General features: G+C 38.4%; 1 protein-coding gene across 6 annotated transcripts; it reads left to right on the top strand.

Annotated features, from left to right (window-relative positions):
• Window positions 1-19,436: 19,436 nt before the first annotated feature.
• LOC120068978 (serine/threonine-protein phosphatase 7 long form homolog) lies at window positions 19,437-36,067 on the top strand. Of its 6 annotated transcripts, XM_090315817.1 has the most exons (9): window positions 19,589-19,816; window positions 21,075-21,236; window positions 22,178-22,307; window positions 29,769-30,156; window positions 30,285-30,407; window positions 30,505-31,152; window positions 31,495-31,658; window positions 31,964-32,051; window positions 34,541-36,067. In XM_090315817.1, the coding sequence occupies exons 3-9, from the start codon at window positions 22,222-22,224 to the stop codon at window positions 35,828-35,830; spliced, it is 2,787 nt and encodes a 928-aa protein (XP_090171943.1). In that variant the 5' UTR covers window positions 19,589-19,816; window positions 21,075-21,236; window positions 22,178-22,221; the 3' UTR covers window positions 35,831-36,067. The 6 variants fall into 6 exon arrangements, with proteins under 6 accessions (XP_038876552.2, XP_038876555.2, XP_038876553.2 ...); XM_039020621.2 differs by lacking the exon at window positions 21,075-21,236 and having other exon boundaries at window positions 19,514-19,816; XM_090315818.1 differs by lacking the exon at window positions 21,075-21,236 and having other exon boundaries at window positions 19,596-19,816; window positions 29,790-30,156.
• Window positions 36,068-70,853: the final 34,786 nt, after the last annotated feature.

Genomic DNA, 70,853 nt, shown 5'->3' with positions numbered 1-70,853 from the left:
CTTTCCCTATAAATACCCCAGAGGATTCAATGAAGAATTATGCTATTCGATCTGGGCAAAGTGCTGTAGGATTAAAGAGAGAAAAGGGCTTAACTGAGTACTAAAAAGTAAGATCTAGGAAGAAGAAGAGATAAGGCCGAAAGGTGTAATCTCAGATCCATCCTATCCATATCCCCAAGCAAAGCTCTGTTCAGGGACTCTGCTACCGGAGGAGCCAGCCTGAGAGGGAAGTTCTCCCTACCATCATTCCAACCACAACCAGCAAGCAGATCTTCATTGATCGGTGACCAAGACATTGGTGCCTGATTGTCCTTCCTCTACCCTTCTCTACGTATTTCATGTTTCTTTCATCTTTCTATTTAATCATCATGTATCAAATTTTTAATAGAAATATTAGTAGTTTTGATCATATTCATTACTCCTCTTCTGTATTTCACCGTGCACCCGTTATTCACTTTCTCCACTATGTTTTCTTAATCTTTTGATAAGTACTATGAATATCCATAGACTTAATGTAAATTAAATTTATGTAATACGTTTAGCTAAAGCATGCTGGACGACATCTTCACCTGTGAGAGCAGAAGTGAAGATGTCATTCTGATCTATCGAGAGAAGGACAGAAGAGTGCGTTAACTAAAGCGAGTAGTACTTCCAGACATGGAAGCAACCTTGCGTTCATTATGTCGGATTCTAGTTTCAACGCAGACATGTGGGAGACGCGGCCGATCACTGAAAGATGTACGTCATGAGAAAACCGGAACAGTTTTTGTATCTTTACTTTCATTTAGAACTTACGATAATTTGTACACTTATCTTTCTTTTCTTTTCTCACCACAAGTCTTGTCGCAACAATCCATGTTCTTGCATAATCTTCACAGCTAGCCCCACTCTTAGCATCTTGTATGTAGAACATGTATCGAATACATCTAGCTTAGGTTTACTGTATTTTCAATGCATTTTACTTTCCTTTTATTTTATGTAATTAATTTTGTACAAAACACTTTATCAAAGTATTGAAAAACCAGTCGCATAACATCATGAAATTATTGCATTAACCGGTACCGTAATTCCCCGTGTTCGACCTCGGATCACACCGAGAAACTTGCAATGAAATTATACTTGGTTACATTGTAAGGAAACTTGTGACACAGTAAGGCATACTACCTAATCTTAATAAACATCGCATAATCAGTAGTAGTATCGCATTGCATGAGCATAGAATTGCATATATAGCATATTGTTATGCCAATAAGTTTATGGAAATTTTATGTGTCAATAATAAAAGTCATCAATATGCGATGATGGAATTGCGTTGAGCACTCAAGTTTCCTCAGCAGAATCCAAGTGTAAACCCCACTGAGTTTCCTAGTAAGTTTAGGGTCGAACTCAGGGACTTGGAAAAACAGGTTGCGATGATAATTTTTAGGAAAACTTTGCGGTAAACAAATAAATCAATAGTTGTTGAGGTTTGTTGTTTGCGGTAATTAGAAATAAAAAAATGCGGCGGATTTAAGAAAAGTTAGTTGTGTGATAGATGCACTAAGTATGCGGATGAACAGGTTAAGAAGGTATTTAGCTAGCGTTACTTGGGAATGCGTCAAACTATGCGATCATGCTACAACCATGCACAACAAGTCATTTTCCAATGCAAATGTGATGCTCCTAAGTCTAGGATGCATGTGTTGAATGCAAAAGTGTCCATAAAGCTTATTTCTAAGTCTCTACTCTTTTCCTATGCGATGATGCATGATGCACAAAGGCAAGGTGATCGCATACAATCACATCCTATCTCTAGGATGCATGCGATGCGTTGATAGCAAATAGTGCTTATTTCTAAGCTCCTATCTCTTGATTATGCATTCTAATTTGACTCTCTCGAGTCTAGATTCTAACCTGACTTTCCCAAGCCTAGATCCTGTCCTTAGACTACCCTCTCGAATATCTCTAATGAACGAATGAAGCATACATAATACAGGATAATCACATAGAATGAAGATTCCCAGTTGTGCTAGCTAAATGCTTCTCAACCCATTCAACAGATTTAGCTACTCATGTGTAAATAACAGAGAGTGAACAGATATAGAGAAGTAAATTCCATTTCTATAAATGAGTACAAAATAACAATGGAAGTTAAAGGTAGAGAGCCTGGTAGAAATTCCTTGTTGATCGAGGTTTTTACACTGTCAATCTCTATTCGATTCAAAAGATATTCCTGCTTTTGCAGGAGTCGGCCCTCTCTGCTTTTGAAGCTTTCGATGCTCTCCCAAACTTATCGGAACGATCTACCGGCACAATCTCCTTCTCTCACGTCCGCCTTAAGATAAAAGAAAATCTAAACTATGAACAAAACTTATGGACTCGTGAGATGATGAATTCGTGAATTGGTGGAACCCCTTTTATGGAGGATGCCTCTAGTATTTATAGAGCTTCGGGGTGAAGGCGGCTTCTCTCTCATGATTGCACAGATGGAATGGCTTTAATTCCTTGACTGATGTGCCGAATATTTGTCACTGTAAAGCTGAATGTACTTGTTATCGTTAGCTGCTGTCAGCTTAATTTGGATTCGACCGTCATCAGTTTTCTATCCCATCGTGATTAATTATGCCTTTCACCTAGATGCGCCCACCAAGTTGCACCGACCAGGTTGTGACAATCCTTCCTAGGTAAATGTTTGCGAACACAATCATCGCAAAGCCTTGCGGTAATGCTGCCCTCGACCAATGATTTCCTATGATTGCAATTTCGCCTTATGTCAATGCATATTCTGCATAAAAATACAAAAATCAACTGTTCCTATGCGATGAACCATGCAACCACAATATTATGAATTTGATGCTTTTTGGATGCAGTCTAACATATTTTATCAATGCAAGCCAGTATTGTTTAAGAACTTAGCACTATGATAACATGCATTTCTGCCCGTTATCAGCGTTGACCTCCAAAGTGTCCACCATAAGGTGAGTCATGGCATTGGGAAAGTATGCACTGATAAGTAGTCTCTGAACACATAGTCACGAGATCTGGTCTAACCCCCTCTTGTAAAGATTTGTCTCATCCCAATAGTAGGATTTACACTCATGCATAAGCCGCCTCTTTTGGTGGGCTATGTAGTTTTCCAGAAATTGCTCACAGACCAGGTAATTGACGACATCTGCGTACCATGGTAATTTTTGAAGTTTGAATAGCTGCTCATCTGGAAAGGATGCGTTCACCTTCGACTGATTGTGGTCTACTTCCGGATTCTCTAATCTTGATAGATGGTCTGCAACCTGGTTCTCTGTTCCCTTACGGTCAATTATTTCCATGTTGAATTCTTGGAGGAGGAGAAACCATCGGATTAACCTCAGCTTTGCATCTTTCTTGGTTGTTAAATATGTGATTGCCGAGTGGTCGGTGTGAACTATCACTTTAGATCCCAGCAAGTAAGCTCTAAATTTTTCTAGCGTAAAGATCACCGCAAGAAGCTCATTTTCAGTGGTAGTGTAATTTGCTTGGGCAGGGTTCAATGTTCTACTCGTATATGCGATGAGGTGTAGCATTTTTTTTTCTTCTGTGCTAGCACTGCCCCCATCGCATAATCGCTAGCATCGCACATTAGCTCAAATGGCTTTGTCCAGTTAGGTGCGATCAACACAGGCGCGGTAATTAATGCGTTCTTCAGTATTTTGAATGCGTTGAGGCACTGTGTATCAAAGTAAGAAGTTTGGTCGGCCTCTAGCAATGCATTGAATGGTCGAAGTTTGGTCGGCCTCTAGCAATGCACTGAATGGTCGAGCTATCTTCGAAAAGTCTTTCACAAAACAACGGTAGAATCCTGCATGTCCCAAGAAACTCTTTACAGCCTTCACATTTGTTGAAGGTGGAAGCTTTTCAATGGCCTCAATTTTCGCTTTATCCACCTCCAGCCCTTCCTTGGAAACCTTGTGCCCGAGCATAATACCTTCGTTACCATGATGTGGCACTTCTCTCAATTCAGCACAAGATTTGTCTCTTCGCATCTTCTTAATATCTTCTCCTAGTTGTTCAGACATACTTCATATGTTTGCCCGTAAACTGAGAAGTCGTCCATAAAAATTTCCACTGAATCCTCGAGATACTCGGAGAAGATAGCCATCATGCACCTCTGAAATGTGCTCGGCACATTGCATAATCTGAACGACATGCGACGAAAAGCAAATGTTCCGTAGGGGCAAGTGAATGTGGTTTTCTCTTGGTTTTCAAGAGCGATCATTATTTGGTTGTAGCCCACATACCCGTCTAGAACATAGAAGTAATTATTTCCTGCCAGGCGATCTAGCATCTGGTCAATAAAAGGCAAGGGGAAATGGTCCTTCTTCGTCGTCGCATTGAGCTTGCAATAGTCCATGCAAATCCGCCAACCAGTGACGGTTCTCATTGGTATTAACTCATTGTTTGCATTTGGGACTACCGCCATTCCTCCCTTCTTGGGCATGCATTGCACGGGGCTGACCCACATGCTATCGGCGATTGGGTATATGTGATAATGGGCAGAAATGCACGTTATTACAGTGCAAAGTTATAAAACAATGAAGGAGTGCGATGGTAAAAATATATGAAATTCTGTTCAAAATTATAACATTGTGATCGCATGCGTCCATCGCATTAAAAACAGTTAACTTATGTATTTTGTGCAGAAAATGCATTGGCGCAAGGCGAAATTGCGATCCAAAGAAATTAACGTCCGAATGATAACTTATAGAAATACAAGTTATTTATGTCACCTTATCTAGATATTGCGGCCAAAAGTTAGTAATTATGTGCCAATTGTATGAAAATTAACCTAGTATGACAATAATTATAAATGTTTCCAATTACACCCACTAACGCCAAAAAGATGGAGGACAAGCCAAACTTTACTCTGTTTTGCAGGAGACCAAGTCACCGCTTGTGCTCAAGGCTCATGAGAAACTAATCAATGCATCTCTGTCACATTGCGCCCGTCGATCAACCATGAATAGATGATTACCGAAGTAACGGTGCAATGTGACAGTCGGTCCAGAGCTATGCTTCGACCGCATGCGGTAATAAAAAAAAACACCGAATGCGAACCCATGATCGAAAGATGCAGCTGAGCAATGCGAAGGCGGAGGATTGTGACACGTGTACAACTAACTGTTGTGCAGATTTGACGTTCCGATTTCATAACAGAAGGAATAATATCCCTCCATCTTCAGAACTTCCTTAACAAAAGTGGGGACCACAAGGCCGGAGTCAAAGATCTTCACCTATAAATACCTCAGAGATTTAAGAGAAAACATATGCTATTTGATACTAGGCTAAGTGCTGTAAGATTTTAGAGAGAAAAGGCTGACTTGAGTGCTGAAGAGAAGAAATTTGGTAAGAGAATGAGATAAGGCCGAAAGGTAAATCTCAGATCTGACCTGTCATATACCCGATCGAAGCTCTGTGTAGAGACCCCTGCTACCGGTGGAATAAGGATAGAGGGAAGCTCTTCCTGCCATCGAAACCATCCGATCTGGAAAGTAGATCTCCATCGAATCTGTGCCAAGACATTTGCACCGGATCGTATCTGTTCTATCTCTCTTTCATTGTATTCCATATTTTCTTTATCTCTTTATTCACACATCATGTATCAAACACTTAGTAGAAATATTAAATGTTTCGATAGATTTCGTTTACCATTTTCTGTCTATTTTCGTTCACCCATTAATCACTTTCTTCATGATGTTTTCTTAATCCCTTGATGAGCAATATGAATCACCAAGAACTTAATATGCATTAAAGTTATAAAATACGTTTAGCTAAAGCATGCTAGACGGAATCTTCACCTGTGAGAGCAGAAGTGAAGATGTCATTCTGATCTATCGAGAGAAGGCAGAAGAGTGTGTTAACTAAAGCGAGTAGTACTTCCAGACATGGAAGCAACCTTGTGTTCATTATGTTAGACTCTGTTTCACCACAGACATGTAGGAAACACGGCCGATAACTGAGAGGTGTACGCCAAGAGAAGAGCGGAACAGTATTTGTACCTTCAATTTAATTAAGAACTTGCGTTGTTTGTAATACTTATCTTTCTCTTTCTAATCTATTCACAAGACTTGTTGTCGCATCCCACGTCTTTCCATAACCTTCACAGCCAGCCTTAATCCTATTATCTTGCACATAAAGCCTGTATCTTGTAACATCTAGCTTAGGTTTATTGTATTTTTATGTCTTATCGCATCTTTACCGCTTTCCTTTATTTTATTGCAATTTACATGCTGTACACACCATTTATAAAGAATTAAAAACCTGGTCGCATATACCATGAACATACCGCAATAACCGGCACCACTTCCCCGTGTTTGACCTCGAATCACATCGAGAAACTTGCGGTGGAATTACACTTGGTTCCATCGTAAGGAAACTTGTGACAACGTAGGGCATACTACCTGAGCAATCCCTAATTAACGCATAAATAGCAGTAGTATCGCATCATTGTGAGCATTTAATATCATACATACGAAAAGCAAATGTTCCGTAGGGGCAGGTGAATGTGGTTTTCCCTTGGTCTTCAAGAGCAATCATTATTTGGTTGTAGCCCACATACTCGTCCAGAAAATAGAAGTAATCATTTCCTACTAGGCGATCTAGCATCTGGTCAATAAAAGGCAAGGGGAAATGGTCCTTCTTCGTCGCCGCATTGAGCTTGTGGTAGTCCATGCAAATCCACCAACCAGTGACGGTTCTCATTGGTATTAACTCATTGTTTGCATTTGGGACTACCGCCATTCCTCCCTTCTTGGGCATGCATTGCACAGGGCTGACCCACATACTATCGGCGATTGGGTATATGTGATAATGGGCAGAAATGCACGTTATTACAGCGCAAAGTTATAAAACAATGAAGGATTGCGATGGTAAAAATATATAAAATTGCGTTCAAAAGCGTTAAGTTTATAACATTGCAATTGCATGCGTCCATCGCATTAAAAACAGTTAACTTATGTATTTTGTGCAGAAAATTCATTGGCGGAAGGCAGAATTGCGATCCAAAGAAATTAACGTCCGAGCGCATTAAGAGATTGCGATCGCAAGGCTATGCGATCGTTTGCGTTTGTGAAAATCTACTCAAGAAGGTGGCCGCATAAAGCCATCGCATCAAGGTGAAAGCTTAATAAATCACGATGGGAACAAAAGCTGATGACGGTCAATTCCGAATTAAGTTGACAAGCCGTTAACGACACTATAGCAAGTACATTCAACTTTTTGGTGACAATTATTCAGCGCATCAAACAGAGAATTAATGACATCCCATCAGTGCAATCATTCGAAAGAAAAAGTTCTTCACCTTGAAGCTTTATAAATACCGAAGGCCACCTTCGTTTAAGGAATTCGGTCAAGTTCTCCAAGTACGGAGAGTTCACCATATAGAAGATAGTTAGCCTTTGTTCTTAGTTTCCATATACTTAGAAGGCGAAAGCGAGAGAAGGGAAAAGACGTTGAAAGATCGTTCTAGATAGCTCGAGAGAATGCCAGGGAGCGTGGAAAACAGAGAGAGGGCCGACTCTTGCGAGAGCAAGAATATCTTTTGAGCAGAGTAGAGAAGAACAGTGTAAAAGCCTTAGGAAGCAAGAAATTGCTACCAGGCTCTTTATCCTTATTTCACATTGTCATTCTGTATTTTGATTTCATATATAGAATGGAACTTACATTTCTACATCTGTTTACTCTCTGTAAAATACGCATGAGTAACTAAACCTTCGAATGGGTTGAGGAGTACTTAGCTAACATGACCTACGATCTTCATTGCATGCGATCATTTTATCTTATGTTGTGTCCATCACCCTTTAGAGCTACTCGAGAGAGAGTCTAAAGAAAAAACCTAAGACTTGAGAGAGCTAGGTTAGAATCTAGACTCGAGAGAGCAAGATTAGATCTACATAAGCAAGAGATAGAGACTTAGAGATAAGCTCTGTTTGCCAACATGCATCGCATGCACCCTAAAGATAGGTTATGGTAGTATGTGGTCACCTTGTGTATGTGTGTGCATTCGTCATCGCATAGACAAGAATAGAGGCTTAGATGTAAGTCCTATAGACATCATCGCATACATCGCATGCGTTCTAAACCTAGAAGCCATAGCATTTGCATTGAGAGATGACTTGCTGTTGTATGTATGCAGCATGATCGCATAACATGAATGCAATCTTAGGAAGTGTTGGCTAAATCTCTTCTCAACCTGTTCCCTCGCATACTCATCGCATCTTTCGTATTATTAACTCTTTTCTCAAATCCACCGCATAGATTTTATACCTTAAACAACAAACCAACCAACGCATTGCTTTATTTGTTACCGCAAAATAATCGAAAACTACCATCGCATATTGTTTTCTTAGTGCCTGTGTTCGACCTTGAGCTTACCAGGCAACTCGGTAGGATTTATACTTGAATCCTTCTGAGAAAACTTGCATGTACAACCCATATTCCACCATCGCATTCTACACCATTATTTCATCGCATTACACAATGCACAAGCTTTTGGCACCGTTGATGGGGACTACGGCAATACATTGTGCTAACGATAATTTTTTTAATTTTCTTTATAGCTTTCAATCTCTGGCGAATTACGACCCAGAGATTGAAAGAACGTTCCGACGAAGATTGAGAAACAACTACTAACAACAACAAGACAGAACTCCAAGAATGGTAGAACAACCGGAAGAGAGGGCCACGAACGCAAATAATATAATGGCCAACCCCATCCTCCGCGAATGACCACAATAGACCCATTCGGGACTATGCATCGCCCAACCTATATGATTTCTCCCTAGGAATCATGAGGCCAGCTCTAAACGGAACGAGGTTTGAAATGAAATCAATTATGTTGTAGATGATTCAAACGTTCGGATAGTTTGGTGGTAGGCGTGGTGAGGATCCACACGCCCATCTCCAGAGTTTTATTGAAATCTGCAACACTTTTGTGTTCCCAAATATCTTTGCTAAGGAGGTTCGACTAATGTTGTTCCCATTTTCCTTATGCGATCAAGCAAGGAAATGGGCTTATTCTCTCGAACCAGGGGAAATAACATCGTGGGAACAAGTAGTGGAAAAGTTCATGAAGAAATACTTCCCTCCAACAGAGAACGCAAGAAGGAGGAAGTTAATTATGAATTTTTAACAGGAAATTGACGAATCGCTCAGTGATGCCTGAGCGAGATTTAAGAGAATGGTAAGAGATTGTCCGCATAACGGCTTACCAGATTGTCTACAGATGGAAATTTTCTACCACGAATTGAACCCTGCATCGCAGACAGCTGCCAATGCGATAGCAGCTGGTGGTTTGCTCGATAAGACATATGATGAGGCGAAAAATATACTTAATCACATTTCCAAAAATCACGAGGACTGGAGAGAAAGCGATCAACGATTGAGGATCAAAGACAATGACGCAAATAAAGGGGCCATCGCATCCCTACAAACCCAAATGAACACGATGATGAGTTTGATACAAGGCATCACAATCAATAGCATGGGAACGCAAAAAGGGCAGGTCAACGCAATTGCTCAAACTACCACGAGTTGTGTCATTTGTGGAGAAGCACATCCGATTGAAGAATGCCCAAGGCATCCGCAGTCAGTATGCTTCGTAAAGAATAACCCTTTCTCTGATACGTACAACCTCGGGTGGAGAAACCACCCTAACTTCGCATGGAAAAATCAACAACACAATTTTCAACCAGTAGCACAAAAGGAAAGGCCACCATAATTTTTCCCACAAACAAACGGTCAACCGCAAAACCAAGCCAGCAGTTCGCAGGCATCGCAATCTTCATCCTTAGAGAGTTTGCTTAAGCAATATATTGAAAAGAATGAAACAGTGCTTTAGAATCAAGCGACATCCATCCGCAATCTTGAAATTCAGATGGGATAGATTGCGGGTGAATTAAAAAATAGACCGAAAGTAGCGTTGCCAAGCTCAATTGAGCTCCCTTGCAATTCTGGGGGTACAGGAAAGGAACAATGCCTAGCAGTCTCCTTGCTAAGCGAAAAAAATGACCGAGGAAGAAAGGGAAGAGCCCACCAGGATCAACCCGAATGCGGTGACAATCGAGGACCCGTTGACATATGATTTAGAAGAGCCTGAGAAGATGAACCTAGAAGTTACGTCCACCTTCATGCCTCTAGAACACGCAATAGAAGAAGTACAGCTATCACCATTCCCGCAATGATTGAAAAAGAAACAGAATGATGAAGAAAAGATTGCTATAGTGGCAGTAATGCAAGGGTTACATACTATGGTCCCACAAAAAATGTGCGACCCAGGAAGCTTCACGATACCTTGCTCAATTTGAGGGGTCTATATTGGTCAAGCACTATGCGAACTTGGGGCAAGTATAAACTTAATGTCGCTATCAATCTTCAAACGATTGAATATGGGCAAACTAACGCCCACGACGGAGGCCCTCCTACTTGCGGATAGATCTCGAATACATCCCGAGGGAGAGTTGAAAGATGTTGCAGTCTCAATTTACAAATTCATCCTACTGGCAGACTTCATCATTCTGGACTATAAAGCAGACGAAGATACGCCCATCATATTGGGACGATCATTCCTCTTGATTGGTCGCGCTCAAATTGATGTGCACAAGGGGGAAATCATAATGAACATCAATGGGGAAAAGCTCCGGATTAAGGTAGTAAAGATCCCAAAAGACCGAGAAAAGAAGAAGAAGCCGCCTTGGACGTAAAAAGCCCAAATTGAAATAAGAAATCCGTGCGTTACTATGCGACTCAAACTCATCAGGGACGCAATTCTTTTGGAATATCCTTTTTTCCTATCAATGATTCTTGAACTTTCATTACCTTTCTTTTATCTGTTATCGTATATTTGTCTTTTTGCATTTCTATAAAAAAAATGGCGCCGCAATCGCGTTGAACGATCGTGGTAAATAATTTTGCTAACTCTGTCTGTTATTTGACCCTCTTAATGTTTTCGTTACAATGATCGTGGTGAACGATTGCAAAGGAGCTACATGAAAGACGCAACCAGCTTAGTCTGCCACTGCAATCGAAGAGAGCAGATCACCGCAAAGAAGGATGCGTTCACAATTAATGCGGGCGACAAAGCAAATTTGGGGGTTGTATCTCTCTTTGACTTTGTTTATTTCAAATTTTGCTCTATCGCATATCATTTTAACTGTGATAATTTTATCATCGGATCCTCTTTAGTCGGCGCAATCATTACACGTTGATTAATTTAGTAAGTCACTACATTATTTTTCTTTGCCAATTATGATTTCAATGATGAAACGCATGCCTCTATTTTTCGTATATACTAGAGTCAACTTAATTTTAAGACATTCAACTCATGAAATATTTCTAGAAGTTAGTGGTCCACCAGCTTTCTTTCAAACTGACTTTTACGTAATTTCCTAAGAGCATCGCATGACTTCTTTCAATCTTTCAGCAATGAGGGCATTGCTGCATTTAAATTTAGAGGTGCGGTATTCATTTTCACCCTTGCTATTTTTAGGCTCTATATAAAAAAAATCATTATTTCATTGCATTTCACCATTTTCACCCTTGCTATTCCACCATCGCATTCTACACCATTATTTCATCGCATTACACAATGCATCAATATGATGCCTGCGTCCAACCATTTAATTATCTCCTTTTTCACAACCTCCTTCATAGCAGGGTTCAGTCTGCATTGTGGTTTGATAGACCCTTTTTGGTTTTCTTCAAGACGTATTCTGTGAATGCAGTATGTTGGGTTGATTCCTCTTATATCTGCTAGCGTCCACCCGATTGCTTTTATGTACTTCTTCAGGATGCTAAACATCGCATTTTCTTGTACTTCTTGTAGTGCAGAGGAAATTATCACGGGCAAAGTTTCATTTTTCCCCAGGAAAACATATTTCAAATGACTTGGTAGAGTTTTTAATTCCATGGTAGGTGGTTGTTCTAAGGAAGGTTTTTGTGTTTTTCTCTCTTCATTCAAATTTAATTTTTCTTCTTTGTTTGTTATTTCCATGATCATATTGCAGGTTTCTACAAATGCGGTCGCATCCTCTCTTTCATCTTCTTCTTCGAACTCTACTTCTTCATTACAACTATGTTCATTGTCAGAATCGGATAGGTCTTCATCTTTTGGATACTTCATGGCTTTAATTATGTTAAACCTGACCTTCTTCCCATTTATACTCATCATGATCTCTCCTTTGTATACATCAATTTGGGCATGACAAGTAGATAAAAATGGTCATCCCAAAATGATGGGTACATCTTTGACCGCCTCGTAGTCAAGAATGATGAAGTCTGTTGTTCCGCTTTTTGCTTTCGTGTGGTGCGTTAGGAGTGTCTAGAGTAAAACAAATTGGAAAATAAATTCTAAGTATGGGTGTTGTGTTGTGCCTTAATGCGTTCAAATATGTGCAACGCGTCAGTGCGTTACAATTATAAACAGAGAGCACACAACTCCTTAAAATGGTGTTCAAGTTTTCCTAGATTAAACCCAAGTATAAATCTAATCTAAGTTCCTGGCAAGTCCAGGGTCGAACACAGGGATTCAGTTCACTGAACACAGAGAATGTGTTGTACTTGCAGTAGGGATTTTCCTAAATAAATGTAAAAGATGTATTATCTACACTAATATGCTATGCCTGTGCAACACGATACAAAAGAATTGAGTAGAAAATGATGGTTCATGCGAAAATGGAATTTTAGTAAGTGGACGTGTCGGTTAAAGATACTTGTATACAACTTATGTAGTGTGAATGAAATGGAATGGTTTGTTTATCTTTCTATTCATGCATTAGACTTCATTTAACATTTCTCAATGCGAATGACATATAAGTCTATCTCTAGGTTGTATGCGTCTAACTTAGAATGCAAGAAACACCATTAAGTCTATTTCTAGCAGTACTAGGCGTTCTACTTCATGCGACTTAGTTATTCTCTCAAACAACTAAGTTAAATATGCTTTCACCAAGTTGCCAAGTTGGTTTAGACGTTGGAACAGAATTATGCATGCAGTACTAATGCGTTCAACATAAACAGAGGATAATCAATAGCAAAAGTGATGATCAAATATATGAATTTTATAAAGGACCAAATGAGTCTTTTATAAAGAACTATATTCAATCGAGATGAAATGGAAATGATGTTAAGAAGAAAACTACGTCAAGCCAAAGAATACAATCTCTTGTAGTTCTTTGGCTCAATTTTTGTTGTGCACAATCATTTTTAAGAGTAGTGGACAGAGTATCTCTCTCGAGAATGGCTTTCTCCACACCCTGGGCAGTGATGGTGGTGGTTCTCAGCTCCTTCGATCGTCTTGCACTGTGGCACAACTTCTACAACTAAGATTAAGTCTACAAATTTACAGAATGTGGAGTTTCTAATTGTCTGAACTCTTCTTTTCTTTTGGAGGGTCTTCAAGTATTTATAGGCGTTGGTCTCGTCTACTTGGAGGATGGGCTGCATTTAAGTCCATGCCCTGGTCAGCATTAAATTCCATATCCTAGTTGGCCACCTGACCTCTGGAAACTTTTTAGACGCCGCCTATTACTGGAAGCTTTTCAGATGCCGCCTGTTGCAGGTGCCCATGCTTGCAAGTGGTGATGTGACACAATCAGCCCCGAGCAATGAATCTTCGATGCGTTGAATTCCTTCTGATGCATGGCTCATGCATCCGTGTTTTCCCTGCGGCACGCCTTAACGAGTTGATGTTAATACTTGCATCCAAATTCTGCAAAACAATGCGTTAATGCCACGATAATTAATGATAAAACTTCTTTTACATGATTTTCTATTGTTCAAGTAAATCCATGTGTTTCTATTAAAAATGAGGAGAATTTATTATTAAAAACCCCAATTGTCCTAATTTAAGAGCAAAGATAACTTGTATTTTTACAAGTTATCATCTGCCGGTAGAATGAATTTATTAATAGTGACCAGGACATCCTTCAACTTTTCCTCTGGGTAAACTAGAGACCTATCCGCAAGCTGGATAGCCACCGTCGTGGGCGCCAGTTGCCCCACATTCAACTTTCCATCTTTGTCTCTTAGCTCGTCTTCGTCTTCTAAGTATGAACAGACTAACGACTCTCTATCTTGTATATCATCCTCTTTTAACAATGGTGGCCTTCAGTATTTATAGACCTCAAGGTGAAGCAGCCTTTCTCTCTAATGAATGCAATGATGGGCAGTCATTAAATCTTCTGCTTTGATGCGTTGATTAATGGTCACCGAAAGTTGAGTGTACTTACTATAGTGTGGCGTTAACGAGTTGTCAACTAAATTCGGATTTGACTGTCATCAGCTTTTCGTCTCATCATGATTTATTATGCTGTCATCTTGATGCATAGTCTTTATGCGGCCACCTTTTTTAGCAACTTCTCACGATCGCATATGATCGCATGACTTTGCGATCGCAATCTTTCAATGCGTGCGGACGCCTAATTCCTTGGATCGCAATTTTACTTGCGCCAACGCATTTTTCCTACACAAAATAAGTAAATTAGCTGCTTTTATGCGATGGGCGCATGTGATCGCAATTTTCTCAGTTTAACACTTTTGGACATGGTTTTATATATTTTTACCGTCGCATTCCCTCATTGTTTTACTTATTTGCGCTGTGATAACATGTAGTTCTACCGTTATCAATGAGCACATTCTCGAGTAATTCTCTCTACTGTCTCATGGGATTGCTAGCACAGCAAGCCGAGAATCAGCCTAAGCAGCAAGCGAAATGATGACCCTAACAATCCCAAACTCTTCCAGAGCCTGTTCAGCAAAAAAAGCGAAAGGTGGCTATTTCACCAAGCGTTGAAGAGAGGGTGATCACATCACCTCAAGTGAAGAAGCCTCCTTCCCACCGAAGCCAAACCTTCTTGTCTAAACCTAGGACAGACCCTCCTCCACATCCAGACGACTTTGATGATCTACCAGAAGAGTCCCCTAGATTAGATGTCGACCTAAATAAGCATCCTTTATCCCTTGAAGGACTTACACTCCCCATTTTTCCCATCGCAACCAAATTACCAACACCTCCACCTTCCCTTAAATCCAAACAAAGCCCATCAAACATTTCTCTCAACCATTCCCACTGCTGATAACCCTAGTCTACCGATGCCTACACTTAAAGTAGGCAGTGGATCAGGCATTGGTGAGGCCAGCGAACACCAAACTGATGAAAGAAGCTGTAAACCTCGAATCCTACATTCTCTACCTAAGTATGTTTAGCCATGAGAATATTATGTTAAATAAGTAATAAGTGAAATTTATGGTTTAATACAAAGAAGAAGAAGGAAGAAAAGAAGAAATCAGGAATGAAGAAGTTAAGTTAAGAAAAAAATATTAGTTAATTAAACTTAAATTAAGTTTAATCAGTCGACAACACTAAACCCATTAGTGGACAAGGTGGCGGTCGATGATTTCATGCATGAAAAGGCAGCCAGTTGAATAAAAAGAAAGAAGAAGTTCAAAGACTTGGTTTAGACAACTGACTCGTGCAATCTAAGTGAAATTGGTGCCATTTGAAAGCTGAAAGAGCCTAGTTTTTGGAGGTAGGGCTTTTGGAGAAAGATCAAATAGGAAGAAAGTTGAAAAGTGAAGAAATTGCAGAAGAGCCAAGTTCTCGGATTAATCAGGGCCAGTGGTAAAGATAGAAAGCTCCAGGCCAAACCACGATAAATTTAGGGTGTAAATTTTAAGGTTAACTCAATTGAAACAAGTTTGTAGAAGAAAGTTTCTTGAAATGAGTTCTGACTTTCGAGTTATAAAATTTTGAAATTGAAATAGAAATTTGTTGCATAAGCAGGCAGCTGGTTGGGAAGATCAAGCAAGCAGCTCACCCGAGGGAGTGAGAGCGAGACAAGGATTGTCTAAATCTCGTTGATCACTCAAATATCGTTGGTTTTTTGCCTAGTCTTGCTCATGAGGATGAACATCTCGCTAGTGATGATCTCCTTGGTGATGATCTTGCTAGTGTCGATCTCGCTAGTGATGATCCCGCTAGTAAAGGTCTTGCTAGTAAGCAAACGATTTAAAGCATCTCCATGAGAATTCTAAGGAATCTAACAAGGAATTATGTGTTTCAAGACAAGAGGAGCTAGGAGAAGCCTACAAACCATTAAGAGTCCAGACGAGTAGTGAGTGACTAAAATAAACTTAATGTTTTTCAATGTTTTGTGCATAAAAGACCATGCGATTTCAATGATGTTTGATGATAAGTTTATACGTTTTCAAGCAACCAAGTTTTACGAATTGCATAGCATTTCTTCTCCAGCATGTTATGTTTTATTGCATGCCAAGGTTATATGTTAATTCATTATAAAAGCTAAGTATCTATGATGAAGCATGCGCTTTTAAGATAGAAGTTATATTTCTACAAATGAATGGAATGATTCTTAATGTATATGTTTTTTCTTAAGTATGATATGTTTAGTAAGTTGGATACTGAAGGTATAGAAGGTATACAAAAAGTACCTAAGGTGTTGACGACACTTAGAAACTCCACGTGCACGTAGGTAGTTCTAAATGAGAGGCCGAAGTATGAGTCTCTTGGCCAGATACAGACATTGGAAGCTAGAGCAATGTATGCTCATTCTCAACTAAGGTTTAACGAGATTTATTAATGATCGATGAGTTTTCCTTCATAAAGTATGAGATTATGATTATATTTATTTTTTATCAGAAGTTGCTTGAAACGTTTTTCAGTATGTTTATATGTTTTATAATAATGTGAAGCATGACATAAAACATCAAAAATAGGAGAAAAAAGATCAAATTAATTTGATCATAATGTGTATAAAGTAATGAAAAATATTTAGATAAAATCAAATTTGATAATAAAAAATAAATTCAAATATAAATTTGAGAAAAAAATCATGAAGTTTTTGTTTATTGTGATTAATTCGATAAATAGTTAGATAAAATCTAATTTGATAATAAAATATAAATTCAAATATAATTCAAGGGAGAAAAATCAGAAAGAGAACTTGTTTATTTACAATTACACTGTATTCATAATCTCATTTTCATTTAAGTTTCAACAATTACACTGTATTTATAACTCCATCAACCACAAAATCTATGAAAGAAACCTAACTCATTGTAGAGGTATAGCAAAAATAACAAGATTGCAAAAGTGAATACTTATTTGTTTGTCAAAAAGACAAATTAATGATATAATAATATAATAAGATGATAATGAATAAAAGGTAATTAAAAATACAAAAAAATGATAAAATTTAAATGAAATATACAGTTTGTTAGATGATAGTATGTATAAAATATTTAGTAAAATCTTAATCAGGATAAAAAAATTTAATTCAAATTTTAAAATAATTAACCAATAAAATAGTGTAAAATCTAAAGATATATTATAAATTAAAATCAAAATGGTGATAAACAAATCAAAGATTGATTAATTTTGAATATTTTCGAAAATGGTTAAATCAAATCAAAATAAAGATGAAACCGTCCATTCAAATTTTAAAAAGGAAGAACAATTCGATACCTTTTATCCCTTGAATTCGTTAGGTTGAAGTCTGACGCGTGGTTAATTCGATGAAATATTGGTGTATGGGTTGTGCATGCAAGTTTTCTTAGCAAGATCCAAGTATAAATCCTACTAAGTTGCTTGGTAAGCCTAGGGTCGAACACAGGGACTTGGAAAATAGTATGCGATGGTAATTTTAGATCTCCTTGCAGTGACAAATAAAACAATGCATTGGTTGGTATGTTAAGGTATAAAGTCTATGCAGTGGAATTGAGAAAAGAGTTAATAATACGAAAACTACAATAAGTATGCGTGGGAACGGGTTGAGAAGGGGTTCAGCTAACACTTCCTAAGATTGCGTTCACGTTATGCGATATGCTACATACATACAACAACAAGTCATTTCTCAATGAAAATGCTATAGCTCCTAGTTTTAGAACGCATGCGATGTATGGGATAATGTCTATAGGACTTATGTCTAAGCCTCTACTCTTGTCTATGCGATGATGGATGACATACATACATAAGGCGACCACATACTACCATAACCTATTTCTAAGGTGCATGCGATGCATGTTAGCAAATAGAGCTTATTTCTAAGTCTCTATCTCTTACTTATGCAGATCTAATCTTGCTTTCTCAAGTCTAGATTCTAACTTAGCTCTCTCAAGTCTTAGGTTCTTTCTTTAGACTCTCTCTCGAGTAGCTCTAAAGGGGTGATGGACGCAACATAAGATAAGATGATCGCATGCAATGAAGATCTTAGGTCATGCTAGCTAAGTGCTTCTCAACCCATTCGAAAGTTTAGTTACTCATGCATAATGTAAAGAGAGTGAACAGATGTAGAAATGCAGGTTCCATTCTATAAATGAAATCGAAATACAGAATGACAATGGGAAATAAAGATAAGGAGCATGGTAGCAATTTCTTGCTTCCCAAGAATTTTACATTGTTTTTCTATACTCTGCTCCAAGAATATTCTTGCTTTCGCAAGAGTCGACCCTCTTTGTTTTCCACGCTCCTTGGCACTCTTTCGAGCTGACCAGGAGGATCTTCCGACGTCTTCTCTTTTCTCTTGCCTTCTAAGTATAAGAAAACTATGAACAAAGGCTAACTATTTTCTATATGGTGAACTCTCTGTATGGCTCAGCTAGAATCGAACCAAACTCCTTTAATGAAGGTGGCCTTCGGTATTTATAGAGCTTCAGAGTGAAAAGCTTTTTCTCTCAAATGATTGCACTGATGGGATATCATTAATTCTCTGTCTGATGTGCCGAATAATTGTCACCGAAAATTTGAGTGTACTTGTTATAGTGTGACATTAACGACTTGTCAACTAAATTCAGATTTGACCGTCATCAGCTTTCTATCCCATCATGATTTATTAAGCTTTCACCTTGATGTGCCGGCTCTATGCGTCCACCTTCTTGAGCAGATTTTCGCGAACGCATATGATTGCATAACCTTGCTGTCGCAATCTGTTAATGCGCTCGGATGCTAAATTCCTTGGATCGCAACTCTGCCTTGCGCCAACGCATTTTTCTGCACAAAATACATAAATTAATTGCTTTAATGCGATGGACGCATGTGATCACAATGTTCTAAACTTAATGCTTTTGGACACGATTTTATATATTTTTACCGTCGCAATCATACATTGTTTTATATCTTTGCGTTGTAATAATGTGCATTTCTGCCCGTTATCAAAGTTTCATAATCGATGATTTCCTTTACACTGTATTTCTATTGAGAATTTATACTTGGTATAGCAATTAGTACTCGAAAAAACTGTCAATCGACCATACCAGAGGCAATTTAGGAGACTAAAAAAATATGTCATGTATGCGATGAGCTTTTGCCAAAAATGTTATTATTTTTATTTTGTTTTGTTTTGTTTTTGTTATTATTATTTTTTTTTTGACAAAGATCAAAAGGCACCCTCCAATTTTTCTTAAAATTTTTTATTTCGAACACTCAAATATGGGCTTGCCCTCTAATTTCGAACTCATGGATCAAACACCCTATAGGACTTTAGGGCATGGTGAAGGGCTAAAACCCAAAACTCCACAGCAGATAGCGGTTTCAATATGAGGTCTCTGAAACAGCCGCCGTTTCAGATAGCGGTCTCAGTACTTCAACTCGTCCAAACCCGCGAGTTTCATAGTTGACATCCACTAATCCTTGCGGGATTTCAAACCCAGATAACCATCACGCTTCACCAATTTTCCTATACTGTTTAACGGATACTCGTAGTCGGACTCAGCGGTTTCTCTTATATCGTCATTTTCTGGCGAAACCCATCGAAAAGAGGTGAAGCCATCCAAAACTAGCGATCTTTCCAAGGTAATTTCAAATCCACAGGTTTTTATTCTATTTTTGAACATGTTTGCTGTGTTTGTCTAATGGAGTCTCTATGCACGTGCTTATTTTCATTTCATGTCAGGGAATCAATTGTTAAAGTTCTTGTTTGGATTCTGTATTTTGTTGGAACATTGATTTAGTTACTCATTGAGTAAAGATTTAGTTCTTTTAGTGTAAAATGTGTCATGATTTAGTTCCTGTAGATTTATGTAATGATTTTGTCCATTTCAATTTGAAATACGTTGCTTCATAGACTGAATCATTACATACTCGAAGTTAGGGACTAAATCGTGACTTCTACGAACCAATGGTGTTTCTTAAATTACAAGGACCAATGGTGTTTATAAACTACATGGACCAATCATGACATATCAAAATTGTAGCCCCAAGAACTGTACATGGATTTTTGTGGGGTTCTAGCTCAAACCCGAAGTATACTGACCTTTAGTGATTTTTTCAATTTTTGTACATAAAGAATACTGCCCAAGCATAGTTAATGTGACTTTCTTGCATTTGTTGACATGTGGTCTGTGAAATACTTATTTTGGAGTCAAGAGGTTGTTATGGTTTGAATGGTTTATCTTGAGGTGAATTTAATTTTGGGCGGTCAAGAGCTCTCTTTTAGTTCCTCTGCTATTCATCTTTTTATGGCTCTTTCCAAGCAGAGTTTAATTTAGGATTTGGAACCCTCTAATTTTTCAACTGGTAACCACATCATTAAATTTAGGGAACCTTTGAAGAGCAATGTCTTGCTTTGAAGGAATTGCTATCGACAAGTTTGATGGGACAAATTTTGATTACTAGAAGATGCAAATAAATGATTATCTGCATATCATGGGCAAGGAGTTTCATCTACCATTGATTGGAAAACAAGAAAGTATGAAAGAAGAAGATTGGAGGATTCTTGACAGAAAAGTACTAGGGATTATTTGCTTGACTGTGTCAAGGAATGTTTTTGACCATGTGGCAAATGAGAAGACAACAATTGGTCTGATGAAAACCTTGTCAAATATATATGAGAAGCCTTATTTGAACAAGTTATACCTTATTAATAAACTCATGGATTTGAAAATGGCTGAAGGTGTGTCTTTTGCAGAACATTTGAATGAATTCAATAGGATCGTTCAAAAGTTATGCTTGGTGAAGGTTGAGTTCAACGAAGAAGTGACTTCTATCCTTTTGTTTACTTCTTTACCTGATAGTTGGGAATCTCTGAAAGTATCTTTACCTTTCTCTTTAGGTACAAGAAAATTGAAAATTGAAGATGTTATAGATGCAGCTTTTGCATAAGAGATTCACAGAAGACATTTTGGTGTGACTTCTACTCCAAATTCAAGCTTCAAAGTTGGAGAGAGAGGGAAAACTATCAACAAAGCACCTCATAAAGGCACAGACAACAAAGGTAGAGAAAAGAAGAAGCAGAAAATTCAGTTCTACTACTGCCACAAGCAGGGTCACATAAAACCATTTTATAGAAAGTCGAAGAAAGAGCAAAAAGATAACTCCTAACTCCTAAGTAGCATGTTGGGTTAGCTTAGTTGGAGGCACTCTTCTTGTTTCTCTGATGGAAAGCACATAATTTGGATTGATGCATATATAGAGGAAGTAGAGAGGATTTTATTTTTTAAGCTCGTTTTTTAAGGCAAGACAATTTTGAGAGTTGTGTGTTTGAGTTTTCTCTTGTTTGTTTTTTTATGATCTTCATTCTCATAGTAAACATATAGAGCTTGTGAAAGATTGGACATAGCTATTCGAAGTGTGCTATACTCTAAACCCTAATACTGCTGAACACCTGCAACTTTGAGTGACATATATTCTCTCTCGCCTTCTTCGTGTATCATGTGTCAGTGCAGTTGTAAATCTCCAGCTCATCTTTTTGTACATTGTTCTTTTGCTTCTTGCTTTTGACACTTTGTTATGGATGCTTTTGGTTGGTCCTTGGCATGGTCCGATATTATCTTTGATATTTTGGTTTCTGATTGGTCATCCTTTGGTAGTACAAAAATGATTTGGTTAGCTCTTACGCATGCATTCTTTTGGACTCTTTGGTTCGAGCACAACGATCATCTTTTTGGGGACTCTTTTTCCTCTTTTGATAGGTTTATGAATTTGGTTTTGTCTACTGCTTTTTATTGGTGCAAAGATAAGTACCCGTAATCTTTTCAACTTGTCTTATTTAATGTTTCTTGTAATGACCTTTTGGCTTCTGGGTTTTCTCCAATGTCATTAATCAATGAAATGTTTCTTAGTAAAAAAAAAAAGAGATGCAATTATTTCTCCACTTTTCCTTCCTTTGTTATATATATTTTTATTGTTTTGAATTCCCCTATTATAATTTTCCAGCAACATATTGATCGGCCTTGTCCAACAACTATATCTATGATTAGATGGCAAGGAAACAAGCGAAGTTTAGAGAGCTTCCCACCTCTCTCAGTCCTTATAGAGAATATCCAAAACAACAATTAGCAAAAAGGTACTTTTCTTCAACGGATATCAACTATATACTTAGTTCATTGTACCCCGACCTGTTCCCCAAATAACCACCTTGTCCTCGAGGTGGAAGTCAAGAAATTGAAGGGAAATAGAGGAAGTGAGTTCCCATTTGGCATCTTCTCTAAGGGTATTTTTCCGAATGAAGGCCTCCAAAGCACCCTCATAAGTAGCAAATTGTTAGGCCATTGATACTATTTCATTATCAACGTAGGGGTAAGAAGGTAATTGAAGGGTAGTGGGGACCACCAAATGAGTGAATGAGAGAGATTGTAAATAAATAACAGATTTGGGTAAGGGGGATTTAGGTTGGTATTTTGGAAGGCTTTCTCGAGAGTGAGAAGGTAGGGATTATACTGCCTTCGGGCTGTTATCTTTCAATTGAATGACATTGTAAAGGAAACCTTACAAATTGGTATTGGAGCTTTCATCCTAGGAAAGCTAGGGAAAATGGCGCAGTGGAAGATTGAAGAACAATTGGAAGTGATGGATCAAGAGACCGGAATGATGAAAATGGAATTGATGCGATTACCTAAGATCGACGATACACTTACGTTGTTAGCCAAGAGCATTGAGAAGTTGAGTGTTCAAGCAAATAGTCAGCAGAAGATGATTTTGCAAATCATTGCGGATCGATCAAACGATTCTTCGAATTTGCAAGAATCAACCGACGAAACGAAGAAAGGTGCAGATGCGAGGAAATCTTCAGAAACGACCGATGAACAAGGAAGTAAGACAGAAGATCAGACTAAATTTAAGAAGGTAGAGATGCCGGTCTTCAAGGGTATGGATTCGGGTTTGTGGTTATTTCATGCAGATCGGTATTTTCAGATCCATAAGCTGATCGATTTCGAGAAATTAAAAGTTGCAATGATTAATTTTGAAGATGTGGCATTGGATTGGTATATATCAAAATAGCAACGCAAACCGTTCAAGGATTGACATGATCGTAAGATGAGATTTCTTACACGATTTCATTCTTCACGCAAAGGAACAGTGTGCGGTCAATTTTTGGCAATTAAACAAGAAACCATCGTGGAAGCTTATCGAAATCTGTTCGATAAATGGGTTGCTTCACTACCACACCTATCAGAGGGAGTTCTTGAGAATACTTTCATAAATGGGCATGAATCGTGGATCAAGGCAGAAGTAGAGTGCTGGGAATTGGTTGGGCTGGTTAGCATGATGCGGATAGCCCAATTAATAGAGGATCGGGAATTGGCTCAAACTAAGGCTGGCGCAATGGGCCCAACGACAAGTAAGGCCGGCTGAGGATGAGGTAGTGTCAATTCGAACGATTACGTTGTGAGGGAGTTCACCGACTGGAGTTAAGCGAAAAGATTTGGTGAAACGACTGTCTGACGTTGAATTCCAATCCAGAAAAGATCGAGGACTGTGTTTTTGTTATGACGAATGTTATTCTCCGAGACATCAATGCAAAACGAAGGATGTTCAGGAGTTGCGAGTATTGGTTGTGCGACCTAATAACAAAGAATTCGAGGTCGCTGAAGAAAACGATGAGGAGAATACAAGTGTGGAGTTAAAGACTCTAGAAATAGTACAACCAGTGGTAGAATTATCTTTGAACTCGATGGTGGGTTGACAAATCTAGGAACGATGAAGTTGAAAGGGAAGATCGAAGAACAATTAGTGGTTGTCTTCCAAGATTGTGGAGCAACTCACAATTTCATTGCTCTGAAATTAGTGGATCAATTGGGGTTACCGGTAGTAGAGACTGCCAATTATGGAGTGATTATGGGAACGGGAACTGCTGTGAAGGGAAAAAGTGTATGTAGTGAGGTAGAATTAACGATAGGTGATATGAGAATAATTGAGAGTTTTCTACCATTAGAGCTTGGCGGAGTGGATGTTATTCTGGGAATGCAATGGTTGTATAAGTTGGGAATTATTGAGATAGATTGGTGCACACTCTCAATGAAGGTTGTGCACGGGGGAAGACAAATTGAATTGAAAGGGGATTCGAGTTTATCAAGAACTCAAATAAGTTTGAAGTGAATGGTGAAGTGTGGGGATGGAAAGGATCAGGGATATCTGATTGAATGTAGAGCGATGAGTATCGAATTGGTGGAAGGTGAACATGTGGAAATGTCAAGCAGTATTGTAGTAGAATTGAATGAGTTGGCTCAAAGGGGTTCATCTGTTGGTCCTGTACTTGATGATTATAACAGTGCGTTTCAATGGCCCGGGGAGTTGTCTTTGAGTAGGGGAATCGATCATCACATACATTCGAAAATCGGAGTTGGACCAATCAATGTGAGGCCGTATTGTTATGCCTATGCTCAAAAAGAAGAGATTGAAAAATTGGTTGACGAGATGTTAATTGCTGGCATTATACGACCAAGTAGGAGTCCTTATTCAAGTCTAGTGCTACTTGTTCAAAAGAAAGATGAGAGCTGGAGGTTTTGCGTTGACTATAGAGCTTTAAATAATGTCACAGTGCCAGATAAGTTTCCTATACTAGTTGTGGAAGAGTTGAGTTGAATGGAGTGACTATTTTTTCGAAGATCGACTTGAAAGCGAGATATTATCAGATTTGTATGAGTCCCAAGAACATGGAGAGAACAGCTTTCAAGACGCATGAAGGACATTAGGAGTTCTTAGTAATGCCCTTTTGATTAACAAATGCTCCCTCAACTTTCTGGGCCTTGATGAACAAGGTATTTTGACCTTATTTGTGCAAGTTCATATTGGTATTCTTTTTATGATATTCTAATATATAGCCCGAATTATGAAGAACATCTTAAGCATCTAGATGTTGTCCTTCATACTCTTCAAGAGAATGAGTCGTATGTGAATAAAAATAAATGTCAGTTTGCTAGAGAAAGAGTAGAGTACCTTGGGCATTTAATTTTGCAAGAAGGGATAGAGGTTGATCCGGAGAAATTACGAGCTATGTTGGAATGGCCGTGAGCTCAAAATATCCGTGGAGTAAGGGGTTTTCTGGGGTTGATTGGCTATTATCGTCGTTCTATGCAGAATTATGGGAGTGTGGTTACCCTATTGAGTAATTTACTCAAGCGAGGGGCTTTTGAGTGGATTGACGTTTGAGGAACTTAAGCGAGCAATGGTGTCCCTACCGGTGTTGGCACTTCTTGATTTTAGCCTTTGAAGTGGAAACTGATGCCTCAGGGACGGGATAGGTGCTTTGTTGGGCCAGAAGGGAAGACCAATTGCTTTTTGTAGTCATGTTTTGGCGGCTCAAGCTAGAGCAAAACCAATTTATGTGCGGCAATTGATGGCTGTCGTGTTAGCAGTACAGTGTTGGAGACCGTACTTGTGGAAACATTTTATAGTGAAGATAGATAAAAAAGCGTTGAAGTTCTTGTTGGAGCAGAGGGTTATTCAACCTCATCATCAAAGATGGGTATCAAAGTTATTGGGGTATGATTTTGAAGTACAATAAAAGCTAGAGGCCAAAAATAGAGTTGCTGATGCTCTTTCACGATAGCCTCTAGTAGCAGACCTTGACCATTTGTCAGTACCTTCATTGATAAATGTGGGAAGTATACAAGAAGAAGTGGAGAAGGATCCTAAGTTGGTAGAGGTTATTCAACAGTTGAAAGAGGATGGTGAGAGTGTCCCTCGATTTTCTTTGAATCAGGGGCGATTGTTGTATAAAGGAAGAATGGTGATATCGAAAACCTCCTCCTTGTTGCTAACTATTTTACACACATATCATGATTCAGTGATTGGTGGTCATTTAGGATTTTTACGTACTTACAAGAGGTTGATAGGAGAGTTGTATTGGGAAGGGATGAAGTCGGATATCAAGTGATATGTTGAGGAATGCATTGTGTGTAAACGAAATAAACTATTGGCTGCATCTTCTGCAGGTTTGTTGATGCCGTTGGGGATTCTTGATCGAGTGTGGGATAACATTTCAATGGATTTTATTGAAGGCTTATCGAAAGCTAAGGGGTTTGACGTGATCTTCGTGGTAGTCAATAGACTGAGTAAATATGTTCACTTCTTGGAATTGAAACATCTTTTTAATGCTAAAACTGTGGCTGATGTTTTCGTTAAGGAGATTGTCCGCTGCATGGTTTTCCTAAGTCCCTTGTGTCTAATCAGGATAAGGTATTTTGAGTGGTTTCTGGGATGAAATGTTCAAAATGGCTGGAAGACGGTTGCATAGGAGTACTGCGTATCATCCCCAATCGGACGGCCAAACGAAAGTGTTGAATAAGTGTATAGAAACTTATCTGAGATGTTTTTGTAGTGAGAAATCGACCCGTGGGTGTTGTGGATTCGGCAGAGTATTGGTACAATACTCAATTTCATGAATCGATTGGAATAACTCCTTTTCAGGCATTGTATGGAAGAACACCTTATCCATTACTCTTTTATGGAGACTGTTAAACACCAAATTCGGCTCTTGATCATCAGTTTCAGGAGAGGGATGTTATTATTGATAGGCTGAAAGAGCATTTGAGTGGTGCTCAAGATAGAATGAAGAAATTTGTTGATCGGGAGCATTCTGAATTAGAATTCTCTGTTGGTGATTGGGTATATTTGAAGTTACGACCATTTAGACAAGTTTCTGTGGCGAAAAAGAGGAATGAGAAGCTTACTCCGAAGTATTTTGGACTGTATTTTTGGTGCTAGAGCGAATTGGCAAGGTGGCAAGTTACAATTACCGGCTGAGGCGATGATAAACCCTGTTTTTCATGTTTCTGAGCTTAAAAAAGTTTTGGGAAATCGTCATGAGGTACATTCTGCGTTAGCATATTGGAAGAATGATAAGACTAGGGATTGGGAAGTATTGATTCGTTGGGAAGGACTGTCTGAAGCTACTTGGGAGGATGTTGCTGATATGAAGTGTCAATTTCCTACTTTCCATCTTGAGGACAAGGTGTCTTTAGAAGCCAGGAGTAATGTTAGGCCACCGATACTATTTCATTATCAACATAGGGGTAAGAAGGTAATTAAAGGGTAGTGGGGACCACCAAATGAGTGAATGAGAGAGAGATTGTAAATAAATAACAGATTTGGGTAAGGGGGAGTTAGGCTGGTATCTTGGAAGGCTTTCTCGAGAGTGAGAATGGAGGGATTGTACTGTCTTCGGGCTGTTTTCTTTCAATTGAATAACATTGTAAGGGAAATCTTACAGACTTTCTCAAACCAACTAACTTAGTTGGCTAGAATTTGAATTTTATATTGACTTTCAACTCTGGAGGAGTGGGCAGAAAGGGCATGGTCTACCCCATCGCCTTACGCAAGACTAATGAAAGATAGGGTGTCTATCGGTGTAGAGGGTGTCACTTGATATGCAATGCAACCAACTCATGCAATAAAAAAATGTGAAGGAGAGTTCTAGTTTTGAGTGAAACTTGATCGGCATTATTCTTTCTGCCCATGGTCCTTTCCTAGTGAAGCGAGTGGGTAGCATCCTCATGTTGTCGGTCGGAGTTGTTCAAACAGAAGTGTGCAAAATTCTCCTGGCTATTCATCAGTGTTCGTTCTTCTTCCTATTAGTTCCAATTTAATACCTCTTGTAGGTAGTGCAATGCTCCCTCCAATTTGTCTCTTTAGTTAATCGATTCAAAACAAAATAGCGCTCAACTCGATGTGACCAACCATCTAGATCTTCACCTTTTCTCCTTTATAATTTGACTGCTTGAACTTCCTTAATCTCATATCAAACAGAGAAAGTATCAATTACCAGGTGCAAGCATACCTTTGTTGCTCGTGGTACTCTTTTCTTGGCCTTCCCTTCCTTTTCTTTGGATTCATCATCAATTACATACTTACCTTATCTGATTGTGTCCCTTCTGATGAAGTTGATCCCTCTCTCCATGTTCATCCATACTTTAGCTCAAGAAATTACCATTTTAAGCTCTTAAATCAACTTAATTTCAAAATCCATCTTCACTTCGAGGGCTGCGATCCTTCCCAAGTTTTTGCGAAATGAGAATCCATTTTTGCTCCCATCTCTGACTGCTCAACTCCAACCTCAACCACCTACTCTCATTATGCCTTCTATCTTACATGCCTTTCCTCGGAATTTACTGCTTCAATGCCAAAAATGATGGGTCTTGCCCAACAATTTTATTTATGATCAGATAACAAGGAAACAAAGGGATTTTTTTTCCACATCTTCCAAATCTCACAGAGAATACCCAAAACAACAATTAGCAAAAAGATACCCCCTCAACTAACAACTATATAACTCAGCTGTCTGCTCCCCCCTTCTAACTAAAAAAATTCCTCAAGCCTGCATAATCACCTGAGTACACTCTTCTCACATACCCGTACACTTTCTCATGTGCGTACATGCATATACTCTTGCAATTGGGGTTTATCAAGTATCAAATATACTTTAGATGGAATATTTATTTCATCTTTTGGGAAAGTGTTGGAAATTATCAATTTTAAATTAACATTTTACTTAGAAGAGAAAGAAACAGAGATGAAATGCATGCTCGTTACCCTAAATTTGACAATAGTGTCTATTTTGTTATGTAGTTTTTTATGCAAATAAGAATAAATTTAATTTATAGGCCATTGCATTCTTAGCCTTCTTATATATTGTTGAAAATGTCTGTCTTCCATTCCAGTTACTTTTAGGGGCTGTTTGGGGGACTGGAATGTAATCGGGATTATCGGGAATCTGAGGGGTATTGGGATGCGTGAGAAATCGAAGGCCGAATAGAAACGGGAACATGAAGCGAGAAAACGGTAGGAAAGAGGGTTAGGTTGAAAACTGTGGGAACAAAATGAGTTTAGTATTACAAATCGGGCCAAAATGTTCAATCCAAACATGAGTTTTGAATTACATTACATTACAATCCCATTCCATTACGGTACCTGAAACAACTCCTTAATGTTATGTAATTAGGATGAGCTGGAATGTAATCAAGATTACTGGAAATCTGAGGGGTGTTAGAATGCGTGAGGAATCGAAGGCGGAACAGAAATGGGATCATGAAGTGAGAAAATGGTAGGAAAGAGGGCTGGATTGAAAACTGTGGGAACGGAATGAGTTTAGTATTACAAATCGGACCCAAAACGTTCAATCCAAATATGGGTTTTGGATTACAGTACATTGCAATCCCATTCCATTATGGTACCCCAAACAACTCCATATTGTTATGTAATCCCACCATTTTGGCCCCATTTTCCTAATTTACTTAGATTTGCTGCTTGCTGCTTGTGCCTGATGAGCGTGAGTTTCTCAGAAATTTGAAGGGCAAAATTCATTGTAACATTCTTGTTGGTTTGATAATATTTTTCTATTCTATATTCCTCGTGTTCATGAAACCTCATGCTCATTTGAGACTTGGGTAGTAAACAAAGTTAATGCAGTTTGTAGTTACATCTCGTGGCTCTCTCATTTTGTGTGAATGTTTGATCCTGCATTGGTTGGAAACGTCCATGTTGTTTCAATAGTGGCATTTGCTTGGATTACATTTTCTTAAAATAGTGAATGGGAGACGATGAGTAGGCAAGGTGTTACACTCATGTGTTACTGGAATGGGACAACGATGAGGGGACCACATGGCATTTCCTATGAAGGTGCTGCACCAAAGCCCATCCGAGTTGGCTATGGGATAACGCATAATGAGTTGGTTGATAGGATATATAGCGTTACCGGATTCGACAAGCAATCCTTCAAACTGAAGATCATATGTAGGTATCCGGCATGTAGAGAATACATACCTGTGCCAATAGATGATGATGAGTCTATAGATATCATGTTTGACGTGGTACGACAACCGGGAACTAATTGTCTAGAACTATATGTTGAAAGACAGCCACTGTGCAACCATAATTCAATGAATGCTCCAGAACCAACCATTGTTGATAACCAGGTATATTCCAAATTGTTTGTGTTATATAAAATTGTTTCTAATTCTTTTTAACATGCTGGCTAACCGAACTTCTATATTTTCTTTTTAGTTATTTTATTGTTCACCGAGTTTTGCACTATGTTTTGCAGATGACAGATGAGATAGCCACAGATGATGCCCAAGTCGATAGCTTTTTGGATCCGGGACCAGTAGACAATTCGATTCTTGTTCTACAAAGTCAGCATAGATCTGAAGCCATATGGATGGGGGAGGTTCGATCTACTTATGTAGTTTCTTGTAGATTGCATTAATCAAATATAAATTTTCATATTTCGAAATAGGCAAATTGACAAGCTTCCTAACTTGTAGGACCCTAGTGTGTTAACCTGTAGACAACGGCTGGCAGCAATGATGAAAGATTGGCAATTAGATCCCCGTGTCCGTCAACTTATCATCAAGGCTGGATTTTATGGGGTATATAGGGTTGGAATCTTACAAATTGATTGGCCCTTGATTACGGCATTGGTCGAGAGGTGGCGGCAAGAAACCCACACTTTCCATTTTACTGTTGGTGAGAGTACTGTCACGCTACAAGATGTAGCATTGTTGTTAGGTCTACCAGTAAATGGCTGGGTAGTGACTGGCAATACTGATCTCCAATGGGAAGATTTATGTGAGGAGCTATTAGGGCTCAGGCCGGACTCGAGTGTGCTCCATGGCTCAGCCCTTAAGGTTAGTTGGTTGCGAACTCATTTTCAAGAACCTCCATCTGATGCAAATGATGTTACATTACAACGCTATGCCAGAGCGTATATTTTAAGCTTGATGGGTAGTGTTCTCTTTGCGGATAAGTCTGGAGCCGATGTCCAGTTGATGTTCCTACCTTTTTTAAGAGATTTGGCAAATGTTGAGCAATTTAGTTGGGGAAGTGCAGTACTTGCACATTTATATAGAGAGCTTTGCCGAGCCAGCAAGAAAGGGGCCAATGAGATTTCTGGCCCTCTTGTTCTGTTGCAGGTGTGAGTATGCAATGCAAATTCAGTTATTTCTTGAATCAAAACCATGTATAATATCCTATAAATTAAAGGAATATCTCGATTACAATCTGTTATTATTATGTATGCATGTTTTGCAGCGAAGCTGGAAATTTTCATAGAAAGGGACAAAATACTACATTCTAATTTATGAGGGGAAATTAAAAATAAAACTTTAAAATTTTTAACTTCTTTGTATAATTTTCTCAATCAATGGCGAACTATGGAAGAAATTGTCCCTCCATCCATGCTTTATGGTTTATCCTTATAACTTTATTGCTTTTTTTTTGGGTTTTTTTTTCTCTTTTAATTATTGTTTCTGTAGATATGGGCATGGGAACGCCTAGATATTAGCCGGCCAGAGAGGTTGGCATATAAAGGTCGAAAATCAATTATACCAGATAGAAAGGCAGAGGAGGAGAGAGGTTCCATTGAAGGGGATGCTATTGTAGATGACGAACAATTACCAGCAGATCCTTTAGGATGCAGGTATGTGATAGGATCCCCATTACTAGAACAGTAAAAGTTGAAACTAGAGTGGAATATTAAAGAAAACTTGCAATGCTAATAGCCTTTTGAAAAAGTTCATAGAATAACTAATGTTCAAATTTTTTTTCCTTCTAACCCAAACTCTCCAACTCTCAAATATCTATAACTCTCCACCCTAACAATTTTTCAACTAATTAAAAATATACCACTGTTAATACCCTTAATAGTCTTTCCACTATTATCCTATTAATACTCAATATGTTTCTTTATTCGTTCTACTGAAGTTTATTTTCTTTTGTATTTAGATGGAAGGCAGCTGTGATTCGTAGAGATAATCCCCACAGAGCACTCATATTTTACAGGGACCTGCTGGATCAGCAAACAGAGAACCAGGTTCCTTATTTTACCCGTTCTCATGTTCTTTGTCCACAATCATACTGATTATATGTACATTATATTAATGCTTCAAGAAATAATTCTATTGATGTATAAAATTACAAAATAGGTGACAAAGATCCCAAACCAAAGGAGTTACAAAAGACTTCTCCAACTGATAACAAGAGGTCCAAAAGTAAAAGATTTAAAAAGAGGTCACAATTTAGACCAAGATATAGTTAAGTAGGTGATACTATCCATAAAGTGTTCGAAAGGTCTCTCCTTGCTTCGAAAAGTTAACGGACCCAAAAGAAGGCTTTGATGATGTTGACTCAAAGATGCTTCTTCTTGTTTTTAAAGCCCCGGTAAAGTTGAAGTGAGTAGAAGATGAACATGTTATGGTAGGAAAGCCAACCATCTGACCTTCAGAAGGCTTGTCCAAAAAGAGGAGACAGAAGGGCAAAGAGAGGAGGAGGTGGTCTTGTGAGAATGCTGCTGTAAGAGACCTAGTTAGAGATATAATGGGAGTATTAATAGAATATTAGTATGATTATTAGAAAGGGCATATTAATAAATAGGTAGTAAGTTTGTTAGGTTTTTAGTTTTAGTTATAAATAGAAGGAATGTGTTGGGAGCAAGTGTGAAGATTTTGTTGTGATTTCCTAATTGGGAATTTGGGAGAGGATTCTCAGCCCTCTAGAATGTGCTGAGGTATATTGGCTCTTTTTATTTTATCAATGAAAAGTATTGTGTCATTTTTTTTTTTTAAAAAAAAGAATGTGCTGATGTATATTGTAGTATATTATAGTTTCTTTATTGATATTGCAATATAATTCTATCTTTTAGTGTTTTTATTTATTCTTGGTGTTCTTTGAGTATTCTTATTAGGAGGTATCCTAACAGCTGCATTCTATGCAATGTGCAAGAGTGGTGAGCTAGCCTTGTACAGCCTGTGACGCTGAAGTTTCTCTTGAATATCAATAGCATAGTGAGCAATTTCCAAAAAGGAAGAATTATATATATATTTTCGGACGGGGCCAAGATAAAATTTGACATTCGGAGGATACCATTGGCCTTCTAGGGCTTGTAAGGGTCCTAGTTAGGGTTAGTATAGTATTAGTAAAGGTGTTGGTGTAATTAGTTAAGGAGTTAATATATACAAGAGAGAGGGCTGAGGGACAATAGGCATTTTGTGGAGTGATCTAAGGTTTGAGTTAGCATATTCAAGAGGGAGGCTCCGAGTGCCTTGATACTTGGTTTGTCTTGTAGCTATTCCTTTATATTTCAATATATTCCAGACATTAATTCTAGTCTGGAAGTATCCTCCAAGAAATCCAGCTAATAACAAACTTCCAGAGAATTTGGTTTTGGAGCTTTGCCAGTCATTTTTTTAGTTGGCCCTTCATTAAATTTCAGACTCAATCTTTGTGCGCGGTTGTGGTGGAAGCTCCTTTCCTATTCGTTTAGGGTTTGCTTGAGTTAAAATCTTATCTTGTTCTCTATCTAAGCTCTTTGCTGTTTATTCATAGTGAGATATTTGTTCAATTGGAATGTTTTCTAATTTTTCTCCAGAGCTTTAGTATTTATGTTGTCATTTGTTCTAGCCTTGTATTGACAAGTTTGAAGTCTTTTGTTTTTGTTTTCTCTCGTGTACTTCGAGCATTAGACTCATTCATTATTTCAATGAAAAGTCTTGTTTTCTTTCTTTTTTCTTTTTTTTTTCTTTTTTTTTTTTAAAAAAAAAAAATTAAGAAGTATCCTAACTAATGCCCCTGTGAGGATTGTATATTTGATGGATCCCAGTGTAATGCCATGAATGACTAGACTCAAATTTTGCTTCAATCAACCTTCTCCAAATTGCTGTTTACTCAATTTGGAACCTCGGAACTCATTTAGCAAGGAGAGCACTATTCTTTTCGTGCATTTTTTGCATGGCAAGGCCACCTAAAGTTACGGGGAGAATAACTCTTCAGTGTTCATAAATAATGAGGTTTATCCCTTTGTTTTCCGATTCTTCCTCTCCAGAAATTTTTTTGACCTTTCTACAGAGGCAGCCACCATCTTTAGTATTTGGAACAATGGTAAGTAGTAGGTGGGGAGGTTTGTTAGGACACTTTGGATAAGAGTAAGGCAAGATTGCAGTCTCCTCACAAAAATTGTCTAATGATCCTTTCTATTGCCTTAGGCTTTCCTTTTTTTCCGGTTCATTTCGTCTTCCCTCAGTCGTCGTCTTAACTTTTTGTGGGCCTTAGTTGTCCTTTCGCTGATCACGAGTCTTTGGAGGTGGTAGACCTTTTTCCTACTAATAAGTGCTTGTTTTTTTAGTTATTGTAGGTATTCTCTTGAGGAATTCATATATTTTTGTTCATTACTTGATTTCTAGATAACAAAACAGTTAAAGTGGAATGACATAAGAACTAGTCCATAAAAGATATATTTTTTATAAGAAATTGCCTAATTAATCATTTATCTCCAGGTTTTTACTCTGGTGTTTTTACTAAGTGCAGATGATCTGGCAACCTTATACTTCTGAGCGTCTTGCATCCTTACCAGATTCCTTGCTCAGAGATCAACATGTGTGGCAGACGGTTGCTCCGCTTATTTGTTTTGATATTGTTGAATGGCATCATCCAGAACGAGTTCTACGCCAGTTTGGTCTTCGCCAAGAAATCCCAGTGCCTTGTGATACAGAAACAAAGCTGCATATAATTGACAGGCGAGGAAAACATCATTATGATTGGAAGGCCTATCACGGACAGTATATTAAATTATGGGAGGCTCGAGAGACGAACATTGCAATGGGCAAGTTAGAAGAACAGCCAATGCAGTACCATGATCCTTACATGGTGTGGTATAGAAATGTTACTCGACGTTTGATCACCCCTCTCACCCAAAGGTCACATATGCGGTTTCAGCCTTCGAGTGGAACGTCACATTTACTTGTACAAAGTTTGACAACTATTCATAATCAGTGTGCATGTGCACTTGATTCTTTTACTAGTGATGGAGCTATGAAATCATTGGAGTGCATTCAAACAACCTGCATTCGAGTTTTGCAGATGATTGGAGAAACTCGACACCTGAAAGGAAAACAATCAGTCATTTCAACTAAACCAATCACAATCATTCCAAGTTCTGCTAATGATGCTAACAATATAGAAAACCAACCACGCGACGGGTGTGCTTCTCCATCTGTACATATGGTAACAGTTCTAACTAAAGCTCCATTGGTCAGGGGACATGGAAGAGGTAGAGGTAGAGGCCGTACCAGAGGCAGCATCAATGGTCGAGATGGAGGTTACTGCAAGGTTCAAAGCGTTGTGGTAGAGACATCTCCACAGTCATCACTATCAACACATTCGACTTCAAAAGCCCTGCAGCCAGATAACTGTTGGGATAGACAGTTGCATATGAAAGACGTCGAGGTTGGCCCAATGGTCGAACCAGTGGACTTGGTTTCTGCTGAAACTTCACCAGAGAGTGAGAAAGAAACATGTGTGAGAGAAAAATCACCAGTACAATCATTCCTGATGTACAAGGAAAGTAAAAGAGACGCTGATGTATTGCCATCAATTAAACCGATGCATCTGTCGAAGGAGAATGAAATGGCACACTCCATACGCATACTAGAATCGGAAGAGGAGGCAATGCACCTTTCGGGCAAGGCAGATCTTGAGAGAACAGCTGCTTTACCTAAGGTTGGATCAAAATCTGAATCATGTAATCTTAGTCATGAGCAGTCTAACCATCCTACTTTTTCTAAGAAGAAACGGAAGCACAACAAAAGTGATTTGTAGCTTATGATATATTGAAAGAGGTTATTTCTAACCCTTCTTGTTCATGATTGATAGTGAACTTGAAGCACATTCGGGGACATAAGTCATCAATCATGTGTAAGATACACTTCACTTAGGATTATTGTCTAAAATGTGTATGTATCTCAGGTTTAGAATGTCGATTTCGATGGAAATATCAATGTCATAGTTTTATAGAAATTTCGATAGAAATATTAATAAAATTTCGATTTCGATGTATGTTTTTGGAAAAATTATAAAAATAAATTTAAATTAGAAAATAAATATTTAATAATTCTTAAACAAGTTAACATGTCTATTAATTATATCTATATAATTGATATTTTGTTGCTTAATTTTTATTTTTCTTAGATTTTTATACGATATAATGATCAATTCGTCTCTCATGTCGATAATATCATGGAAACATTGATGAAAATGTCAATTTATTTTCTTAATATGTGTACTTCAATGAGTACTCTTGCTCGTTGGTAAACCAATTAATATTTTGCATCGCTATCCACATCACTAATGAAGCAGACATTTTTGCTGCATTGATTTTTATGCAAATTTGGTTGATCCATATCACAATGTAAGAGGATATATAACAATGGAAACTTCATGAAAAAAAATGGACAAATGTCAATTTATATTCTAAATTTTGTCGTTGTATCAATTTAAATTTTAAACTAATAATTGTCTTAATTTAAAATGTGAACTTTCATAAGTGTATCAATTTAACTTTTTCATTATATTTTATTTGGATAAATATCGTGTGAGATTTGTAATTTTATCAATTAAACATTTAAATTTACATAAGTGAATCAATTTAAACTCTCAGATTAAAATTTATTTGATAATTGTTCATTCAAATTGAAATAGTCAATCGAGTTAAAGGGCTATAAGGGAAAAATAGTTTATAATTCGCGTAAATTTAATTGGTTTAAAATTTGATTATCTCTAATATTTGATTCTAATAGTTCATAATTCACGTGAATTTTATTGGTTTACAGTTTGGTTATTCTAATATTTGATATAAGATGCAAAATTTACCATTAAAAAGCATATCATTCATGTGGATAAAAAAAGATTTTGTTAACTTACTCTCCCTATTTATTATTATATTTTTTTTGCTTTAGTTTTCCATAGAATTTTTTTGTTGCAATCAAGTATTTTTTTTTTTAAATTTCATTATTCCAACATTTCGTGTTTTTTTTTTCTTATTCTTTAAATCTTCTAAGTATCTTTCGGGGGTAGCCATTGTCTACAATTTTTCTATTTCAAGTATCTCTTATTTTTCAAGGTTTTCTTCCTCTCTTTAATTATTCTTCTTTTTTAGGTCTAGGAATTTTTTCTTTTCTTTTTTTTTTTTTAAATATTTGTGTAAGGTATGTTGGTTTTAAATAAAGTTTGAAATGAGGGAGAATCATTACAAAATCTCTGCAAATAATAAGTTTTTAATATTTTCTTTAAATTAAAGTACTATTTAAAAGATAATCAAATCATCCCAATCAAAATAAAAAACGATTATTTTAAACTAAAGGAAGATATTTACAAATAATAATAATAATAATAATAATAATAATAATAATAATAATAATAATTATTATTATTATTATTTTAAAATTAAAGTTTGAATTTAAAAAGATAAATCATGGATTATCATGAAATCTAAAAAAATATATATTTATAATAAAATCATCAAATCAAAATAAAAAAGATATTTAGATTGAATTGAGAGAGGACTATCACATAGTTAAAAAAACATCATGGTTGAAATGAAAGTTTAAAGTTAGGAAGATAATTAAAGCTTCAAATCAAAAGAACAAATACATTCTTTTGACTAAGTGTGCACTAACTTAAAATAATAATAATAATAATTTTGTTTAGATTAAAGTTCAAAATTAAGAAAATAATCAAATCATCCCAATCAAAATAGGGATTTTTTTTTACTCATTTGTGATTACCACAAAATTTTAAAAAGAATAGCATAAAATACTTATAAAATTGAAAATCGTTTTTAATCTAATTTTATTTATATAAACTTTTTATAAATTGATTTTGTGAAATTTTTTTTGAAATTAGATTTTTTTTTAGTTTAAGAGAATCTTAACTTATTGATTATAAAATTAAATACCAGAATAGGATCTAACAAAAAACAACTTTACAACATAATTTTTGTTTTTATATTGCATTTTGTTTTTGTATTTTTTTAAGAAAAAGAAAGAAAAAATTCGATATCTTCCCAAAATATTTTTCTTTGCTTCAATCTTCCAAAAGCAAAATTTTCGAACCTAATTTTGAAATACAAATATTGAAATAGAACTTGAGCAGCAAATAGATAATATATTAAATATAAGAATTATTGAATATTTATCAGTTTACATAAATAATTATGAAACTAAAGATTTTGATACTAAATAGATAATAAAATAATTAAAACAATCTTGTAAAAAAAAGGAGGTGCTTAAATGTGGGAGTTTAATTTAACCAAGGGTTCTCTACCTAGAAGACCTTAATTATAGCCACATATTACATAAATGCCCCTTTACATCCAACTTTTTTCAGAAATGACCTAAAGTGCTTGTTTTTTTCACTTATGCTAGGTCTCCTCCACTTTTCTATACAAAATAAAATAATAGGAAAATTAAACCATAGTAGTTTTTACAGTTTTTTCTCTTCATCCACTCTTAAGAACAAGTGTGCTTTATTTTTTATTTTTTTAATGTAAATGTGTGATTTTGATACATGTATATACCTTTGTTATTTTGTTCTTCTCAAATATTATTAAGATTAACATAGATAATTTTGGTATAATGTATATATACTATTGTTTATGTATCATTTTCAAGTTCTTGTTTTAGTAGGTCATACATCATTGCCATAAATATGTGACTATATACATCATGTAACATGATATTTTTATATTGCATTTTATAATTTTCAATATGAGCAAATATACATCTGTTGATATGATATATAATACTATATAATGATTGATTATTTATTGAATTATAAATATGCCCTAGTTATTTTGTTCTATTCAATTTTATATTGAAATGATTAGAAGAACAATTTACACAATTTTGTTATAATGTATATGTTGTTGTTTAAATATATCCTTTTCAAAAATTCACTATTTTAGTAGGTTCATAAACCATTGCTATAAATATGTAGTATAAGGTAATGGGCTATAAATTGGTTTATATCTAAGTTTATTATAAATAAATATGTGTGTATATCTAAAAATAAATATAATACTTACTAATACATTCAAATTAAATTTTGCAGGATGAAGAATAAATTCCAGAAGTTAAACATGTGAAATAAGAACATGTGGGAGTGTCAACTTCATCATACTTTTATAACTACTTATTCAGATAGATAAAAAATAGATTCATATCATTAAAGTAGTACTACCAAGATAAAAAATTCAAGAAGAAAAGGAAATACAAACACAAATAGTTCCAATGGGAATATAATTTAAATATACCGATGAGTATATGAGTATGAAATACACGACAATATAGAATATAAGAACTTATACAAAATGTTGGAAGTATATTCTGTATATAGAGCATGATACCTAAATATTTAACTTCCTATATATACATAAGTATACATTGGAAAAAATTAATGTAACATTAGAATATTTGGCATTAAGAATACATAAAAGTAAATCTACAAAATATACAGTAGAATATAATGTGACACACTATAATTGAATAATATGATATCTCTAACATACATAACCTAAATATACTCATGTATACACGAAATATTAGCTAATATTTGATAATAATCTGGGCCTGTTTGGTAACTAATCAACATACATATATATGCTGGTACATAATAATTTAATTGCATATACGGATATATTGTATATACACATAGTAATATACTCATTTAATTCAACTCATATATAAACTATGTTACATGTTAATCACACGAGAATTTGATAAGACAAAGAAGAAATATGCAAAAATGAAATAGAGCAAATAATTATGAAAAAGAAATGGAAGATCGCACCATAAGTGAAATGAAGATTTAATAAATTTTTATGAAAACCTTCTAAAATCAAATCTCTAGGATTGCAAACCAAAAATCTTCTATAATTAAATCTTTCACAATTTAAAAACAAGCTTCTAAAATTAACTCTTTCCTAACTTTCCATATCTAATTTAATGTCAAATTAAATTTAGGGGCGATCGAACAAAGGATCAAAATAATACGACGTTTTTGAAAAAAATGGTCAAACGTATTTTTCTTTTGAAAATGACTAATTTTGATACTAATTAAAATTTAATAATGGACATAAATACCCCTACAACCTAATTCTTATAATTATGTTGTATTTTAAAAAAGAACACTAATAGTCTAAAACAAGATCTAACAAACTTAATTAACCAAAATCTAACCTTAATTCTAAAAAAATACTATCTAAAATAATATCAATCGCAATCAGACGAATAGATGCAAAATCTAATATATATGTTGCAGTGATGTGCATGGGGCGGTATAAATAAAAGAAAGGAGGGGTTATTGTTAAATTAATCCTACTCCTACTCCTATCTAACAGACAATGCAATGTGAATATGCATGAAAGGTAGAGATGCGAAAAACCTTGACATGAAATAAATGTATGGGAAAATGGATAAAATGTGGAGATGTTTTCATTGAAACCCTTAAGAGTGACCGTAAGGGCAACCCTAGACAACGCAAACTAATGCGATCATACAACACTTATACAATAGTAAACCGTCTCTCGGTGCGAATGCTATGGCTTCTAATGCTAGAACGCATGCGATGTATGTGCAGAGGTGTCTATAGGACCTACACATAAGCCTCTAATTCTTGTCTATGTGATGGTGCACAAATAAGGCCACCATATGCTATCATTCCTATTCCTAATATGCATGCAATGCAGTGTTGACAAACAGAGCTTATCTCTAAGTCCCTATCTCTTGTTTATGCCGATCTAATCTCGCTCTCTCGAGTCTAGATTCTAAACTAGCTCTCTCGAGTCATTAGGTTCTTTCTTTAGACTCTCTCTCGAGTAGCTCTAAAGGGGTGTAGGGCACAACTAAGACAAGACAAACGCATGAACTTGGTTGACGCAAGGTTATTACTATCGCTAGTGAACAACACATACATTACTTAATGCGACCAACCACTTACCCTCTCGGGCAGTTGATTGTTTCTGACTTCACTCATAGACAAGCAATGCGTTAGCCTATAGACAGGCATTACAACAGCTTCACACTAAGCAAATAAGGTTACTCACATACTCGCACAACGCATACCTCTCGGTAGTTTGCTACATGCTTCATATCGCTAATCCACATGACTAAGTATGCAATACCCAAGAAATCCCACTAAGTGTTGCAATGAAAGTAAAGATGCTAAGCAAGAAGATGGAGATGAAGTCGAAGGAAAAGAAAAATGCATTGAAAACACATTGTATTAATTTCTTAATTCCAAATGTTATACAATACAATATGAGAAAAGAAAGGAAACAAAATGACCGGCTGGAAGCAAAGATTTGCTTCCAGTGGATGAGTGTCAAGGCTGCCGGTGGCGCCATGGATGGGCGGAGAAGCTGACTCTCTTGCGATCTAATTTCGATCGAAGGCCCCGTTCGTCACTCGGAATGGATGAAGGAGGTGAAGAACTTTCAGCCATCTTCTCATGCAGTTTGTCTGGATCGTGGGGAAAATCCTCGGTTGAGGGACAATCTCCGGATCCAAGGATCCTCCCCGGATGATTTGAATTTCTGCTCATTCGGCTGCTATTTATAGAGTTTGGATCGCCGATAGCATTAATTGGACTGCTCTGAGTCTGACGTTCGACGGGTTAGTCCTTTCTGAACCTCTGCCACCAACGGCACGATAGGTGAAATATCAGCATCAACTTTGGATTTTCTCGAGGTAGATGCGTTGATGCGTTCATTCTACCTACCTTGCGTTGATCCCATTAGTTGCATTGTCATGCAGTCCCAATCATTCAATGACCGCATTCGCTTAATACCGCAACTCTACATGATGACCGCATTCGCTTGACGAGCGCAACTCCCATGCGATGGACGCATACGGCTGATTACCGCAACATCCATGTGTTGATCGATGCGTTTGCCTTTGCAATGGAGTGTTTCTTCGCATGTGGTCGTCTATGCGATGGTCCGGTTTTCACGTTTGCATTCATTTCCTGTATTGGCTACAAAAATAGAACATTGAACGCACAATTAAAGCAAAGTAATGGGTTAGCTGAGATTCGACATGCTGATCGACGCAAACTCTTTTTCTCATGAATTCCTAGCACGATCGACACAATTTCTGCCTAACAACCTTCATAATTCTAAGAAAAAGGACTAAGATGACATGCATATCTGCATGTCATCAGCCGCATGCCGTTCGACCTCTACAATGCGCCAAGCATGTTCCAAATGTACATGATGGCCATCTTTTTAGAATATCTTAAGGACTCCGTCGAAATATTTATGGACGACTTCTCTGTCTATGGGCACACCTATGAAGTCTGTCTGGCCAACCTAGAGAAGATACTGAAAAGATGCAAAGAGACGAATCTCGTTCTTAACTGGGAAAAATTCCATTTTATGGTAAAGGAGGGCATCGTGTTGGGGCACAAGATTTCTCGAGACGGGCTGGAGGTGGATAAAGCAAAAATAAAAGCAATTGAAAAACTTCCACCTCCAACAAGTGTGAAAGCTGTACGAAGTTTCTTGGGGCATGTTGGATTTTACAGATGCTTTGTCAAGGACTTTTCGAAAATAGCACGACCACTGAGTGCGTTGATGGAGGCTAACAGAAAATTTGATTTTGATAACAATTGCCTCAACGCATTCAGAATTTTGAAGAATGCACTGACTACCGTACTCGTGTTAATTGCACCTGATTGGACACTTCCTTTTTAATTAATGTGCGATGCAAAGGGTATGCGATGGGAGCAACTTTGGCATAGAAGAGAAAAACAATCTTACATCCCATCGCATATGCGAGTAAGGTGTTAAATCCTGCTCAGACCAATTATACCACCACAGAGAAAGAGCTACTTGCGGTAATTTTTGCGTTGGAAAAATTTAGAGCATATCTGCTGGGAACAAAGGTATTCATCCATATTGATCATTCAGCAATAAAGTATTTAATGACAAAAAAGGATGCAAAGCCGAGGTTGATCAGATGGGTTTTCCTCCTCCAAGAATTTGACATAGAAATAATCTATCGAAAGGGGACGGAGAACCAAGTTACGGACCACTTGTCTAGATTGGAAAACCCTGAGGTTGACCGTAATGAGTCAGAGGTGAGTGCGGTGTTCCCAGATGAGCAGCTGTTCCATATTGAAGAATTGCCATGGTATGCTGACATAGTCAACTATCTGGTTTGTGAGCAATTTCCAGAGGAATATAATGACCACTAGAAGAGGAGGCTCAAGCACGAATGCAGATCATATTTATGGGATGAGCTGAATCTGTAAAAAAGGGGGGTAGACCAGATTCTGTGGCTATGCATACCAAATGCTGCTCAACAACGCATATTATCGCAATGTCATGACTCACCATGGTGGACACTTGGGAGGACAGCGCACCACAACTAAGGTTTTACAGAGTGGATTCTTTTGGCCAACATTTTTTAAGGTTGCAGCTGATTATGTAATGAAGTGTAATCGGTGCAAACGCACAGGTAACATTTCATGGAAACATGCAATGCCGATGAACATCATCTTGGAGCTTGAGTTGTTCGACGTATGAGGTATTGACTTCATGGGACCATTCCCTCCATCGAATAGTGAAAATTATATTTTGATAGCTGTCGACTATGTATCCAGGTGGGTAGAGGCAATGGCATGCGCCACAAACGATGCGGCAGTGGTCTCTCAATTCCTGAAGAAAAACATTTTCACTCGTTTTGGCACTCCGCGTGCCATAATAAGTGATGAAGGGTCTCACTTTGTCAATCATACTATCAAGGAACTGCTACGTAAATATAACATTCTCAACAAAGTGGACACCACATACCATCTGCAGATGAATGGTCAGGCTGAGGTGTCCAATCGGGAGATCAAGCTGATACTCGAGAAGGTAGTAAGGTCTTCACAAAAAGATTGGGCAATAAAGCTCGACGATGCGTTGTGGGTATACCAGATTGCATTTAAAACACCCATAGGTATGTCCCCATATGCGTTGGTATTGGTAAGGCCGGACCATTTATAGTTAGAAAGGTATTTCCGCACGGTGCGGTTGAATTATCAAATGATGACGGAACCAACATATTCAAAGTTAATGGGCAGCGAGTAAAAGTGTATCATGGAGAAGGCTGGCATCGCCAAGTTGACTCTGTGGAACTGAGGAATTTTGAATAAAGAAGGAAGTAGGTGGTCCTTGCGCTATCAGACGATCAAAATTCATCAGGGACGTAAGTTTTGGGAATCATGGAATCTTCAACTTTTCTGTACTATTCTGAATTTTCATTCCACTATATCTTTTCAGCGCTTTATCTATTCTATATTCTACAAAAACAAAAAAAAAAAAAAATTGGAGATTGCGGTAAAAGAATTTTGTTTTGTTTAAAATCATTTGACCCTCTCACTGTTTTTCTTACAACGATTGAGGCACAGGATTGCGGAGGTATTACACGAAGAAGCAACTTATCTTATTCTGTCACCACAATCCAAAGAAGATAGATCGCCGCAAAGAAGGATGCATCAACACACAATGCGGGCGACAACGCAAATTTGGGGGTTGTATTCTTCCTTAACTTTATTTCAAATTTTGCACTATCACTGCATTTTGATTTTAAAAGTTTTATCACTGCATCCTCTTTGACTACCACAATCATTTAATATTAATAAATTTAGTGATTCGCCGCATGAGTTCTTTGCCAATTATGATTTCAATGATGAAACACATGCTTTTATTTTTTTCGTATATACTAGAGTCAACTTAATCTTAGAAAAGTCACCTCATGAAATATTTCTAGAAGTTAGGGGTCTGCTAGCTTTCTTTCAAATTGACCCTTTACCAAATCTCCTAAGAACATCGCATGAATTCTTTCAATCTTTTGACAATGAGGACATTGCCGCATTTTAAATTTGGGGGTGAGGTATTTATTTTCGACCTTGCTATTTTTAGCTTTACACAAAAAAAAAAAAAAAAAATTGAGAATAACAACTCCACTGTCAACGCAATGGGAAAACCTATGTTTATATGAGTTAAGTTGTGAAAGGCACTTACCCATAGTTGGATGTCCGCATGACACACATGGGGGCAAGCCAAAATGAAAGTAAGTCGCCAGGATCAATGCTTAAATACAATGACCGCAACTTTGCTGCCAAGAAGGTATGAGTTTAGTCTGAGAAAGAGCGCATTGCTCGAAGTTGGATGTCTGCATGACACACGTGGGGGCAAGCCAAAATGAAGGCAAGGCACTTGGATCAGCGCAAGGTCAGGAAAAAATAATAATGTCAATAAATATGCAAGGATAAAAATCATTTGACACCCCGGTGGAAAAGTTTTCTTTTTGAAATAAATCATGCGATATCCCGGAAGTTAGTAAAGTTCTTTTGAAGGTTAAGCTTGCAGTCCCTAGGTCTTAGAAATATTTTCAGAGGAGACATGAATAAGACTTGAGGAAATTTTGGTGTATAGGATTGGAATGAACTTGATAAATCTAGGAAAAAAGAATTGCAGTCGATTTGCTAAAGGAAATCTTTAGCTTATGCTTGAGGACAAGGATTGTTTAAATTTGGGGGTGTGATAATGGGCAGAAATGCACATTATTACAGTGCTAAGTTCTTAACAATGCTGGCTTGTATTGATAAAATATGTTAGATTGCGTCCAAAAGGATTGATAAAATATGTTAGATTGCATTGATCAACCTCTATACCATGCTCAGAAATGATATGTCCTAGTACAATTCCATACGAGGCCATAAAATGACATTTTTCGAAATTAAGCACAAGGTTAGACTCAATACATCATTCAAGCACTATAGACAAATTTGACAAGCAATCATGAAATGAGTCTCCATAAATAGTGAAATCATCCATAAAACCCCCATGCAATTTTCAATTAATTCATAGAAGATATTAAACATGTAGCGATGGAAAGTGCAAGAAGCATTACATAGCCCAAATGACATCCTTCTGAAAGCAAAGGTGGCATAGGGGCATGTAAAGGTCGCTTCTGTTGATTTTCCTGGTTAATCGAGATCTGATAGAAACCCAAAAACCATCAAGAAAACAAAAGAAAGGCTTTCCAACTAGCCTCTTAAGCATCTGATTTATGAATGGAATGAGTAAGTGGTCCTTTCTATTGATAGCATTTAACTTTCTAAAGTCTATACAAATTCTCCATCCATTTTGTACTCTTACTGGAATTAAACTACCTTCTTCATTTTTTACTACAGTAACATCTATTTTCTTAGCTCCCTCTTCAGCACAAATCCGATGCATACACACAGCAGGATTAATACCTTTGATGCCGGCCAGTGTCCACCCATGGCCAGCTTGTATTTTTGCAAGACTTCCACCAACTGTTGGTAACGGGTAGAGATACACGTTATTACAGTTGAAATAAGTAAAACAATGAGAGAATGCGATAGTAAAATAAGCAATATCATGTCCAAAAGTGATAAACTGAAAGGATTTGCGATCGCATGGGCCCATCGCATAAAAGCAGCTAATTTACTTATTTCGTGCAGGAAAAATGCGATGGTGCAAGTAAAATTGCGATCCAAAGGAACTAGGCGTCAGCGCGCTTGAAGATTGCGATCGTGAGAAGTTTCCTAAAAAGGTGGCTGCATAAAGACTTGCATCAAGGTGACAACATAATAAATCATGATGGGACGGAAAGCTGATGACGGTTGAACCCAAATTTAGTTGACAAGCCGTTAAAGCCACACTGTAGCAAGTACACTCAACTTTCGGTGACCATTAATCGGCACATCAGAGCAGGAGAATTAATGACTGCCCATCATTGCAATCATTAGAGAGAAAGGCTGCTTCACCTTGAGCTCTATAAATACCGAAGGCCACTAGTGTAAAAGGGTTAAGAAATAAGTTAACAAGGATATATATTTCTACTTCTGTTCACGCACATACTCGTAGATATACTTAGAAGATGGAGACGAACAAGGAGACGAGGAAGCCGAGAGATCATTCCCAGACAGATCAAGAGATTGTCGGAAAGCGTTACAAAGGAGAGAGAGCCAACACTTGCGAGAGCAAGAATACACATCGAGAACAGAGTTGGAGTGAAAAAGAACAGTGTAAAAGGCAACGGGAAGCAAGACATTGCTTACCGGGCTTCTTATCTCTCAATTCCATTTGTTATTTTGTATTCAGTACTTTATTTATAGAAAATGGAAATCTCATTTCAATATATGTTCTATCTCTCCATATTCCACATGAGTAGCTAAATTTCTAAATGGGTTGAGAAGTACTTAGCTAGCATGACTTAAGATTTACATTTTATGCGATCATCTTCTCTTATGTATGCGTCATTCACCCAGAGATACTTGAGAGAGTAGTCTAAAGATAGAATCTAGACTTGAGAGAGTCAAACTAGAATCTAGGCTTGAGAGAGTTAGATTAGAACCGCATAAGCAAGAAATACAAACTTAGACATAAGTTCTATTGCTATTAACACATCACATTGACCCTAGAAATAGGATATGATAGTATGCGGTCCCCTTGTTTATGTGTGCATCATTCATCATCGCATAGACAAGAATAGAGGCTTAGACATAAGTCCTATCGACTTTTTCGTATACATCGCATGCGTCCTAGAAATAGGAATTATGGCATTCTGCATTGAGAGATGACGTGCTGTTATTTGTGTGTAGTGTGATCGCATAACTTGTGCATAATCTTAGGAAGTGTTAGCTAAACCCCTTATCAACCCCTTCGTCGCATACTCATTGTAACTCTCGATTTCATCAACTCTGCATTCAACTCCGTCGCATAGGAAAAATTCTTAATCAAAACACCATCCACTCATTTGCTTTCATCACCGCAAGAGAATCAAAGTGACTGTCGCGTATTTACTTAGTAGTCCCTGTGTTCGACCCTAGACTTACCAGGAAACCAATAAGGCTTATACTTGGGTCTTGTTAGGAAAACTTGCACTAACAATTAAACCTCTTTGATTTTCTTTGCAGCTTTTGACCTCTGTGCACTGCCATTCCTGCGATAAGGGAAGAAGTAGGTGTCGCATGAGCGAAGGACACGCTCTAAGCCCAATTACGACCCAGAGATCGAAAGAACATTCTGAATAAGACAGAGACACAACCGCCGACAACAACAAGAAAGAACTCCCAGAATGGCGGAACAACCAGAAGAAAGAGTCGCAAATGCAAACAACATCATGGCAAACCCCATTCTCTTGGCGAATGACCGCAATAAACCCATCAGGGACTATGTGTCACCTAACCTATATGATTTCTTCCCAGGAATCATGAGGCCAACTTTGGACGGATCAAGGTTTGAAATGAAGCCAGTTATGTTACAGATGATCCAGACAGCCGAACAGTTTGGTGGAAGGCATGGCAAAGATCCGCACGCCCATCTCCGGAGTTTTATTGAAATTTGTAACACTTTTGTGTTCCCAAATATCTCTGCTGAAAAAGTTCGACTCACACTATTCCCATTTTCATTATGCGATCAAGCAAGGAAATGGGTATATTCCCTCGAACCAAGGGAAATAACTTCGTGGGAACAGGTTGTCGAGAAGTTCATGAAGAAATACTACCCCTCCTACAGAGAATGCAAGAAGAAGGAAGTTAATCACAAACTTTGAACAGGAAGAAGACGAATTGCTCAGCGACACGTGGGCAAGGTTTAAGAGATTAATGCGAGATTGTCCGCACAATGGATTACCAAACTGCCTCCAGATGGAGATATTTTACCATGGATTAAATCCTACATCGCAGAAAGTTGCCAACGCGGCAGCAGCAGGCGGTCTACTAGATATGATGAGGCTAAAAACATTCTTGATTGCATATCAAAGAATCATGAAGATTGGCAGGAAAGCGATCAACGAGTAAAACCAAAAAAAGGTAATGCAAACAACGGTGCCATCGCATCTTTGCAAAATCAAATGAATGCGATGATTGGTTTGTTACAGGGAATCGCAATCAACAACCCTGGAACACAAAGAGGGCAAGTCAACGCAATTGAACAGACAAGCACAAATTGTGCTACATGTGGAGAGTCGCATTTGATTGATGCATGTCCACAGAACCTGCAATCAATCTATTTTGTGATGAACAACCCTTTCTCAAATATATGCAACCCCGGGTGGAGAAACCACCCTAATTTCACTTGGAAAAATAACCAACAACAAAGTTACCAACCTATGGCACAAAAAGAAGGACCACCAGGATTTTTCCAATGAACTAACGGTCAACAGCAACAACAAGCTAGCAACTCGCAAGAACCGCCATCATCCTCTTTGGAGAACCTATTAAAGCAGTACATTGAAAATAATTAGACGGTCCTCTAGAACCAGGTGACTTCCATCCGCAATCTAGAAATCCAAATAGGACAGATTGCAGGAGAGCTGAAAAATAGACCGCAAGGGACGCTGTCAAGCTCAACTGAGCTCCCATGCAACCCGGGGAACACAGGGAAAGAGCACTGCCAAGCAATCACCCTACAAAGTGGAAAGACGACAGCGGAAGAAAGGAAAGAGCCTAGCAGGACCAATCCGAATGCGATGGAATCCAGTAACCCGTTGACGTAAAATGAATCAGAGGAGCTCGAGACGATGGAACAAGAAGTTGCGTCCACCTCTAAGCCTATAGAACATGGAGCAGTGAAGGTACAGCTGCCACCATTCCTGCAAAGACTAAAGAAGAAGCAAAATGATGAAGTTCAGTATCATCGCTTCATGGAAATGTTAAAACAACTCCACATCAATATCCCATTTACAGAAGCGATAGAACAAATGCCAAAATATGCTAAGTTTTTGAAGGACATGGTGTCAAAGAAAAGAAGCACAGGAAAGTTCGCTACGGTGGTATTAACGCAAAAATCAAACATTACAATCCCACTGAAGATGCGCGACCCAGGTAGCTTTATGATACCTTGATCAATTGGTGGGATCTATATCGGTCATGCACTATGCGATCTTGGGGCCAACATAAATTTAATACCCCTTCCAATTTTCAAACAGTTGAATGCGAGGTAGCTGATGCCCATGACGGTGACTCTCTAGCTTGTGGACAGGTCCCTAGTACACTGATAACGTGCAGAAATGCACGTTATTACAGTTCTAAGTTCTTAAACAATGTTGGCTTGCATTGATAAAATATATAAGATTGCGTCCAAAAAGCATTAAGTTTATAACATTGCGGTCACATGCGTTCATTGCATAGAAACAGTTAATTTTTGTGTTTTTATGCAGAATATGCGTTAACGCAAGGTGGAAAGCGCGATCATAAGAAATCAACAGTCGAGCGCAGCATTACCACAAGGCTTTATGGTGATTTGTGCTCGCAAACATCTGCTCAAGAAGGATTGCCGCATAGAGCTGACGCAACTTGGTGGGCGCATCTGTGTGAAAGGCATAATTAATCACGATGGGACAGAAAGCTGATGACGATTGAATCTGAATTAAGTTGACAAGCCGCTAACGATAACAAGTATACTCAGCTTTTTGGTGACAAATATTCGGCACATCAGTTAGAGAATTAAAGTAATCTCATCTGTGTAATCATAAGAGAGAAGCCACATTTCACCCCGAAGCTTTATAAATACAGTAGGAAACCTTAAGAAAAGGGGTTCAGTTAGTTCAGCGAGTTCGGATAATTAGATAATTTTCTCCTTAGATAATTTAGCCTTGTTCTTAGATTTTCTTTTATTTTAAGGCGGAAGCGAGAGAAGGAGATTGTGCCGATAGATTTTTCCAGTGAACTTGGGAGAGTGTCGGAAGCTTTAAGATCAGATAGAGGGCCAGCTTCTGCGGAAGCAGGAATATCTTTTGAACCGAATAGAGTTGACAGTGTACAAGCCTTGGGAAGCAAGGGATTGCTACCAGGCTCTCTATCCTTATCATCCATTTTTATTTTGTACTCAAACTCATCTATATAAATGGAATTTACTTTTCTATTTCTGTTCACTCTCTGGTTATTACGCATGAGTAGCTAAATCTGTTGAATGGGTTGAGAAGCACTTAGCTAGCATAACTGGTGATCTTCATTCTATGCGATTATCTTGTATTATGTATGCTTCATTCGTCTATTAGAGATACTCGGGATGGTAGTCTAAGGACAGGATCTAGACTTGAAAAAGTCAGGTTAGAATCTAGGCTCGGGAGAGTCAGATTAGAATGCATAATCAAGAGATAGAAGCTTAGAAATAAGCACTGTTTTCTATTAACGCATCACATGCATCCTAGAAATAGGATATGATTGTGTGCAGTCACCTTGTAACGACCCGACCACCTAGGACTTAATTTAGGCCGTTACTAAATATATGCATGCATGGAACTTAAAACGACACTCTTTTATGGTGAAATAAATGCTAAACAAATAAGGTAAGTGCAAAAAGCTTTCATTAAATTCAAATATTAAAAACAACAATAGGGTACCCATAAATCATAAATGATGATAAATAAGTCTGAAAACGATTCTTAATAGTAAGTTTCAAACATCAAAACTGAAAGTTAAGAAAAACATGAAAAGAAATCTAATCTCATGAGCGGAAGCATAAAACTAGTCCCAGTGGCTCAATCACGAATTCCGCTTGTCCATCACCGGTGCATCTTTACCCTTAACTGAAACAACAACATGAGAAAGAATGAGTATAAAATACTCAATAAGTAATCCCACTATTGGGGTCAGGTTAGGCATCCATGTCCTCTAGATGCCTACCTCTGGTGGAACATATAAACTGTCCTAGTTCTCATGGGACACATACATACATGAAAAATTGAGTTCTATCCTACTGTAGCTAAATATGCCCACTACCTTTGGTGAATCCCGAAGGAAACACAATCCGTGAATCCCAAAGGAAACACAAACTGGTGAATCCTAAAGGAAACACAATAACTTGTGAATCCCGAAGGAAACACAATATCTGGTGAATCCCGAAGGAAACACAAACTGGTGAATCTCGAAAGAAACAAAATATCTGGTGAATCTCAAAGGAAACACAATATCTGGTGAATCCCAAAGGAAACACAATATCTGGTGAATCCCGAAGGAAACACAAACTGGTGAATCCCAAAGCAAACACAAACTGGTGAATCTCGAAGGAAACACAATATCTGGTGAATCACGAAGGAAACACAAACTGATGAATCCCGAAGGAAACACAAACTGGTGGGCATTCTAACTAATCAGTAAAATCACTATCACAATCTCAACATGGTTCTATAACATACATATACATCTCATCATCATGATTCTACAATATACATATAAATTTCTTCATCATAGCTTTGCAACATATGTATGCATCTCATCCTTCTCAGATTCAGCAGGATCTCCAATAAAAATAATATACTCAAATCATACTAGTATTCAAACATCTCTAGGTGCAAATAGCCTTTTAAACTCTCATATCAGCAAGGCATACATAAACATCAAACTATCAATATATCCTCAGTAAATCATATTTGTCAGTTCCTGACTCCAGTCATTTCAAACCTCAGTCAATGAAGGCAGACATAAATATCATACTAACTAATAATCCTCAATAAATCATAATTATCATTGTCGGGCACTAGGGCAGTTCCAGTAGTAAAATTACTTACCTCAACTTGGTAAAAAACGCAAAACAAAATCTCCTTAGAACTTCTTTAGCACACTTGAATCAACCTAAAGTTGTGGCTTGATCCAAGACAAATTCCAATACTCGATTTAATTAGTCAATTTGATCATGAATTAAATCCAAAATCAATAACTTAATTTCCCCACTATTACTCTCAATCCAAAAGAATAACCATCCAACAACTTACAAAACTTATCGATCTTCACCAATTTTCTACAAAACAAAATGGTATCTAGCTTGATGGTTAATGCCTCAATACTTCCAAACCTTGAATCTAAGTTTCAAACCAAAGAAAGGTTACTAATTTAACCTAAAATCAAAGAGGTGAACTTTACCTCCCAAATTATATGGAAAAATAAGTCTTTCCCAAGGTTTTCCTCAAAATTCCGGCAAAGATCGGGGCAATGGCGGCTGACGGCATGTCGACTTGTGGCTTCCATAGATAGGCAGTGTGTGTTGCTATCGGATAGCCTAAATTGTTTAGGCTAGCGGCTGGTAGTGAGGGTTTTGCATGAGGAGGGTTTGCGAGAGTGGGAGAGAAGGGGAATTTCTAGTTTACAGATTTTATTCAGCAGCGATTATGAATAAAGAAGAGCTTAAATCAACAATCTAGCCGTTCAAAATGAAATTCTATATTTCTCGAATAGATTGATAAAATTTAAGCACGATCCAACGGTTCAAACTCTAGGAATTGACAATTTTGTGGAAGCTGTCGCTGAAAAACTGAATTGCTTTCTCCCCAATTTTTGTCCTCTTTTCACTCTCATTTAATTTCGAAAAAATCTCAATTCTTTTATTTTCCAAATTTTGAAAAGATAAATAAAATATTTTATCACAATATCTCCAAAATATCCAAAGATTCTATTAAATTTAGAAATCAATTAACTTTTCAAATTATCTTAATTTAGGCTTCAAAAACCAAAATTAAAGGGCATAAGATCCATCAATTTTATACAAATTAAATCCTTCCAAATATTTAAATCAATTCAAAACCACATGAAATTAATTATCTCTTTTAATTTTTTTTTAAAGTTGGCTCTAAAATCCAAAATCAAAGGGAAGCAAAATTCAATATTTTCAAGATAATCAGTTCGAATATCTAATCAATTAAATTCAATTTAACAAATAAAAGTTTTTCAATTATTTCAATTTAACCAATTTTTCAAATGAAAGGAAAATTTAAACTTAATAATTTTAGATAATTAACTTAAATTTTTCTGAAATTCGGGATGTTACACACCTTGTCTTTGTATGCATCTTGCATCATCGCATAGGAAAAGAGTAGAGACTTAGGATTAATCTCTATGGACATTGTTGCATTCAACACATGCATCCTAGAGTTAGGAGCACCACATTTGCATTGGAAAATGAATTGTTATTGCATGAGTGTAGCATGATCGCATCGTTTGACCATTCCCAGGAAACGCTAGCTAAAGACCTTCTCAACCTGTTCCTCCGCATACTTAGTGTATCTACCGCATAATTGAAATTTTCTCAAATCCGCCACATTTATTTATTTTATCACCACAAACAACAACCCAAATAACTATTGATTTATTTGGTTATCACAAAGTCTTCTGATAAATTACCACCGCATATTGTTTTCCCAAGTCCCTGAGTTCGACCCTGGACTTACCAGGAAACTCAGTGGGGTCTATACTTGGATTCCACTGAGAAAACTTATTGCTCAACGCAATTTCATCACTGCATTTCATTCCACATTTTCACTTCATAAAATAACGTATCAAGTTTTTGGCGCCGTTGCCGGGGACTTCGGCAAATTAACTGTCATCTTTAGCAGAAATGCATGTCATCTTAGGATTTTTATTTAGAATTATGACGGCTGTTAAGCAGAATATGCGGCAATTATGTTAGGAATTCATGAGAAAATGAGCTTGCGTCATTCAGCATGATGAATCTCGGCTAATCCATTATTATGCGTTATTATGTATTCAATGTTCTATTTTTGTAGCTAACGTAAGAAGTGGACGCAAACGCGGAAGCCGGACCACCGCATAGACGACCGCATATGGAGAAACTCTCTATCGCAAAGGCGAACGCGTTCGATCAACGCCTGGGTGTTGTGGTATCAACCGCATGTGTCCATCGCATGGGATTTGCACTCGTCAAGCAATTGCGGTCATCGTGTAGAGTTTCGGTATGAAGCAAATGCGGTCACTACATGATTGCAGCTACTCGATAACGCATACTAATGGGATCAACGCAAGGTTGGTGGAATGAACGCATCAACGTACATCTCGGGAGAATCAAAAGCGGATGTTGACATTTCACCTATCACGCCGTTAGCAGCAGAGATTTAGAAAGGACTAAATGCGCCGAAAATGTCAGAATCAGAGCAGTCCATTAATTATATCGGCGATCCAAGCTCTATATAAAGAAGCCGATGAGCAGAATTCCAACTGGTCCGAGGATTATCCCTGCAACTCAGGGTCTATCTCTGCAATCCAGACAAATGCGTGAGAAGAAGCTTGAGAGTTCTTCACCTCCTTCATCCATTCCGAGTGATGATCGAAGCCTTCGAACAGAGCTAGATCTCGAGAAAGTCAGCTCCTCCGTCTATCCATGGCACCACCAACAGCCTTGACACACATCCGCTGGAAGCAAGTCATTGCTTCTAGTTGGTTATTTCATTTTCTCTTCTTTTCTTATATTGTATTGTATACATTTTGTGATTAAGGAATTAATACATGATGTGTTCAATGCATTCCTATGTTTCCTTCGACTCCATTTCCATCTTCTTTACTTAGCATCTTTAACTTTCATTGCATTACTTAGTGAGATTGCTAGAGTATCGCATACTTAGTCATGTGGATTAGGGATATGAAACATGTAGAAAACCACCAAGAAGTGTGTATTGCGTGAGTGTGTGAGTAAACCTTATTTGCTTAGTGTGAAGCTATAGCAACGCCTGTCTATAGGCGAATGCAACGCTTGTCTATGAGTAAAGTCAACAATAACTAACTACCCGAGAGGGTAAGTAGTTGGTCGCATTAAGCAATGTAAGCTATTGTTCACTAGAGATAGGAATAATCTTATGTCAGCCAAGTTCATGCGGTTACCTTGTTTTATGAGCGCATCATTCATCATTTAGGCATACTTGATAGAGTAGTCTAAAACCCAATCTAAGACTCGAGAGAGCAGATTGGAACGCATAGGCAAGAATGGGGAACTTAGAGATAAGCTCCATTTTCTTTCACACAATGTATGCACCCTACGGATAGGATATTGCATGCGTCCAGGAAGTAGGATATGGTGGTATGTAGCTAGCACGCTCATGCAGTGAGAGCACGTGAGTGGGTCATGGAGGTTTAGGCAGGCATAGGCTTCCCGACAATATAGCAGATACATTGCATACGTCCTAGAGTTAGGCTCAAGTGTGTGTAGCATGATCGTATGGCTTGCGTTGACTAAGGTTGCCCTTGCGGTCACTCTTAAGGGTTGCAATGAAATCATCTCCACATTTTATCTATTTTCCCATCCATTTACTTCATATCAATAGTTGTCGTGTCTCTACCTCTCATTCATATTCTCATTGCGTTGTCTGTTAGCTAGGAGTAGGAGTAGTGTTAGCTTAGCAACCTCCCACCCATTCTTTTATTCAACCGTCGCATGCACATTACCGCATTCATCTAGCTACAAGTCCCTGTGTTTGACCTCGGATCACTCGAGAAACTTGCGTTCGCGTTATACTTGGCATGAGCATAAGAAAACATGTGACAGGACGCATGGTCATCGCATACATTCGTTAACGCATAGTCATTCCAACGCATGACCATCGACGCATGATAATCAACACATACTTCAAGAACATGCATCGCATACTTAAACAATGCTTGTCCTCAAGCATAAGCTAAAGATTTCCTTTAGAAGTTACCGCAATTCTCTTTTCTTAGATTTCTCAAGGATACTTCATTCAAATCCTATACACCAAAATTTTCTCAATTCTTATTCAAGTCTCCTCTTAAAATATTTCTAAGATCTAGGGACCACAAGTTTAACTTCAAAAGTACTTTACTAAATTCCGGGACATCGCATGATTTATTTCAAAAAACATTTCCACCGGGGTGTCAAATGATTTTTATCCTTGCATATTTTTGACATTATTATTTTTTTCTGACCTTGCGCTGATCCAAGTGCCTTGCCTTCGTTTTGGTTTGCCTTCACGTGTGTCATGTGGACATCCAACTACGAGTAAGGCATTCTTTCTCAGACTAAACTCATACCTATTTGACAGCGGAGTTGTGGTCATTTATTTATGCGTTGATCCTGGCGACTTACTTTCGTTTTGGCTTGCCCCCACGTGTGTCATGTGGACATCCAACTACGGGTAAGTGCCCTTCACAACTTAACTCTTATCAACATGGGTTTCCCCATTGCGTTGACAGTGGAGTTGTTATTCTCAAAATTTTCCTTCTTTTTTTCCTAAATTTTTATAGAGCTAAAAATAGCAAGGTCAAAAATAAATACCTCACCCTCAAATTTAAAATGCGGTAATGTCCCCATTGCCAAAAGATTGAAAGAAGTCATGCGATGTTCTTAGGAAGTTTGGTAAAGGGTTAGTTTGAAAGAAAGCTAGCAGACCACTAGCTTCTAGAAATATTTTATGAGGTGACTTGTCCTAAAATTAAGTTGACTCTAGTATATATGAAAAAAAATAGAAGCATGTGTTTCATCATTGAAATCATAATTGGCAAAGAGATAGCATGCGACAACTTACTAAATTTATCAATGTTAAATGATTGTGGTAATCAAAGAGGGTGCGGTGATAAAACTTTCAAAATTAAAATGCGATGCGATAGTATAGAATTTGGAATAAAGTTAAAGAAGAATACAACCCCCAAATTTGCGCTGTCGCCCGCATTGTTTGTTCACGCATCCTGCTTTGTGGCGATCTTCTTCATTTGGATTGTTGTGACGGAATGAAGTAGTTGCATCTTCATGTGACACCTCCACAATTGTTCGCCTCGATTGTTTGCAAGAAGAACATCAAGAGGGTTAAATGATTTTAAACAAAACAAAATCTTTTACCACAATCGTTCAACATGATTGCATTTTTTTAAAAGAAAAGTGCAGATAGATAAACAATAACAAAGTGATTGCGATAATAGATAATAATGAGTGATGAAAGTTCATGAAGTATTGATGAATGAAAAATGATATTCAAAAGAGTTGCGTCCCTAATGAGGTTGAGTTATATAGTAACTCAGGGACTGCTTATTCCAAGCTGGTCTTTTCTCATCCACGGTGGCTTTTCCCTCTCTTCTTTGTCCTCTGGGATCTTGATTGCCTTAATCCAAAGCTTTTCCTCATGAATGTTCATTACAATCTCCCCCTTACGCACATCAATTTGAGCACGACCGGTCGAAAGGAATGGTCGTCCTAATATGATGGGCGCATCTTTGTCCATTTTATAATCCAAAATGAGGAAGTCTGCCGGCAAGATGAATTTATCAATTGAGATTGCGACATTTTTCAGCTCTTCTTCAGGATGTATTCAGGATCTATCCGCAAGTAGGAGAGCCTCTGTCGTGGGCGTGAGTGTGCCAATATTCTATCGTTTGAAGATTGATAGCGGCATGATGTTTATACTCGCCCCAAGATCACATAGTGCTTGGCCACTGTAGACCCTTCCAATGGAACATGGTATCGTGAAGATTCCTAGGTTGCTCATTTTTGGTGGGATCATAGCATTTTACGTTGCAGCCACTGTTGCGATCTTTTCTTCATCATTTTGTTTTTCTTTCAATCTTTGCGGAGTTGGTGGTAGCTGGACTTCTTCTGTCTCATGTTCTAAAGGCTTGAGGATGGACGCAACTTCGGGGTTCATTTTCTCGAGCTTTTTCGAACTATAGGTCAACGGGTCCTCGGTTGTCACCGCATTCAAGTTGGTCACGATGGGTTCCTCCCTAACTTCTGCAGTCATTTTGTTGCTTAGCACGGAGACTGGTAAGCATTGTTCCTTTCCGGTACCCCCAGCGTTGCGAGGAAGCACAGTTGCGCTCGACAACGCTCTTTGCGGTCTATTTTCCAGCTCGCCTGCGATTTGTCGCAGCTGAATTTCGAGATTGTGGATGGATGTTGCTTGATTCTGAAGCACTAATTCGTTTTTCTCGATGTACTACTTCAATAAGCTCTCTAAGGACGAAGATTGCGGTGTTTGTGAGCTGCTAGCTTGATTATGCGTTGGACCATTGTTTTGCGGGAAAAATTCGGGTGGCCTTCCTTTTTACGCCACTGGTTGGAAGTCTTGTTGTTGATTTTTCCACGTAAAATTTGGGTGGTTTCTCCACCTGGGGTTGTATGTATCATAGTAGTGATTATTCTTTATAAAGCACACTGATTGCGGGTTTGCTGGGCATTCTTACATCGAATGAGCGTCTCCCAAATGACACAACTTACAGTTGTTTGAGCAATTGTGTTGACCTACCCTTTCTTCGCTCCCGTGTTATTAATTGCGATGCCTTGAATCAAACTCATCATCGCAGTCATTTGGTTTTGTAGGGATGTGATGGCCCCGTTGTTTACGTCATTATCTTTTATTCTTAATCTCTGATCGCTTTCCCGCCAATCCTCGTGATTTTTGGAAATGCGATCAAGTATACTCTTTTCCTTTTCATATGTTTTGTCAAGCAGACCACGAGCTGCTGTCGCATTGGCAGCGATCTGCGAAGCAAGGTTGAGTCCTTGGTAAAAAATCTCCATCTGCAAGCAGTCTGGTAAGCCATTATGTGGATAGTCTCTTACCAACCGCTTAAACCTCGCCCAAACATCGTTGAGCGATTCATCATCTTTTTATTCAAAATTTGTTATTAATTTCCTTCTCCTAGCATTCTTAGTTGGTGAGAAATACTTCTTCATAAACTTTTCCACCACTTGTTCCCACGAAGTGCTCTCCTGGCTCGAGGGAATATGCCAATTTTCTTGCCTGATCACACAGAGAAAATGGAAACAAAGTTAGTCGAACTTCTTTGGTAGAGATGTTCGGGAACACAAAAGTGTTGCAAATTTCTATGAAGCTGTGGAGTTGAGCGTGCGGGCCTCGCAACACCTTCCTCCAAACTGACCAGCAGCCTGGATCATCTGCAACATTACTGGCTTCATTTCAAACCTCGATCCATCTAACGCTGGCCTCATGATTTCTGGAGAGAAATCGTAGAGGTTGGGTGATGCATAGTCCCGAATGGGTCTGTTGCGGTCATTCGCCAGAAGGATGGGGTTGGCCATAATATTGTTCGCATTTGCGGCCCTTTCTTCCGGTTGTTCTGCCATTCTTGGTGTTCTCTCTTGTTGTTGGCGGTTGTCTTTTAGTCTGCGTCAAAATGTTCTCTCAATCTCCAGGTCGTAATTCGCCAGAGATTGAGAGCTACAAAAAAATCAGAAAAATCACCGTTAGCACACTGATTTGCCAAAGTCCCCGGATAAAAAACTTGATGCATTATTTTATGAAGTGAAAATGTGGAATGAAATGTGGTGATGAAATTACATTGAGCAATAATTTTTCTCAGTGGAATCCAAGTATAAACCCCACTGAGTTTCCTGGTACGTCCAGGGTCGAACTCAGGGACTTGGGAAAATAATATGCGGTGGTAATTTCTCAAAAGACTACGGTAACCAAATAAATCAATAGTTGTTTGGGTTGTTGTTTGCGGTGATAAAATAAATAAATGTGGCGAATTTGAGAAAAGTTCAATTATGCAGTACATACACTGAGTATGTGGAGGAACGGGTTGAGAAGGTCTTTAGCTACACTCATGCAACAACAATTCATTTTCCAATGCAAATGTGGTGCTCCTAAGTCTAGGACGTATGTGTTGAATGCAACAATGTCCATAGAGCTTATTCCTAACTCTCTACTCTTTTCCTATGTGATGATGCAAGATGCATACAAAGACAAAGTGACTGCACAATCATATCCTATTTCTAGGACGCATGCGATACGTTAATAGCAAACAGTTCTTATTCCTAAGCTCCTATCTTTTGATTATGCATTCTAATCTGACTCTCCCGAGCCTAGATTCTAACCTTACTTTTCCAAGCCTAGATCCTATCTTAGACTACCCTCCTGAGTATCTCTAATGGATGAATGAAGCATACATAATACAAGATAATCGCATAGAATGAAGATCCCCAGTTATGCTAGCTAAGTGCTTCTCAACCCATTCAACAGATTTAGCTACTCATGCGTAATAACCAGAGAGTGAACAGATATAGAGAAGTAAATTCAATTTATATAGATGAGTTTGAGTACAAAATAACAATGGAAGATAAGGATAGAGAGCCTGGTAGCAATCCCTTGCTTCCTAAGGCCTTTACACTGTCAACTCTATTCAGTTCAAAAGATATTTCTACTTCCGTAGGAGCTGGCCCTCTCTCTGATCTTGAAGCTTCTGGCACTCTCCCAAGTTCACCGGAAAGATCTATCGGCACAATCTCCTCCTCTCACTTCCGCCTTAAAATAAAAGAAAATATAAGAACAAGGCTAAACTATCTAAGGAGAAAATTATCTAATTATCCGAACTCGCTGAACTAGCTAAACCCCTTTTCTGAAAGTTGCATTTGGTATTTATAGAGCTTCGGGGTGAAAGGTGGCTTCTCTCTTATGTTTGCACAGATGGGATGGCTTTAATTCTCTAACTGATGCGCTGAATATTTGTCACCGAAAAGCTGAGTGTACTTGTTATCGTTAGCAGCTTGTCGACTTAATTCGGATTCGACCATCATCAGCTTTCTGTCCCATCGTGATTAATTATGCCTTTCACCTAGATGCGCCCACCAAGTTGCGTCAACTCTATGCGTCAATCCTTCTTGAGTAGAAGTTTGCGAGCACAAATCACTGCAAAGCCTTGCGGTAATCCTGCGCTCGACCGTTGATTTCTTGTGATCGCACTTTCTGCCTTGCGTTAACACATATTCTGCATAAAAACACAAAAATTAACTATTTCTATGCGATGAACACATGTAACCGCAATGTTATAAACTTAATGCTTTTTGGATGCAATCTTATATATTTTATTAACGCAAGCAAGCATTGTTTAAGAACTTAGCACTGTAATAACGTGCATTTCTACCCGTTATCATACACCCTGAGGGATAGTTGAAGGATGTCTTGGTCTCAATTTATAAATTCATTCTACCAGTAGACTTCATCATTCTAGAATATGAGGCGGACAAAGATGTGCCTATCATATTGGGACGGCCATTTTTATCTACTGGTCGTGCTCAAATTGATGTACAAAGGAGAGATCACGATGAGTATAAATCGGAAGAAGCTCAGGTTTAACATCATCAAAGCAATGAAGTATCCAAAAGATGAAGACCTATCAGAATCTTACAATGAACAAAGTTACGATGAAGAATCAGAGTTCGAAGAAGAAGATGAAAGAGAGGATGCGATGGCGTCCGTGGAAACCTGCCATGTAATCACGGAGACAGTCAACAATGAAGAAAATTTGAATTTGAATGAAGAGAGAAAAACACAAAAACCTTCCTTAGAACAACCACCTACCTTGGAGCTGAAAACTCTACCAAGTCATTTGAAGTATGTTTTCCTTGGGCAGAATGAGATGTTTTCCTTGGGCAGAATGAGACCTTGCCGGTGATAATATCCTCTGCGCTACAAGAAGAACAAGAAAATGCGCTGCTTAGCATCCTGAAGAAGTACATAAAAGAAATTGGGTGGACGCTAGCAGATATAAGAGGAATTAGCCCAAAATACTGCATGGACATAATTCGTCTCGAAGCAAACCAAAAAGGGTCTATCGAACCTCAACGCAGACTCAACCCTGCGATGAAGAAGGTTGTAAAAAAGGAGATCATTAAGTGGTTGGACACAGGCATCATATACCCAATCGCCGATAGCACGTGGGTTAGCCCCGTGCAATTCGTTCCTAAGAAGGGAGGAATGATAGTACTCCCGAATGCAAAGAACGAGTTAATACCAATGAGGACCGTCACTGGCTGGCGAATTTGTATGGACTACCGGAAGCTTAATGCGGCGACGAAGAAGGGCCATTTCCCTTTGCCTTTTATTGATCAAATGCTAGACCGACTAGCAGGAAATGACTACTTCTGTTTTCTTGATGGGTATGCGAGCTACAACCAGATAATGATCACACTTGAAGACCAAGAAAAGATCACATTCACCTGCCCATATGGAACGTTTGCTTTTTGCCGCATGTCGTTCAGATTATGCAATGTGTCGAGCACGTTTTAGAGGTGCATGATGGCAATCTTCTTCGAGTATCTCGAGGATTTAGTAGAATTTTTATGGACGATTTCTCAGTTTACGGGCAAATGTATGAAGTCTGTCTAAAAAATTTGGAGAAGATACTAAAAAGATGCGAAGACAAATCTGGTGCTGAATTGGGAGAAATGCCATTTCATGGTTAACGAAGGAATTGTGCTTGGGCACAAGGTTTCCAAGGAAGAGCTGGAGGTGGATAAAGCGAAAATTGAGGCCATTGAAAAACTTCCACCTCCAGCAAATGTGAAGGCTGTAAGGAGTTTCTTGGGACATGCAGGATTCTACCATCGATTTGTGAAGGACTTCTTGAAGCTAGCTTGACCATTGAGTGCATTGCTAGAGGCATACAAAACTTTCGACTTTGATGCACAATGCCTCAACACATTCAAAGTACTGAAGAACGCATTAATTACTGCGCCTATTTTGACCGCATCTAGCTGGACAAAGCCATTCGAGCTAATGTGCGATGCCAGCGGTTATGCGATGAGGGTAGTGTTAGCATAGAAGGAAAAGACAATATTACACCCCATTGCATATGCGAGCAGAACATTGAACTCACCCAGGCTAACTACACTACCACAGAGAAGGAGCTTCTTGCGGTTATCTTTGCGCTTGATAAATTTAGATCTTACTTATTGGGATCAAAGTGATAGTTCACACCAACCACTTAGCAATAAAATATTTAATGACCAAAAAAGATGCAAAGTCGAGGCTAATTCGATGGGTTCTCCTCCTCTAAAAATTCAACATAGAGATAATTGACTGCAAGGGAATGGAGAACCAGGTCGCGGACCACCTATCGAGATTAGAGAATCCGGAAGTAGACTGCATTCGGTCAGAGGTGAACGCATACTTTCCAGACGAGCAGTTATTCAAACTTAAAGAATTACCATGGTACGCAAATCTTGTCAATTTTCTAGTCTGCGAGCAATTTCCAAAAAAGTACACAGCCCACCAAAATAGGCGGCTTATGCATGAGTGTAAATCCTACTGCTGGGACGAGTCAAATTTTTACAAGAGGGGGTCAGACCAGATCTTGCGACTATGTGTGCTAGAGACTGCTTTTCAGTGCATACTTTCTCAATGTCATGACTCACCCTATGGCAGACATTTTGAAGGTCAACGCACAGCAGCAAAAGTATTACAGAGCGGGTATTATTGGCCAACTCTATTTAAGGATGCGCGAGACTATTCTATGAAATGCGACGAGTGCCAACGCACAGGAAACATTTCATGGAAGAATGCGATGCCGATGAACATTATATTGGAATTGGAACTCTTCAACGTATGGGGCATAGACTTCATGGGACCATTCACACCATCAAATGGTCACAAGTACATTCTGTTGGCCGTCGATTATGTCTCCAAGTGGATTGAAGCGGTATCATGCGTCACAAACAATGCAGCGACAGTCTCCAGATTCTTGCGAAGAAACATTTTCACTCGTTTTGGCACCCCACGTGCCATAATAAGTGATAAAGGCTCCCACTTTGTCAATGGCATCATTAACAGACTATTGCTCCAGTACAATGTCCATCATAAGATCGCCACTGCATATCACTCCCAGACAAATGGCCAAGCCGAGGTGTTTAATAGGGAAATCGAGCTGATTCTAGAAAAGGTGGTGAATCCCTCACGAAAGGATTGGGCCATGAAGCTTGACGATGCCTTGTGGGCATATAGAACTGCCTATAAAACACCCATAGGCATGTCCTTATATGCGCTGGTGTTTGGGAAGGCATGTCATTTACCATTGGAATTAGAGCATAAGGCGTTGTGGGCAATGAAAAAGCTTAACTTTGATTTGAAGACTGCAGGGGAGGAGAGAAAACTTCAGTTGTTCGAGCTAGATGTAACGCGTATTTTTTGTATGTATGTAAGTCCATGCCATAAACTTGATGACATAGATTTTATGCGATGATATGTGATACTAGTTAGATATGCATTATTAATGAATGTTCTTGTAGTATGCTGTGCATTGTCATAAGTTTCCTTGCGTTGAAACCAAGTATAATTTCACTGCAAGTTTCTCGGTGTGATCCAAGGTCAAACATAGGGACTGTTTGAGGTTATTGCATTATGTTTGTGATATATGCAACCAGGGATTTTTCAATTTATAAAAGAGGTTTATGTACAAGTAATTAAACATGCGATAAAGTAAAGTAAAGTTGTAAAAATGAGATAATAACATAAATCTAAGCTAAGATGATACAAGATACAGGTTTCATGATACAAGATACTGAGGTCAAGGCTGGCTGTGAAGATTATACAAAGATCGTGTAATGTAGTGACAAGTCTTATGTGTGAAGTAGAAACAGATAGGACAATTAATACAAACATCGCAAGTTCCTTAATTGCGTTAAGGATATAAGTACGGTTTCGCTTTTCCTTTGGCGTACACCTCTCGATGATCGGCCGCATTCCCACATCTTTGTGGTGAAACAGGGACGAACGTAGTGAACGCAAGGTTGCTTCCATCTCTGGAAGTACTACTTGCTTTAGTTAACGCATTCTTCTAATCTTCTCTCGACAGATCAAGTTACTCATTGAATCCATATTAATTACCAAGGTATTAAGAAAACTTCATGGAGAAAACGATTAATGGAGGAACGGAAATAGATAGAAAAGTGGAAATGAAAGTGATCGAGACATTCAATAACACTATTTAACGTCTGATACATGATTTGTGAATGAAGGGATTAAGAGAATGAAATACAACTGATGAAATAGAGTTAGAAACAAATACAAATAAATGCCAACGTCTTGGCACTGATCTGGATGGGAGATTTGCTTGCCGGCGTGGATGGATCATGTGGAAGGATGAGCTTCCCTCTCAGGCTTGCTCAACTGGTAGCAAGGATCTAAGCATAGAGCTTCACAGTGGGGATCTGGCTGAATCGCACTGAGACTCACCTTTCGGCCTTGTCTATTCTCTTCCTGGATTTCTTCCGATCAGTACTCAGCTCAGCCTTTCTCTCAATAATCTAGCATCAATTAGCCCTCGTATCAAGTATATCTTCTCTGAATTCTATGGGGGTATTTATAGGCGAAAAGCTTTGACTCTTGGCTTGTGGACTCGACTTCTTGTTATGGAAATTCCGAAGACGATGGAATAAATATTCCTTTTGTTATGCAATCAGACCGTCAAATCTGCACAACGGTTTAGTTGTACACGTGTCACAATCCTCCACGTTTGCATTGCTCAGCTGCAACTTTCGATCGGTTGCTCGCATGCGGTGTTGTTTTTATTATTGCATGCGGTTGAAATTCAGCTCGGGATCGACTATCGCATTGCGCCGTCATTGCATTAATCGTCTCTTCATTGTTGATTGATGGGCACAATGTGATAGAGATGCATTGTTTAGTTTCTCATTGAGCCTTGATCGCAAGCGGTGACTTGGTTTCCTGCAAAACAGTAGTAGAAATATCCTCTTCTACCATCTTAATGATGTTAGTGGGTGTAATTGCGATAATTTATATTTATCGTATTTTTGAGCTAATTTTCATACAATCGACACATATTCCTTCTCTTTTGGCTGCAATATCTGAATAAGGCAGCATAAATAACTTGTATTTCTACAAGTTATCACATCCCCAAATTTAGATATATGCTTGTCCTCAAGCATATCTTCTACTAAGGCAATAATGCTCAATTCCTATCCTATATTTTTGCGTCGATTGGTTGCTCCGAATGTTACACTTAGGCACATTTCTTAACAATGCAATTTCCTTCTATCCTTGCTAATTCTTAACAAAGCCCTACTTTATTCTTCTAAATAACAAATTTCTGCTCAAAGATGCTTTTCTAGTTTTTTAAAATAGAATGTTTATCTCTTCTTTATGAAAACAACTCGATATGTCTATATGCGGTGGTCAAACTTTGCTTCATTTATTAGAGACTGTTGGTCATGGTTACACCCTTCGTTTTGGTTTGTTCCCACGGGTGTCATGAACATCCAACTATGGTTGTGTGCCAATTTCAACTTTAACAAATAACTAAACTTTTATCAGGTTGGGAACATGTTTTAGGTTTTTCCTTGCACTGACATTGGAGTTTTGTATAAAAAAATAATTTTTTTTTGGAAAATGGACACATTTTCTTAAATACTGCATATTCTTGATCTTATCTGCTCAGACCTTCCTCACCACTCAAATTTAAAGATGAGTAAGGTCCTCATTGCGTTGTTTGGATAGATTAGACAAACACTTAGAAGAAAATATCAAAAAGAAGGTTTGAGCAGAACTTTGAAAGATAAAAGGTAAAGTACTGCTAAACTAAGAATTAACTAAGTGTTAGTCACAATTTACAAGGTATGGGAAATGTTTCTAAGTATAGATATATTATACATCATGGCAACGCAATGAATAACGCAAAAAAATAAAAGGTCAGAACATCGCAAATATTGTCAAAGGATGATAACGAAAAAGGCACAGGCAAAAAGGAGCGAAATGTACTCATTTGTATTGAATATTGACAAAGTATACAAATAATTAAAAATTAACGCAACACAAAATTGTTGCCTGTACAAAGAATCAAAGAATTTAATGAAATAATGAATTGAATAATAAAAAAAAATATTGCAGAATGGCCGCATAAAAAAAAAAGAATGTCAGGATTATTGCTGAGGAGCCGGAGGGTTCTGGAGGAGGGTTTCGCGGTGATGCAAAAGAAGTTTCTTCAAACAGCAAGTGTTGCCTGAGATTGGGGGCACCAATGGACCATGAAGGTATGCTGTGAGAAAAGTTAAAGTATTCATGGTTGTGCTCCTGCAAGTTATCTTTGGTGGCGGTTGATCGTGTGAGTGTTGCGATGTATGTTGATCAACGTTTCCCTTGATGTGGCAACACTGCGCTGAATACTATCAACTTATTCCATGACTGCATCAAACCGCTGGTCGAAGTAGGCTTGTTGTTGATTGAAGAGTTACTGCTGTTGGAAGAGAAGTTGTTGTTGTTGGGTCAAGAAGTGACCGCATTTCTACTAACTCAGCAGCTAGAGAGGTTATGGAGGGTTTTGTCTGTGATGTCTCACCAACATGCCAGCATCGTGTGGGTCATCAACTTGCGGCGGTGTAATGGAAGGTTGCGGTGATGAGGTTGAAGGGTGAAGTTAGGGCTGCTGGGTGAACAGTTGGAGAATTGGGAACGAGGAGAAGATTGGTAAAGTGTTCATGAAGTGGAGAAAAAGGTTGTGCGGGATTGGAGGGCTTGGAGGGGAGGGCGAATTACCAAGGGAAAAGGGTCCAAAGGATTTGGATCATGTGTTGTTGACTCTTGGACCTTTTCTTTTCCTTGTCTTCTTCTGCGTGGTCTCTTAGGCTTTGGTCCCTACGGCACATTGAGGTCGATTGCAGGCCTCTTTAAGGGTAGCTCAGAGCAATGTGGGGAGTCTTTGAGGAGCAACCTCAAGATCTTTATGTTGATGAGGCCGTGGACTTCAGGCATAGGTTCTTCATCAACGCCTATGCCCATTGACAGGCACAAACTTGAAACAGTCCATGGAAAGAAGTACTGTCCTCGAATATGCCCCACCAGTGCTCTGAGCTGTCTTGCGATCAGTCTGCCCTACGTTCAATCGGTATGCTGCGCATAATGTAATATGCGGCCATGACTTCGATCCCTTGATACAGTCTTGTCATATGTGGTTGGGATCAGCCGCTTCTTGACAAAGTAGACCCAAAGCCATTCCCTCCGGAAGCAAAGATTTGGATGCAAGGTGCGAATGCCCTTGAGTGAAACTGATCCATTCGTGCTCGGTTGCATTAATACTTGCAAGTGCGTCCTCCATATGCTGCTCAGTAGGATCATCAATAATTTTGTTCCTCGGTGCTTCTGGGTTATCCTTCATTTGGTATATCTCATTGATGTCCCTTGCGCTGAAGGACACCTGTTTCTCCTTTGAAGGTCACCGCATCCCTGGTTCTGTGTAGACGCACTCTGTAGAAGTCTCTCACTACCTGCGGCACAATAATGCCTGGGCATTGGCAAAACTATCACAGCCATGTTCCACAATCACAACTTGTGATGAGGTCAGGTAGTGGCATTGGCGCAGGATAGAAGCCCATCTCTATCAGCATGTCATCATTCTCTTTTCTCTTCGATGGACACTTCCTTGCCAACACGAGCTTGCTACTTTCTGCGATTGCTTTGCCTTTCTTTTGCCAACGCAAGGTGGGCTGCTTCCTTTGTCTCTTCTCCCGCTCTCTGCGTTGTTCTTCCTCGCGTTTTATGAGTTCTTTACCCTTCTTGTTGCTGTAAACGCCTTCTATTAGCTTCGCGCATACTTCTCCTTCTCTTCTTCCAATCACCTCTCCTCTTCTTCCTTCTTCTTTTTTCTCTTTCTCTTCTTCTTCTCTTTCTTCTCTCTCGAACTCTTCTACAAACTGCTCGGAAGGCCAGCAACAGACTCTGTTCCTCCTCACGCCTCCTTATCCCTTCGAGCCTTGCGAGCTCATTATTACTTCGCATTTCCTCTTCTTGTAGTCTTCTTTGCGATTTCCTTCTGCCATGATGAGCTTTGCGCGCTTCCATTTTCTCATGTTTCTCCTCCTCTTCTTTTCTTCTTCTTTCCTATTCTTCTAATGCAATGATTAATCTTTGAGGGTCAATGCGACGCCGCATTAGGGGGGTATCTTCTTCTTCTTCGCCTTACTCCGTCGCAACCATTTGCGTTGTTTCAGGTTGCACCTGGCTCCATCAATTGCGTTGTTTCCCTCCTGTCCTTCCTTACAGAGGTCGACTCTCCATCCTTTTATGGGCTCGCAGCCCTCTACTTCTTTTCTTCATCTTTTCTTAGGCGCCTTTTTTCACGCCAGCGCATTCTTCTTTCTTCCTTCTTTTTCTTCTTCCTTTCCTTCTTTTCTTCCTCATCTTCGTCATCATCCTTCTTTTTCTCCTTGCGATGATGAGGAGACTCCGCCTCTTCCAGCCTTTCTCCCTTTGCTTTTCTTTTTCCTCTTTTTCTCTTCAACTACTTCTGGTTGTGTCTCCACTGCAACCTCATCCACCACAACTTCAGCCACCACAATCTCCTCCACCGCAACTTTTGAGGTTCCGTCATTGGTTTCTGCATTGGCAGTTACCTCAGGAGTCTCTAAGGCCAGAGTGCCTCGTTCTACCTCTTCTTTATTCACCACTGCCTCTGGCACCACCACCTCTTCATTCACCACCACCGCCACCTCCTCCGATAGTTTACACCCTTGCCTCGGGTAATCCCCCTCCTTGGTTGGTTTACAACCCCTACCTCGGGTAATCCCTCTCCTTGCTCCAGATTACTCAGAATGTTACCAAACACCTCTGTATCATCACGTCTCTTCTTCTCACTCTCAATTGAGATGGAAGAAGTTGGAACTAGTATGCTCTCAGTGTTTTGCCCCCTCTTGAACGGAGGAGGTCTGACCACTAAGTGGTTTCTCCAGGTTCTACTGGCGATTCTCGGGATGGTGTGGGGTTGGGCAATAAGTCTGCGACTGGTAGCGAGGAATGCTGCCTCTCACATGGCGATTTGGTCAGAGGAAGGGGTTGATGGTGAAGCAGAGTTTTAGGAAGCTTGGTTGGCCATGGATGATAAGCTTGGGAGGACTGGAAAAAAATCGCTAGGGTTTTGGGAAGAAGAAAGCTTCGTATGTGGGCTCTAGGGTTTTTAGTTTGCAAAATGGTGACAAGTCTCGAGACATTCAAAAGGCCCATCGCTCAAACTTCCATCATTTATGAAATTTCAGAAAAACATCCTTTCATCTACAGAATCATCATTGCTTTGGGATACAAAACGATTGGACTCTTCAAATGAAAAAAAGATTTTTCTTTAATGTTTTATTCAAATGGACGCAATGTAAAGATTAACGCAATGTGTTCACCAACGCAACTGCATCTTCACAGAGGACGGGCAACAACACATGCATCCCCGCAACATACCCCTTAACTAAACACATTTCTAGAGGATCGGGCGCACGGCATTGATACCAGTGCAACAC

This window comes from Benincasa hispida, chromosome 7 (assembly GCF_027475165.1).
Source record: "Benincasa hispida cultivar pf3 chromosome 7, pf3_genome.v1.1, whole genome shotgun sequence".
Taxonomy (NCBI): Eukaryota; Viridiplantae; Streptophyta; class Magnoliopsida; order Cucurbitales; family Cucurbitaceae; genus Benincasa; species Benincasa hispida.
The sequence above is the reverse complement of the archived record's forward strand: the minus strand, read 5'-3'. Positions and strand labels throughout refer to the sequence as shown.

Coding starts and splice junctions, on each gene's coding strand:
- LOC120068978 (XM_039020621.2), top strand. CDS start 22,222: ATGGCAAGGAAACAAGCGAAGTTTAGAGAGCTTCCCACCTCTCTCAGT. Junction 22,308..29,768: donor AAACAACAATTAGCAAAAAG/GTACTTTTCTTC, acceptor TTCTTAAAATAG/TGAATGGGAGACGATGAGTA. Junction 30,157..30,284: donor CAACCATTGTTGATAACCAG/GTATATTCCAAA, acceptor TATGTTTTGCAG/ATGACAGATGAGATAGCCAC.